The sequence below is a fragment of the Citrus clementina genome, unplaced genomic scaffold, assembly GCF_000493195.1.
Source record: "Citrus clementina cultivar Clemenules unplaced genomic scaffold, Citrus_clementina_v1.0 scaffold_2, whole genome shotgun sequence".
NCBI classification, from domain to species: Eukaryota; Viridiplantae; Streptophyta; class Magnoliopsida; order Sapindales; family Rutaceae; genus Citrus; species Citrus x clementina.
In genome coordinates this window covers 30,584,482-30,654,707 of record NW_006262688.1, presented here as the reverse complement: position 1 = coordinate 30,654,707, position 70,226 = coordinate 30,584,482, and the positions used below count along the sequence as shown (strand labels likewise).

The window sequence follows — 70,226 nt, the reverse complement described above, 5'->3', positions numbered from 1 at the left end:
GTATATGTGTGTTTTTGTTCAGAGGTTTCTGTGTTTTCACATAATATTATCTTATTTGGACAATTTTTGAAACTTATGATTCATTTTATATGAGAGAGCAGCATGCAAATTTGTGTTATATGATGCAAAACTGTACTTGATTTGATTGTGGTAAAAATTGTGTAATCAACTCAAAACCAAGATCAGTGTATAAGGAATATTTACTTTGTTTTGTCGTATAGATGCCAACTAGCCGAGGAGAAGGCTTGGGTTTGAAATTATCCTATTACTATCCTTAACTTTGCAAAAAGAGGTCTTATTGTGAGGAGCAAAAGGAATCTTTTTGGTGCTCATTTTCCTTCTATTTTTGTGCCTTTTTTTTTTTAGTAATGATACAGTCACAAACTCTTGTACAAACTTATTTTGTACAAACTGACGTGGCATTAATTCATTGGTTGAATGAAAATATAAATTAATAAAAACAAATCATGTGGGCCAAGTGATATTTAATTCAACCAATCTTATCATGCCACATCAGTTTGTACAAAATAAATTTGTACAAGAGTTTGTGGCTGTATCATTACTTTTTTTTTTTATAGGAAAGAAAGAAACTTGTATTAAGACAAAAAACAGGTACAAAAAATGAACAAGATGTCCACGAAAAAAGAACCCCTTTACATCACAAAAAGATCTGTAGAATAGAATGCTAATTAGATTTCATAAGTATAGGATCTATATGACTATAAGATTGCACAACAAAAACAAACTCAAAAACACATAATTAAGTCAACACCCCTTCCCAGTTTAGATGAATGAAGAAGAAATAAGATCTTGAAATTCCATAGTAACTGAGGCCCAAAAAGAAGCTAGAAATCTAAAATTTCTGCTCTGTCAAGTTATATTAATGATTTGGTCTCTTTTGTTATGATGTTGACTCTGTTTTGCTTGCAGAAGTCTTTATAGTCTTCTCTGATATTCATCTAACAAGATTTTATGTTCTTAGTCTGATGAATTGAATGTTGATGAAGATCTAGTTACAAATGTATAATTTGAAACAGATGCAGATGTATTCTTGTATTGAAGAGAGAAGTTAGTGTAAGAGCTTGAGTGCAGCAAAGACATGTTAGAACGTGAATATTTATCTGTTCTACCGCCTGAGTTCTTTGTTTATTTTGCAGACCATTGCTACTGTGTGTATGTTCCTTGCTGGGAAAGTTGAGGAGACCCCTCGTCCACTAAAGGATGTTATTATTGTTTCTTATGAGATTATACACAAGAAGGACTCCACTGCACCTCAGAGGATCAGACAACAGAAGGTTTTTTTCATACTAATGTTGCCTTCACCAATCTTTTCTGTAGTTCCCAATTCTGATGTTTGCTATCTTGAGTTGTTGCTTTCACTTAGCCTTGTTGTCCTGTCTCCCTCTCCCTCTCTCTCTCTTTCTCATTTAAAAAATTCCCTTTCTGCATAATCTTTCGCTCCACTAATGCTGCATTTTCACTGAAGGTTTAGACATAAATTGACCATGAGGACAGTAACAATTAGTAGACTACATGTATTTTTCTTTTTTTCTATTTTAAGAAAATGATTCTGCTCCGGGATTCGTTAATAATTTGGCAGAAACCTATTTACATTGTTCTGTACCAGGGCAGTTTCCTCTCCTTTCTTTGTCCATTGTCAGAAAATTTTCACTTCCCTTTTGATTCAATATTTTTACACAGAATTCACTTTTCTAATCTCCAACAGCTGTACCATTGGTAAATTATCTCCCTGCTAGTTTCATTTATCCTTTTGGTTCTGTTTTTTTCGTTTTTTTTTAAAAAACCTTTAGTTTGGTTAATGTGTTCTTCTAGTCTTAGCTATTCTCATTTAACGTGCAGGAGGTATATGAACAACAAAAGGAGCTTATTTTACTTGGTGAGAGGGTTGTACTTGCCACTTTAGGATTTGACCTAAATGTTCATCATCCTTATAAACCCCTTGTTGAAGCAATAAAGAAATTCAAGGTTGCACAGAACGCCCTTGCTCAAGTTGCTTGGAACTTTGTGAATGATGGGTATGTTTAGGATGCTCTGTTGTTTTAGATTTTAATATTTTGCTTCCTGCTCTTTCTCATCTTCACACACTGGAAAGCGGCTTGCAGGCTGAGGACTTCGCTCTGCCTGCAATTTAAGCCTCATCATATTGCGGCAGGTGCCATTTTCCTTGCTGCGAAATTCCTCAAAGTGAAGCTTCCATCTGATGGTGATAAGGTCTGGTGGCAAGAATTTGATGTCACCCCACGCCAATTGGAGGGTTGGTATCCTCCCCTATTTTTTATGGTAAATAGTGTTGGACTCAATGGGACAGACCTCAAACACCCCCCATGGCACTAATGCTGCATATGGTTGTTTGTTAGTGGCATCTGACCCATGAGATTTTTGTTAAAAGTTTATATTTACCAGATGATTGTAGCGATCCTTCTTTATCAATTATTGATGGAAAGCTGGAAAAGAACATTATGTACTGTAAAATAGATTATTTAATGTCGGATAATGCTGTAATCAGATTTTGTCAAAAACTTAACAAGAAGCAGATACGCCAACTGATCTGCCATGGGTACTGACTGCTAGATGGGCTGTCCTTTTGTGTCCTTTACTCCTTTGTTATGTGCTTGTGTGTTGATTATGTTTGATTCATAATGGTTATTTTCTTTTGCAGAGGTTAGCAATCAAATGTTGGAACTTTACGAGCAAAACAGAGTGCCTCAATCTCAGGGTAGTGAAGTGGAAGGAAGTGCTGGTGGTGCGTCAAGTCATCGTCCGCAAAAAACTCCAGCAGCAGCTGAGGAACAGGCTTCAAAGCAAACCTCATCCCGTTCAGCAACTGAACACTCACATCCAGAAAACAATGGAGCATCATCAAGAACAGCCCAAAATAATCAAAGTAATGATGATGGAAGCGGGGAAATGGGTAGTGTTATTACTGATCATAAGGCAGATGCTGAAACCAAAGATAATCAGCATCATGAGCAGTTGTCTCAAAAGGAGAACGTGAGAGAAGTTCCAAATAAATCCAAGTCCGCTTTGGAGCGAATTGCTGAAGACCAAGGAAGGGCAGGAGGAAGGCATAACAATGCAGAAGCTGGAGAGTGGAGGGATGATGGTGCCTCACATAAATCTAGCGCCATTGGTGGTCGAAATCTGGATATTCGGGAAGGTCCTGTGGGTCAGTCCCCTAAAGATGCTATTAAGATGATCGATGAGGATAAGGTGAAGGCAATACGAGAGAAAAGAAGGAAGTCTCGTGGTGAACCAACGAGGAAAAAAGATTTTATGGATGAGGATGATCTAATTGAGAGGGAGCTGGAAGATATTGAAATACCAGTTGACGATGAGAAAATGAAGCGGGAGCAAAGGCAAAGCTGGTCAAAATCACATGAGAATTCCGATCATGGTAAGGGCCACGGGGAAGTTGGAGATGGGAATCACTTGGGCACAAAAGGACACTCGTCAAGGGGATTGGAAGCTGAGAATGCCGAAGAAGGGGAAATGGTTGATGGTTCCCCCATGTTGAACAGTCGAAAGAGAAAGGCTGGGAGCCCGGTGGATAGGCAGTCAGAAGGAAAGAAGCAGCACGATTACATGTCAAGTTACAACCATGATAACATAGAAGATGGACACAAGATGAGTCGGCCTAGCTATAGCGATAGGGAGTACAGAAGGCATGCACAAGAGAACCATTTGTGAGGGAAAATGATACCTGTAGTTGGTTTGTTCGCTATATTATTTGGTCACGGATGACTGACCATTGGTATGAACTTCTGGACACTGATTATTTAAACTGGCCGGTCTCAGCTTTGGATGCTCAAACCGTTGACTATTGTATCGCAACTAGGTTGATTTTGCATTGCCTGTAATGGCTCATAATGGTTCATATCTTTATTGTAAAACATTGTTGAGGAATGAGGATGCTTCAATCTGCGTAATCATTAATGAAATAGCCCTGAAAAGTGAGGGATTTTCTTTGTTTTCGACTTCAAGAGCGTGGCGTGGACCCACGTTTATTTGATGGTTTTATATGTTTGCTTAGATTTTTGTTATCTTTTTTCTAAAACTCTTAAGAAAAGAAATTTATGTGCCCCACACTCGCAGAATGTTTTCCTTTTTTCCTCTGAACATAGCATGCGGAACTGAGAACTCCTACAGATGTTTAGTTTGATTTTGACCTGTGTTTTTGCTTTACCAGTTTATCTGACACACTTGTTGGAATTAATTTTAATTTTTTTTCATTTTCTTTTACATTTGTTAATACCAATGATCTAAGGGTGGGTTTTAAAGATCCAATTAGGACAACTTTCTTTATATCTATCTTGAATCTTTAATTATGCCTATTTTTTATTTTTTCTGTTGAAGGATTGTTTGTACAGTCCGGTCGTTGATTGGGTTAGTTTCAGATTCTTAGCAGCTATCGGGAAAGTAATAGTCATAACGAAAGTATATATGATAGATATTTATTTCCTCATTACTATATTGAACAGTAGATTTCTGCTATTATTACTGCATGTATTTTGAAAGGTTGAAAGCAGAGCTATTGTGATGGATGGTAGAATTAATCTCATAATAATCAACAATTCAAGTTCAATTGACAGTAGTAGTTTCTTGATCTTGGATTTTAAAGTCGGGCAAAATTTTAAAATCGTGAGATTTAATCGTACTAAGAAATTAAGTTTTGAAATCGGCTATATTATTACTGACGGACACTTAAAAAGATATCAAAGCCTTGGTTCATGTGAAGCACACGAACCCATGGGCCAATAGCGAAGATCTCTTATCCAAAAAAAGGGATTTCTTCAGAAAAGATAGACGGAGAATCACACAAACGCCACAAGCAAAAACATCTCAACCAATCACATGCATCCAACTCAGCTCCTTCGCTCCGTCTCACCTTATCCAACCCCCACTTGACATAACAACCACTAATCTATCTCCCTCTCCCAGAATCTAAAAACCATCTATCCACACTGACAAAATCATTTCACGTCCATCTCCGCTTCTCCATTAGACACTCACACACACACACACTCTCACCCTGAAAGAAAAGAAGAAAAGGAAAAAGAAGATGTCTCTGACAATTCCAACAAATCTTTCAAAACCCCTATTGAAGCCAAGATCAAACTCTCAGTTGAGCCATGCAAAATTATCGAAACAAATGATCACGTGCTCTTCTTCCGCTGGTTCTGAAGAGACTTCTTCTTCTTCTGGCAAGGCCGCCAAGCCGCTCCAGGCTTTCTCAGCAGCCCTTGCACTCTCCTCAATTCTGCTATCAGCCCCACAGCCCGCAGTTGCCGACATCAGCGGCCTCACCCCCTGCAAAGAGTCCAAACAATTCGCCAAGCGCGAGAAGCAGCAGCTCAAGAAGCTCGAGTCTTCACTAAAACTGTACGCTCCCGACAGCGCCCCGGCTCTCGCAATCAAAGCCACCATGGAGAAGACAAAACGGCGGTTTGACAACTACGGGAAGTACGGGTTGCTGTGCGGGTCAGATGGGTTGCCGCATCTGATTGTGAGCGGTGACCAGAGGCACTGGGGTGAGTTTATCACTCCGGGGTTGTTGTTTTTGTACATAGCTGGATGGATCGGGTGGGTTGGCAGAAGCTACTTGATCGCCATTAGCGGGGAAAAGAAGCCGGCCATGAAGGAGATCATCATTGATGTTCCTTTGGCTTCCAGGTTGGTCTTCAGAGGTTTTAGCTGGCCTGTTGCTGCTTACAGAGAGTTCGTTAATGGTGAACTTGTTGTCAAGGACGTTTAATCATTCTATCTATTTCTATCTCCTCTGGTAATCACTACTTGGCTCTCTCAATTTCTCTATTGTAATTTTTCATTTCCATTTTTATTATGTGTCATGTGTTGTTGCTTACTTGCCTGTGTAATTTGAGGCCGTGTGATTTATCATGGAATTATCAATTATGGATGTACTTGAATAATGTTAAAACTTCTCATGGAAAGTTCATACAAAGACGTGCAAATTGATAAGGTGCGGTTTTGTGTGTGTGTGTGTGTGTGTGTGTGAGAGAGGTCTGAATGTTACATGAATAAACATCAAACTATTACTACCCATTGTTTATTGTTTCTTAATCGTATCTTTAGCGAAGCCTTATTAGTAATCAAAATTAAATATTTGGATCATAATTTATTATCAGGATAAGAGATGATCTATCATAGTTGTGGCCTGGGGTGTATGGAATGTGAAGTTCTAGACAAGGGTAGCTGGGTTGTTGTATTTTCAGTTGATGTGAATTTTGTTCTTGGACACACAAGTGGGACTGCAGAGCAGGGGACAGACAGAAATGGAGGAATAATCGAAAGCCGGACTGAGGGAAATTTTATGTATCTAAAGTTTGTAAACTTGATTATGTGTAATTCTGGTGATGTTTTTTTATACTGATCCTGATCCTGATAATTGAGTGCAGCAAATCTTGGGTTTTCTGGTTGTGATTGGTAATTTTAGCAAGGATAGGAATAGATGTGAAATTAAATCTTAATCATGTATAGTTGCAAATACATTTGACGAGATTTGCACATTCAGTAACTTGTTCATAAAATGGGTTCATAAAATTGATTGATATGATTTTTTTTCTTGGACACAGAAGTGGGACTACAGAGCAGGGGACTGACAGTAAGGGAGGAAAAATGAAAGCTGGATGCCTGGATTTCTGGGAATTGGTTGAGGAATGGGGAGAGGGAAATTTTATGTGTCTAAAGTTTGTGAATTTGATCGATCCTGATCCTGATCCTGATCCTGATCAAATCAAACTCAATTCTCGTTTGCTATTCACATTCATGTGCCACTCTATCTCCATGTTATTTTTACGTTGGAAGAAAAAGAAAGAAAGAAAGAAATGACAACAGAAAATAGAGAGTAAGCATTAGCTCAAAATGGTGTTTAATTAAGTGGGAGACGGAAGGTAATGTGTTAAAAATATAGGGACGATGATAATTAACTAAATTAAGTTTAATTACTGAAGTAAATTACAAAAGAGAGATTTTGTTTTTGAAAAATAAAGAACGTTACGCTTAAAAACAAAGAAGCTTTTACCTCGCAGCTACGGAAACCACGGAAGTATTATATCGGCCGATTATTAGCCCAATAAGTCACCCATAAATAATGGATTGAAGAATGCGCCTGATAGTAAATAGCAAGAACTGGGCCAATCCAGAACAGAACGCTGTTAGCACCCCTCTAACTTCCTGAAAATACCCCGTTTGTGAGTGTTCCACGTAAATTCTTTTACGTATAGTCATAGATTACTTTCTCAGAATCCCATGTTGATTCCAAAACTATCCTCCATCTCTTTGCATTTTATTTTTCATTTTTGAATTCTCTTTCACTTCAAAAACGATGCCGGTCTTGCAAGAGCTCGTACTCGTCGATATCGAGAAGTTTAGTCAATACACGTTTATTACCCATCTCAATGCAGAGGCGATAAGTCACCGTGAGAATCAAAGCAATCTTATTGCTATCGAACCTAATGTTAATGACCATTATTATAACGATGGCTGTGATGATCAGACGATTAGTAGTCATCAATGTTATGGTGATGTTTTGAATAAGGTTAACAGAGTAAAAGCTAAAGCCTAAAGTGAAGAATTTTCAATGAGATTAGTTCAGCCTTAGAAATTGTTTGATAGGATTCGACAAAAGATCCAAAAACTATTGTGTCTGTCTAACACAAGATATAAGATAACCTCGTGCCCTCCATAAATCATTTACTTCTCCTTTAAATAATATCCTGTAATTGTTTTCTCAATCGTATTTTATAATAGACTGTCCATTCAACACTATCATTATAAATAATTTCTTAATTCTACTAATTTTAACCCTTGAGATAGTTGAACATAGAGAGAGAGAGAGAGAGAGAGAGAGAGAGTTTATTTGGAGAAGAAAATGAATGGGGTTATTTGGGAGATAAATGCCAAACACAAGATATGATTATTTATAGTTTAATCCAACGTTGCACCAAATACAACATAATATTATATATAATATAGTATTATCATATCCAATCCAATCATATCTTATATGATCTGATCCAATCTAATCCGACATGTCAAACAAGCCCTTAATGTATGTATTTAGATTTCAAGTAGATTTCATATTGTATTATATAGCTACATAGCTCAGCCTTTTGATTTCAACTTCTTATTTACCCAAAAAAAAAAAATGTTCAATTGCATACTTGCATTGCATTGGATGTAGGCTCAGCTCAAGTCTTATTGTTGGTTTCTGGCTTTATGCTTTCTTTTAGGGAGTCACAGCTGTAAAGCCTCTCTTATTCCCTTATGGGTAAACTTGATCTTAACAACCCAATTATTTCCTTCTTTTTAATTATTATTACTATTATTATTATAGAGCATTCTTGTAGTACAGTTTCTTTAAAAGGAAAAAAAAAAATTTTTACGAACACCTTGGTTTATCTAAAATGCATTCATTATGCTTAAAATAAATAAATAAATTCACTTAAATCTAAAAAAAGATGCAATCTATTACATGAATGAAACAATGTAAAAATGATTGTAAATGAATGGAAAGTGAAAAATTTACCCAATCAGAAAATCTCCAAATGTTTAGGCCTGAACGGAAGGAAAGATTAGCCGCTGTGAACAAGTGGTTTTTATTGAGATAATCCAATGGGCTCAAATTTTCCAATTGGTGTTTTTCTCCAACCATACCATGTGCGGTAAACTACTACTAAAAATTCTTCATCAAAAAAGTCTAAACATATAGCGAAATGATTGTTTTTTTTTAGGTGGAATATACTTAGAATCCCATGCTTGATGCTTCGACATTTCAAAGAATCAATGACCTAATTCTCAATCTTTCTCCTAGTAGATTTGCTGATTGATTGAATAAGAAATTAGGCTTCAAATTTTCAAAGGCAAATGAGTGTCAAAGTGCTTTCGGCTGCGTTAACAACCACAAGCCTAGTTACTATATCTTGTTTCTAACCCATTAGAGAAGGTCAACGAATTTTATTTTTTCTTTTTTCTAATTAACCTTTTCATTCTTTAAGACACATCAGTGAATTGGATAAATAGTATGTATTTACACTTTAAAGTATTTGATTTTATCATATTAATTAAAAAGATAGCAAACACTCTGCTATAAGCCATTATAATGATTAAGCGATTGTACTATTTTTTTTACAATAGTATTTTATAAAAAAAAAAAAGGAAATCCCTTTATGCCGATACGAAAAAATAAAACTTAAGTAAGACAATCTCAAAGAAAAGGCAAAACAAATAAACAACATATTTCATATATTTTTATTAATTGGAGCTCTTTTCAAATTATGTAAAGGTCAATTTAACATTTATTAGGTCTAACGTAGTTCATATATGTTGGGTGTGGGGGGATGGAGAGGAGCGGTTTAACTTAAGATTTCTAGGCATCCAACAACATTTGCGTAAGGCACATTTGCCATATCAAATGGAGACGAATACTAAAACATCAAAATGGTAATGTTTGAAGTAGCTCTTGAAGCAGGGAAAAACCAAGGCTAAAACCAAGAATCTGAAATGCTTCGTCTGTCACAAAGAAGGGCATTTTAAGAAAAATTGTTCAAAGAAGAAGTTTAAGAAAAAAGAACAAAATGGGGGTGCTACCACAGTAGAAGAAAAAGACCATGAGTTTGCTGGTCTGTGCATTCCAACAGAAAGCAGAGGAAGAGGAGCTTCGATTCAAGGTGGATAAATGTGGAACAATTTGCTGAATTCAAAACTTGGACCTATTAAACGACGTCATTTCGCTTACTAATGTGTTTCAAGTTATCATGAGCTGGACATGTAACTCACTTAAACATCAAAACGACAACACATGAAGACGTTTTGATCAAAGATTTAAGTGATGCACGTGATGAAACATGTGAGAGGACAATCAAGTTCATTGCAAAGCCGCTATCCACGTGGCTGATTCTGGTGCAATTTGGGTTTGATATTAACTGTTATAACAGCTAATTGTTGACGGAGTTTCAGCATGACCTTGAGAGCATTCTAGAGATAATTAAGAGATAGATAGAGAGAGAGTCATCTTATTTTAGGATCCCATGCTTGATGCTTCAAAATTCCAAAGAAATAATGACCTAATAATTATCAATCTTTCTTCTAGTAGATTTGATGATTGATTGAATAACAAATCAGGCTTCAATTTTTCAAGGGCAAATGAGTGTAAAAGGGCTTTAGGCCACATTAACCACCACAAGCCTAGTTACTCTATCTTGTTTCTAATCCATTAAAGAGTTCATCATAATTGTGGGTTTGAATTAGGGATGGCAATTGTACCCGCAAACCCGCAAACCCGCCCAAATCCACCCGCCAAAACCCGCCCGTTGCGGGTAATTTTACCCGTTGCGGGCGGGTTTAGTATTATAAATTAAAACCCGCACATGGATGCGGGTGGGTTTGGTATTAACTTTATATCCGGTGGATACCCGCATGGATATCCACCAAACCCGCAATATTTTTTTCAAATATTTTTAATTTAATTTTAATCTAAAAATGTATAAAGAAAATAATGTCATTAATTAAATTACCAAATAGCCAAAGGCTCAAAGTTGTGTATGTGTGTATGTGGCCTATATCTTATTCTAAAGTCATAATCTAAAGAAAACTAAAGGCATTTTCCTTCGAATTAGTATTTGAAAATATTAATCTTAATTATTATTATAGGCATTGTGTTGGATGGGTGCTTATGGCGGTGAATGAAATGAATATCTTCTCTTGGAGCTTGTTTTAAATGATAATATGAAATGTAATTATTATTTTTAGATACTAGTTTGTGTTTTTTAAATGGATTTGTGTAATTTATACTTAAATTTGAGAATTTGTGTTGAATTGATGTGGAAATTTTAATTTTTCATTTACATTATTTAAATATAAAATTAAGTATGTTATATGGAATTTGAGGTTATTATTATAAATTTATATATTAAACATTTGTGATTTTAAATACGGAAACCCGCAAAAAATCCGCCGGATACCATTGCGGGTTTGGTAATTATTAAAACCCGCTGCGGGTGGGTTTTTGTACAAAAATTAAAACCCGCTGCGGGTTGCGGGTGGGTTTGGTAATTTAAATTTTGTGCGGGTTTGGGTTTGGTAATGGCAAACCCGCTGCGGGCGGTGCCCATTGCCATCCCTAGTTTGAATTGTATAGGTTGATAAAGATATATACACATAAGGTCAATGTTTTTTTTTTCTTTTTTCGAACTAATTTTTCATTCTTTACAAGACATCAGTGAATTAGATAAATAGTCTATATTTACAATTTAAAATATTTGATTTTATCGTATTGATTAAAAATATAGCAAACACTCTCCTCTAAATTATCTTAAAATCTCTCTTTTTTTTAAAAAAAAATATATATTTCATGAAAAAGAAAAAGAAAAGAGAAATCCTTTTATAGGCGATAATCAAAAACAAAAATTAAGTAAAACAATTTCAAAGAAAAGAAAATACAAACAAACTACATATTTCTTATATTTCTATCAATTGGAGTTCTCTTAATTATGTGTAGAGATCGATTTGACATTTGTTAGATTTAATGCACTTCACGTATCTAAACAATAATTCTCTAGAGACAAAATTACTTGTGTTTAAATACAAATTTGAGCTACACTATCATAAAAATGTGCAGACATCCACACTTTTTACATATGTGAATATTGGCTACATAGACCTCTTGCTTTTAGTGCAAAAAAATTAAATAAGTTATTCTTACTTTTATGTTAATGAGCTATGATATTATGATTCTTCTTGATCATTTGATTAAATGAATTCAAACCATTCAATAAAGCAATGAGATTTATATTTTAATCAAACCATTCAACAAAGAACAAGATTTATAAAAAAATTGACGATTACCAATTAAAAACAAACATAAAATAATACGACATCGAAACAGATCCGATTCAGTGGTTGACATGCTAACAGTAGGTACACCAACACAACATAAATTAATTCCATCCCACGAGAAATTTAAAAAAGTTGGCACTCACAATCCCACTACATGATTACATTAAAATAACTCTCGCTATAATTATAATTATAAAGTTAATTTATATACAAAATACAGTTAATTATAATTATGACGAAGACCCATAACCCCATGTAAAAGTATAGTAATGATCCAGTAATTAAAGCGAAACTAAAAAAAGAAAAAGAAAACTCTAAATATATCTAGATATATAAAATGCGTTTATAAAATATGAAAGTGGCTAGCTAACAAGTCCACATTGATTCCTCATAATGAGCCAAGTCCATGTCGTAGATGGGCTTGGTCTGAGAAGCCACGAGCTTGGACGAGGGAGAGCCGCTGTTGCTTGGGCTAGCCGGGCCGAACCCGTGGCTCGACAAGGACGCGGTTTGGCGAACCCGCAAGTGCACCACCTCGGCTTGAGCCAGGGCCAATTGGGTCTGTAGCACGTCTATTTGATTTTGCAGAGACGAAATGGCTCCAACGCAACCGTACACTGGATCACGAACTCTTGCGTTCGCTTCATACACCATGCTGCTCACAGCATCTCCTCTTTGGTGCACTGGCAATTCCTTTAATTTTTACAAAATTAAAAATCTTGCATCAGCTAGATATGGTAAATTATTAATCAAAGAAATTTACACCTAATTCCACGTCTTTTTACTTAATTAGAGGAATAAAACGTGTTAATTGTCTAAGTATTTTTACTTATATCAGGTCATAATCTAGATGATTACAAGCTTTTAATTTGGAGTTTAATGGGTGCATGTCTTCCTCATCTTTGTGGCAGTACCATTTCTTGTTCTGAAAAAAAAAATAATAATTAATTTCTCTTTCGCACAATTGATTTTGATGCTATAGCATCTCCAGCAGTGGCCCTAAATGTCCAAAAATGTCATTATCATCACCTTGTAGCACTCGCTTTTGCTTGCCCCCTCCAAATTCGTAATCCCTCTTGCATTCATTTGAATTACCCACTAGAGATTACAAGTAAAATTACCTTTTGACCCATTAAAACCTGAGAGAGTTTCTTGAGCTCTCTAATTAGCAAGTGGGAACCACAATTTTCCTATAGGGGCACTGATATCAGCTTGGGATGAAAAATTAAATTTTGAAAAAAACTGGAAAGGTTGAGGCTTCATGCAATTTTGTCAAGTCAATTCATCAATAAATAATAATATTTCTTTTTTCTTTTTCAAAATAACTTTTTCTTTTCTTCAAAATGATTTTATTTGAATATTCGGTTATATTCATCATATGATTTTCTATCATCAGTGGGAATGCACTGTATTTAAATCCTGATTTCATTTTAGGACCGCAAGAGATTTTTTTTTGTGGTTAAATAAACTAATAACTATATTCTCATAAAAGTATTTATCTACACTTAGTGATAGAGAGCTCACTCTAAACCCACATAAATTTTATAAACAAAAATTGAATATTTTAATTAATACCTTTAAAATTTTAATTAATAATAATAGTTATCCCAAAAATTTGCTTTCGTAGAGTTGAGGTGGGATTCATTGGTGGAGTGCGTATCATTTTTCTTAATTTGTTTGCTTTCTTTTTTAAAAAATAAAAAAGTTTAGTTTACATAAAGCATAAAAAAGGAAAGCAAATTAAAGGACATGTTTGGAAGCAACTTCAACTTCTTGAAGGAAGGATTAGTTTCTATCAGAAGCTGCTTCCATACACAACCTTGTAATTGTGTCACTAAAACAAAAATAAAAAGTAAAATGCAGTTTATTTTTTAAAAAAAAAAAAAAGAGTCAGGTACCTGTAGCATCTTGTTGACATTGCTAGCACCAAAAACCTTGTGCACATTAGCAAATTTCTGGGGCTCATCAGCTGGAAAATAAGGAGCGAAAACACAATCCTGGGCACACCTTCTCCTTAGAAGCTTGCATGCTGCACATGGTGATGGTGCACCTTGTTTTCTACCACTCTCCTTCATCCTGCCACGTGTCCCCCCCTAAACCCCACTAAGTATCTACCGAGTTAAGAATTTAAGGCACCACCTAGGGCACTTTCCCTTAAAAGAAAAGCCAAAAAGAATTTTTAGGGTTATAGCATATGTTTAGATTTGGAAGCTTAGTTAAACGCAAAAGAGAGTTGAAAGATACAGTAAAGAGGAAGACGAAGAAGAAGAAGAAGAAGAAGAAGAAGAAAAGTAGCAAAAGAGAGAGATTGATTATGAGAGGGGGTATGAAGAGAAGAGGGGGCGGTGATTTTATAAGCATAAAGGGTCATTCAGTAATCAGTATACATCTGAGGTGGGTACCACAAAGCAACCCTTTAGATTTTTTGGTCGACAGCAAACAAATTTCTCTTGACATGACTCCAATTTTTTTTTTCTTTAAATTTGTTTCTTCAGTTTTTTTCTTTCGCTACTTTTGTTGAATTTTATATTCTTGCCGTTGTGGATAATTTTATTTAATATCTGTTTATACGCATCATTGCAAGTTATTTTAGTATTACTTTGTATTATAAATGATAATATATATATATGTGTGCGCAATCGCAACAGAAAAGGTAATTTATTTTGTTGAGTTTTGTTGTTAATTTAAAGAAGGGATCATGATGGTTCATTTTTGTGGGTCCTCCTTCTAGTCTTCCTAAATAGTGTAAACTATGAATGCATGCATGCATATTTGCAACATATATAGATACATGATGCCCCATTTTGTATCCCTCATTGTAATAATAGAATGGGTCATGTTGAATACAATATTCTATAACATCATAATAACATTTCTTTTGCAACATGAAACATCACCCTTGCTCATCATGAAATACTTTCGTCATATTTATATGTGAGATTTCTATTTTCACGTTAACACGTTAAAAAGAACAAAGATATTAAAAGTCTGTGTCTATAGTACTATAGGAAAAACCCTAATAATTAAACATATATGTATATAATTAATAAATATGATGTTGAATAAATTATGGAGTTGTGGATCCAATGTATATATGTACAAAAAAAGTTCGCTCCCATCCCTTGTGTTCCACGCCTTTGGAATTATCTCAGCTATTCACGTGCTGCATGAAATTCTCTCAAATGGTGGTGTGAACCTATATATGGACCAAAATCTCCAAAAGTACTCAAATGGGAAGATATAACCAAAGCTAAGATACTGGAATTTGAGGGAGGATAAAAGAAATTGAGACAAAGAGAAGAGATAAAGAAAGGATTCTAGTCTCTAGACAATAAAGCAAATACTCAGCAGTCTTTGTTATAAAGTTTAGCCAAGATAGTTGAGCACACTTTCTTGGAGTTTGGAAATAGCGTACTAAAGGGGTTGCGACCGTATTTTAGCAAAGGAATATTATCATTTAACTACTAAAGTTTTACTGATATATCACGTCAGTACTAAAGTTTATCAAAAAATATATTTTACTATCAAAATTTTAGGTCGTTATTAATTCACTACCATTTCGTTAAGAAAAAGTGAATTGATAACGGCGCAAAACTTTGATAGTAAAATACACTTTTCGATAAATCTTGGTACTGACATGATATGTCAGTAAAACTTTAGTAGTTAAATGATAATTTTACTTTAGTAAATTAGACTTCATTGTTTGGTAATTCATCAGTCAAATTTACGTAAAAATTGAGTGGTTTAAGATGTTTGATTATGTCGTAGTTAAAAGTTTGGATCAGGATGAGGATTAGGATTTGAAAGTTCGGGATTAGTATAATCGTTCTTCTTAATTAATAAAATATAATATAAATATGTAAATAGAAATCGTTTTAATAGATAATTTGATATGTATAGTTGACTGGACGCATGCGGCAACATTTCTGCATTTGGAGAAAAATTTGCGTACGCTAATCCTACCACATCAGCCGGACTCAGATGGCAGGATGAGCCACTGAGAAATTTTATCATTTGGATGTTGACAGGTCTGATAAGAGGACCTTGAGCGGGCTCCACTTTGGAATTCATAAAATTTAATATAAAAATCAAAGTAACACAGTCTATTCCAACACCTTACCACGTTGAGGTGTCGAGGTGTTGAGGTGTTGAGGTGGTGAGACTGACCTACACAAATTTCTCTCTTGATGTTGTTGTGTCAATACATGGTATAAAATATTTAATTAAAAAAAAATACATACATATATATATATATGAACATGGGCATCATGAATTTGAATTGAGGGAAGAAAATTTAGGTACAATGGTTTTAATAGGATTACTTCAAATGTTCTCTCTTAAATTATTATTTATTATGCATACATAAGAAGTTTCATTGAATTTTATAATTAAAATGTCATATTAGAAATTATATGGCTTTTTATTTACTTGCTGTTTTCCAATTTAAATTTTATACCTTACGGCATTTTAGTTAATTATATATATATATATATATATATATATATATGTTGGTATCTTGTAAAAAACCAAATGCTTACAATTTCTTGTTTGGATATTTTTATGTTTACCGACCAACAGTATGATAATTTCAGTGCCTTCACTGCTAAGACACAATGCTTAGTGTCTAACATGCCCCATCATAAAGCATAGTGGCACCTTTTAATAAAGATCCTCTGTTAATATCTACTGATTACCATTATATTGTTAAGTGGTTTTATCAAAAGTAAGTGCTTTCGACAAATCAACAACCATAATTATGAACAACAATCATCTCAAGTTTGCAAAATCTCCTTTGATAACCAAAAAATAATCATGAGTTCTTCTTGACATCGTTTGTTGAATGTAAATGTTTCTCTTTCAAAAGCACCCCCCCCAAAAAAAAAATTCCTATTTCCGTTATCATCAACCAATAAGAAAGCGTTTTTTTTTTTTTAACTCCGGAAGAAAAATAGTTTAGATCTCTCATTGACTTTGGTTTGGTAAGTGACATCCACGCCTTAAACCATTGACTTTTGCCAAGAATAAAATCAACGGCAAACAGTGGCCAATCCTGATTGAACCTCATTATTATAGCAATAATCTAAATCATTACTCAAATCATACCTAAAAGTGCCGGTTTTTGTGATGCACAATCTTTTTTTTTTTTGTGGGGGGGAGGTAAAAATTAAATATATGTAGACTATTTTACAGTGTATATTGATAAAATACGTTTAAACCTTTAAATACAAGTTAATTGCAAATTGTTTTAATTAATTCTCATAGTATATATTTTACATGCATTTCATTTTGTTTTAATTTATTGTTTAATATAATAGTCTTTAAGCTAGAACTTTAAGAGACTCAAATGGGTTTTCAACGTGATGACATGTTGTAATATTTACAAATAATACAAAATATTAGAATTTTTCTTTTTAAAATTGTTACTTTTTTCATAAATAAATAAATAAATAAATATTTATTTATTTAAAATTATTTTAATTACGACACCAACTACGTACACTATTAAAAGTAATTAAAATAATTTCAAATATATATTTATATTTATATTTATAAAAAAAGTAACAATTTTTATTAGTCTGGGTTGTGGTACGAGCTTAAAGCTGCCTCCCACAGTTGAGACCCACTCAAAACCACCTCGTGGTTCAGACAAAAAAAATTAAAATTAAAAGGACCTCAATGTCATTCAATTACACATATTAAGTGTTGGTCAAAGTAGCGACTCCATACGAGAGGAGGATTAGTCTAGGTTGTGGTACGAACTTAAAAGTGCCTCCCACAGTTGGGGCCCACTTAGGACCACCTCGTGGTTCAGACAAAAAAAAAAAATTAAAAGGACATTAATGTCATTCAATTACACATATTATTAGGAATCACACGAAGGTATCATTCTCGCATGCACACATTAGTTACCTTTATTATTTTTAATGGCCCTATTTATACAAGAAATTCGATAATATAAAAAGGATATAATCAAACAATATGATTCATCCTCCAAATCAACGTGCGGTCTTGATTCTTCAATTCACTCCGAGATAGAATAGCAATCTTTACTTTTGCCTGACATTAGTATAAAATTTCAATTTATCTCCTATTTTTATTCGGAAGATGATAACAAATAGTGTGCGCATTGATGACTTTTTTTTCCTCTTCTTAGAAGTAAATAGATGGGCTAATTTCAAATTACTCCCCTTATGAATTGATTATCGTCAAATTGTCCCTTTTACTTTTAAAAACTTCAATTTATCCCTCATTTTTGTTAAAAATACCCCTCCTTAGATTAATAGTCTTCAATTTATCCCCCAAAAGTATTAATACATATTTGGGTGAATTTCAAATTATCCCCACATGAATTAATTATCATCAAATTACCAATTTACTTTTAAAAATATCAAATTATCCCTATATTTGGTCAAAAGATAAGAGAAAAAAAAGGTGGATTGATGACTTTCATAACTACACACACACACAAAACTTAAGTTATTAAAATAAGAGATAAACTAAAAGACACGTAAAACATACATTTTATTGTATTGCAGTATATTTTATCATGTAATATTTTTTTTTTTACTTTTAGCTTATCACTTACTTAATCTCTCATAAAAAAAGTTACTATGTATATATCAATATTAAAGTTAAAATTAAATTAAAAGATAAAAAAATAAATTTCAATATATTACAGGATAAAAAATACAGTGTATTAGAGTTTGTATTTTTTTTATCTTTTTATTTTTCCCTAACTTTAATATAGTTAGGGTTTGATGACTAGAACACTTTTAATATTACATACACATATACATATATAAAATGTATATGTGTGTGTGTTTATGTATATGCATGTATGTATGTATTATAATGTGTATACCATACTCTTGCCTCATGAACACACATCACATAATGATTTTGATTATTTGCCATATATGCATGTGAAATGGCAGCTCCGTATGATCCCAATCACAAATTACAGACAAAAGATTGGCGTTATAAATTTGACAATCCATCGTTACACGCCAAGATCCACGCAACAGGTCGAGTCGCTGACAATAACAATTCTGCATTTCACATTTTCCAAAAACATGTAGCCGTCGCCAAATTTTCACATCAAAACCGAAAACAAACGTATTTTGAATAGGTCTATAGAGATGTAGCCACGCGCAACTCTGAGAGAAGCAAGAACATGCGCATGTCAGTGTAACAATACAAAAGTAGTCAACTTTTTGCAGCTATAAATCTGATTGAAATTGATATTTTGGATTACTACTTGCCTGCGGCCTGCCATATATTAGTAAACAAAAACTGTCGGCAGATTGAGAAAATCCTGGTCCAGATCGGTACTCTGTGTGTGTGTATATATGGCAATCCATGTCTTCTTGTAACTAACCTAAGATATATCCCCTCATATGAACAGTGTATACTGTTGAGGGTATAGGGATTGATCCCCTCATATAAACAGTGTATACTGTTGAGGGTATAGGGATTGCCGTATAGGGATTGCCATATATATATATATATGGCAATCCCTATCTTACAACTAACTTAAGATACATTCCCTTGTATGAATAGTGTATATATGGGGTTCATGTACTGTTTATGTGAGGGGTGTATCTTACATTAGTTATAAGATATGGGGATATATATATTGACAATGATACAACAAACAAATTTATAATATAAACTAGGTAAAAAGATGCTTATGTCCTCAAGGTATAAAAGAATAGTAAGGTAGACTTTCAAATTTTTTACGAGGGATACTGAGACCTCCTTTTAATTATAATATGCTTCGCCTCTATTAACTCAAAAGCTTAATTTTAATGTTTTATAATAAATATAAATATAATATTAAAATAAATATAACAATATGTACATTTTAAAATAATTTAAATATTTTTGTACTTTACATTCTTATATTATATTAAACTAAATTTTGTATTAAATAAAAACCTGATATTAAAATAAATATATAAAAATTTAAAATTATTTTTAATATTGTATAAAACAATTTTTATATTATTAAAACATGAGATATATTTTATTAATAGTAAAATCTATTTAAACCAAACTTTTATTTAATTTTTTTATAATAAATACAAATATATTATTAAAACAAATATAATATTTTATATTTTAAAAATTACTTTATATATTAAATTATATTCTAATATTATTAGTCTGCTAGACTAATTAAACTATTTAAATTATATTTGTACTTAATTCAAATTTTTTAGTTACTATATACAAGGGGTATTATAGTTTAAGAGAATCTTAGTGTCTCTTACTGAAAACTTGGGGGATCTACATGACTATTTTTCCAATCTTTGGAAGTATTTTCTGAAACCTTGAGAGTATAGGTATGCTTTTCTCCATAAATTATTAAAATTGTACCATAAAAATCTATTTTTGAAATCCTTTTTAATTTTCGATATAATGGAAAGAAAATGAGCAATTATAATTATAAAAAATTTTAACCACGATATTGTGAAAATTTTAATTGCTACCATGTGTTTTTTTTTTTTCAAACTTTCTAATACTAGTGATAATGTTATAATAAGTTGAAGCAATAACAATATTTTAGCCTAGTAATTTCAATTTATTCAATAAATATATAATTTAATCATTTTAAAAATAAGTCACTAACTCTAATTGATAAAAAAAATAATTGAATTAGGAACATATTTGAAAATAAAATAAAAACCCTATTATTATATAAAAGTAAATAAAACTTAAGGCTCAAGAGAGGCTTCAATCCCCTATGGACAATTATTTTTTGTTTTAAATGTGCTCAAAGCCCCTTAAGAGTTAAATTAAAAAAAAGGATAAAATATTTGTAATTTACCAATAATATTATTATTTAGTGGTTTTAGAGACTTACTTCAAATCCTAATAGCCATATAATTTTATTTTTAAGATATTTTGTTGGAGATTACTTACTAAAAGGATATTTTCACAAATACAGCCACAATGAGCTCAACATTTAAAATGAATAATTTATTACTTTTTTAATTTAAAACAAATAATAGCTGTTGAGACTTTAAATGTATTTAAGTAAACAGTAAAAAGAATTAAGTACCCCAAATATAATTTAAAATTTTTGAATTAGTCCCCTTAATTTGAGTGTCGGGGTCTGCTACTACTAATGATAATCTAACTTTTTAGTCTGAATTATTTTGTTTCATACAACAATATTTTGTGTTAGTATTTGGCTACGAGATGATACATGTTTATTTCTACAAATAATTAAACTAATTTTAGTTTGATATATATCTCCTAGTAAAATCATGTTATTTCATTTTATCTATTTATTTATTAGGAAATGAGGATTACCCCCAATTGTTTAAAGAAATTAAGCAAAATGCACTTCATGTTTTAAAATAGATCCACATCTCTCTGCAGTTATAATGTTAATATTATATTTGTACTATTCTGCCCCTAGTTTTAATGTTAACCATAAAATTTAAATATTTTGAGAATATTTTTTTAAGCAAAATGCCTTATATACAATTAATGATTAAATTAATTTAATAACAAATTGCAAAGTACGGTGAAAAATCACAAGTAGGGAAAAATATCATAAATATCCCTAGTAATTGTATAAAGTATTCATCTAAATGAATATAACAAATTTAAGGTATTTTATCTGTTTCTTAATATGGCACACAATTAGTTGTTTCGTTGGAAAAGCATAGATTGGATCATACCAAACACCTTTGTTGTTTACCACCATTGATATTGTTGCGTGCTTACTTGCTTATGCTAATTGAGCAATTTGAATTAATTATTTCTTATCAAACAGTAATAAAGGTGTGTGATTTATTATTTTTTCTGTGGTTGCTTATATATCCCTTCCATATTTCATATAATGATTTGTTTTCTCTCTTTAATTTATTGTATATTATTCATTTGCAGTGAATTGTTGATGAGTTTATTGTGTTTAGTCCAATTATTTATTCAGCCTTTATTTGTATATGTATTTGAATATGTTCTTCAATTGTTTTCTTTTTTATGTTTTGACAAGTATATTTAGAATCTTAGATTTCATACACTTAGCATATATTTTGGCAAGCCGGTTTATACAACTATTAAGGATATCCATAAAATTTTTCTTACTGGTAATTTTTCTCTATAACTTACAAAATTTATTATTAAATTAATTTACTCATTAAGGGCATATGAGTTATTTTGTTTTAAAAAAATCATCAAAAAATTTAAATTTTATGACTAACATTAAGACTAGGGGTAGAGTAATAACATAATATATAAAACCAATATCATTATAACTACATGGGGGCTTGAACTTATTTTAAAACAAGAGGGTATTTTGTTCAATTTCTTCAAATAATAGGGGATAACCCTCATTTTCGCATTTATTTATTCAGTTTTAAGACTTTATCGCAAGAAAATGAACCATGCATCAAACGCTCCGTTTATTATGCTTTTCTTAGTTTCAACTTTTTGTTTCTCCGGTTTTTGATAACCAATTAATCATGGCTCATGCTGTGCTTTATGTATTTGATTATAAAGTACTTTTATTTTGGGGCATGCATTCTCAATTCTCATGCTTCACTGATGATCCACATTTTCAACATTAAAAGTAAACAAGGTAAGGAAGAAAAGAGAAATGAAAGAATCAAGATATATAACCATAATTAATTTTATTTTAAAGAGCATATGATGGAAAAGCTAATGTGGGTGCATAACTAACTACTCATAATCAGCTCCTTAATGCCAATATCTTTGACAAAATGGGACCAATTATTATTGTTTTTCAGTCAATTATATATGGGGTCTACTAGCACTTAGTCAATCAAATGTTCTCCAACAACATGGATTCAAGCTCCACAATCCAAGAAAAAAAATATACAACAACTCATTTTTCAAGTTGGAAAATTTTGTCAATTAACCGCTAAAGTCTCTTGGTATCCATGAAAAATATAATGTTAAATTCAGTACATAATTAGATAGAAGATCTAAACTCTTTTCATATAAAATTTATGGCGTAGATTTACATTAAAGGGAGAATGCATATTTTATTTTTAATAGATTTTTATATTTAAAGCTTATATATGTATTAGATTTTAATTACTTCATTCATTCTGTTAAGAGGTAACATAGAATGTTAATAGTTTTTTATTCATTTGTATTTTACCCCTTTTTAGATGATTTTATAACATTTCTAAATAGTTTGGTGTCACAATTAAAGAGAAGATGAAACGAATTAATCCTAGGTAATTATCAAAAAAAATTTTAATTCCAATGGCTTGCGTCAGATTTTAAATTAAATTTTAAAGAATTACGCCTTAAATGATGTTTTGTTCTTATTTTAACAACTAATTCTATTATCTATTAATAAAATAGATAAAATAAGAAATTAAAAATGTAATAGGAGTGTAAGTGGTAAATATAACATTTATCAGAAATGAAACACGTTCCTTGTATTAAATTTCACAATATAATGTTAGTCGAGAGCTCATTTAACAAATTATTTCATTGTTTATGCTAAAGTCAGCAACACCAAGAACTTTATGATAGGGGCATATTATAAAAATAAAGGCACCCAAAAGCCACATTTGTTTAATCTTGGAGCCAAAATGCACATGGGATCATAATATATATGTTAATTCATTTTTATCATAATTTCAAATCCACATGTAAACATCTAATCAGTTCATCCGCAATCAAGTTCAAAGAGTGTAAATCGGGGAAGTTATTAAAACAAATTGCATTACTTGCTGCCCATAGAGAAACCAAGAAGTATGCTGTAGGCAGGTAAATTAGGTGAAGCAATCATTATATTCAAAAAGAATAAAGTATATTTGAATAACCCGCCGTTTAAGACAATTCAATTAGGCATAGTTATGGTCAAAACCTTGGAATTAACTCAACGGCTGAGATCTTCAACAAAATTTATTTGGTGATATGATGACCTTTGGATGTGAGATTTGTGAACCCACATGAGGGCATGCTTTCGACCGTTGGAGTAGAAAAGAGAATGAATCTCTTTCGGTTGGTAAAATAAAGAAAAAAAGAAAAAGGAGGGAAGGAAGCAACTAGAATTTCAAATGAATTGAAACAACATTAAGGCATGAAATTCAAAGCAAAGGGCCCCAAATCGGTGGAATTTAGGCAACTTTTTGTCTTCTAAATAATATTTACCCAGTTTTGGATATATTTGGCGTGGTCTAGACCCCCCTAATATAGAAGCACGACATGAGTGAAGACTCAACTCAAGCCAAGAATAAGAATTTTATAATATTGGTAGAAAAAAGAAATATAAGTTTGCTAGAAAGTCACCCACCGAAAAGAAATATGTAATCATTTTGCCTAAGCCTTTTTTTTTTCTCATGGTTCAAGGTTTTGGGAAAATTTTCAGTTCACACTTGCATGTAAACATAGCTTAGCTAGGGCTTAGATACGTAATACGAATTAATATATTTTCAATATTTAAGTTGTAATTTAGAAGTCAGCAATTCTGCTGTCGAGTTAGCTGATATTTCTTTTCCTTAACCTTAGGGTAGAGTATTTGATTTATCTCATATGAATGTTGGAGTTTATTTTTGGATGGGCTTCATATACTGAGCTATAGGCTTTAATTATAACTTGTTTCTATTAGATTTATACACTTATTATTTGCATTATATATTTATATATATATATATATAATTAAAAGGAAACTTGTAATTTAGAAATATGCAACTACTTGAACTATGTTAAACGATTGACACATACTTATGTATTATCAAATATTTAATAATATTGCATTCAGGAAAGTATGCTAACCTATATATGAGAAGAGAATAAAATTGTCAGACGTATCTGGCGATGCTTATTTATTGAATAAAATCTCATATTAAAAAAAAAGTTTCCACTTTCTCTATTCAAATAATTTTAGCTAGTGTAAATGACAAAGTTTATGAATAATGCATTAATCATGAAACTCTTTTGTGCATTCTCTTGTTGAGTCACGTGAATTTTCTATCTTAACATTCTCTTGTTGAGTCACATGAATTTTCTACTTTCACATTATGAAGATTAATTTCATACAAATAACTTCAACTTCTCATGTTGAATAGGTATCTAACATGATTGGATTTACTAAATAACTTCAACATCCTCCATATGATACCAATTTAAGATTCATAATCAATTCTTCTTGTGTAAAATGTTGAGAGGGTTAGAATATTCAAACTTTGAAAAAAATATTTGAAGAATTAATAGTTTAGTGCAAAAAAGTGAAACTTTGAGTCAAAAAGTTTAGCTTGTGAATTATTTTCCAAATTTTCTTCACCTAAATTTTGTGTCCAAATCAATATATATCTCAACAACTCTTATTATGTAGCCAAAGTATTATCTTAGTTTTTCTTCAATTTTGTCTTAATCTCCGACTAATAAAACCCTTTTATTTTCACACCTCCACTACCTGAGAAAGAAGCATTTACCCAACTATTTGGAGTAGGCTGCTATCTGTAGATATTTCAAGAAAATTAGGTCTGAAGAATGGTGTGGGTTTCAATTTTTTCTTTAGTATGTGTAGAATTCTAAATTTTGGTAATAGTGTGAAGTAGAAAATAATTTGTACTTTATAGGCGTTGGAATTGAAATAAAAAATAATAATATTACTGTTTGAAAGCAGTATCCCCACTTACCCTTGAAAAGAATAGTTCGCTAATAGTAATAGGCCACCTATCCTGGAAGTAATAGCACAAGCAGGGGAGAGCTAAAGGACATGATTGAAATTTCACTCACTTACATGTACTATGTTGCATGTTGGCTCTTGGCTCCCTAATTTTACATATTTCGGTTATAGAATACAAAACAATTATTGTTTCTCCATTATGGCCCCAACGTTGGTCTCCTCAATTTTACAAATTTTATATTTTAGACTACTCAAATTTATAATTTCACCATTATGGTCCCCATCAAATTAAATCTGAACCATTGAGATTTTGATTCGATGGAGCTACAAATAACAAAATTATAAACTTAAGTATGTTATAGCATAAACTCTATAAATTGAAGAGGTCCATAGTGGGGCCATAATAAAAAATAATCAGAAAAGCCCGTCGTTGTTATATATGTTCTTTTTTTTCTTTTCTTTCCATGAATTGACTTTTCAATACTAAATTTCAGGGCCATTTCTCAGTAAATGTATTTTAATGAAGTTGAAGCTGTAAAATTTAGAATTGGTCGTAACAACATGACAAGATCTTTGTTTGGATTTACTCTCTTCAAACAGTAAACTCAAACAACGATTGAGTGATGGTCAATTTTAACACTTGAATTTTTGATCCATTAAAAAAAGGAGAATAAATTCTCATATATGGCCCATAATTTTATTGATGGAATGGTCAATTCATGAAAAAGAAATAAAATAAAATAATGAAAATTATTGTTTAAATCTTTTTAGGGTAATAAGAGTTGGATCCCCAAATTTTTATGAAATATCTATAAGGATATAGGTTGTCAATGTGTATTAAATAGGTCTCTAATCAGATAATTAGTAAATTTCTATTGAAATAATTGAAGTACACTCTAATATTGTTACAAGCAATGCGGGACATTCCAACATCCAAGTTTCAGTTTAAGTCTCGATTAACATGACATTCATTTATTAGATGGTAGTTATATAATTTTACAAACTTTAAGACCCATCATCAAGTAGATAAGTGATGCACAGTATTTGAGATCTAAGTTATGACTCAAATATTACATCTCTAATATTATTGTATAATTACATAGTATGATGTTCATAGTCATTACCCAATACCGTAAAAGTGATTTGGTAATTTTAATAAGAGTTAGAGACCTAAATTTATAGGTTTTCTTTCCTTATATTTGATATATATATATATATAAAGAAAATTAAAAGGGTTAATAGAATTGCGAAAGGGACCCTTTCCTCTAATTAATGAAAGGGAGGAAAAAAAAGTGTGAAGGGGATTGTCAGCAAGATTCTCTCTTGATTTCATTTGTAAGATCCTTCCTGGAACTTGAGGTGAACAAAATACATAAATAATGATGTGATGACACTGATCGTGAAAGCTTGATAATCCATAGTTAATTAAACACAAGGCCACGTATACATGATTGTATATATAAAAAATAATTAAGCGCATTTTCACTTTGATTGGCGGAAGTGCCCTTTTATTATTATTATTATTTTTGTTTTATAAACATTTTGGCTTAGAATTTTGAAATCCGATTGAATTGGTGATATCATAAGAATTTTATTGGAAGAAAACATCATTGCGATTTGCGAGTGAGTGCTTGCCTTGATTCTCAAGCAAAATCTTTTAGGTCCAATGTCTATTTTCCACTAATTCAAAGTGCTTATGGCTCTCGTTTTTATATTAATTTTAACCGACACCAAGTTATTATCTTACTCCGTTTATGATATGATAAGATTCTCTTGCATGCGTTCTTGTAGACCTAGCTTTTCATTCATTGTCGACAGAAGCACTTTTCCAAATATATGCAACACAAAATTTTTATGAATAAAGCCATCGAAATTGCTCCAATAACATTATCTCATCTTGCCTTAAGTGCTCTAATTTTTACCTTGAACATTGTCGTTTTATTGGAGAATTTTTGTATTTGGATCGTGCGGTGCACGTGCAATACGATGAATATGCTCAAAGTGGAAATTTTATTGTTTTTGTTTTTTTTTTTTTTTTAAATTATGGAGGGAGACAAAGTGGAATATCTTTAATCATTCTTTGGCCTTAATCACACCTTTTTTAACATCACTTTTAACATTATGGATTTATGGTCCTCCTTTGGAGGTTACAAAGCATGAAAGGACTAAATTGATAATGGCGTGATGAGTTTGACTTTGGGAACTCCTATTAGTTAGTGGAGGAGTTTGATTACAAAACATATGGTTAGTTATACAGGAACGAAGTCCTTTTAATTTTAAATATAGAGTTATTGTTCTTTCATTATTATGGTAAGTATAGCGAAATAAGAAAATTATTATATAAATTATATTAAAAGGTAACGTTTAACTATATTAATTTTTTAAAAATAACGGTATACTATAATTATGTCATTGCAATTAGTCTAATGAAGAAGTTACACTGATGTCACATGAGTAAAATTGTACTTTCATCAAACGAAACTCTTACTTGTAGTTAAGTTTTAGGCTCCGTTTGGTATAACTTTTCAAGTGGAGCTTATTTAAACAAAGCTTTAGTTAGTAGAGCTTTTACAAGTAAAGTTTTTACTTTAAAAAAAAAATTGGTTATTTATTTATCAATGAGTGCTTTTATTAAAAATTATAAAATTACTTTAATAGGCATTTTTTTTAAAGTTATGTTATGAAAAGAATAAAATAAGACTGTCAAATAAGTAGATGATATTTTATATATTTTAACATTAAAAAAAACTTTTCAACCTCTATTTTCAAAAACTCAAAATTTGAGCTCTTATTAGAAGAGGCAAAATATCTTATTTTCCAAAAGCTCTACTAAAAAGCAATCAAACAACAATAAAATTTTTGATAAGAACTTATACCTATTAGATAAGATGTATCAAATAGGCATTTAGACTTATTATCCTTTCACTACGCCAAGTGTTATACAAATAACAAATCACTATGCGGATTACTGAGAGGTAACACGTCACTACGTTAACTTTTTAAAACTACTTGTCTACTAACAATTGGTCATGCAACAAATCAATTACAAGGGTAATATTGTCATTTAGTTAGTATTGTTAATTGAATCGGCAATGATCTGTTGTTTATCACCAAAAGCATGGCAAAATCGTAAATCCATATGACATTGATTTATATCATTTTTTCTTTATTTTAGGAGTTATTCATTAAAGGAAAAATTAGTCTTTTATAAGTTAACTAGCGGAAGTGTAGAAACTATTGTTCTTAAAAAGTTAATGTAGCCAAGTATTACATTTCAATCATTCATGTGGTGAATTGTTATTTTACAATACTTAGCATGGTAAAAGATAATAACCCTTAATCTAAAATCTGCAATGTAAATATAAAAATCAAACATTTAAACTTGTAAGTTTCATCTTTTAGATCGCAAATTTTACACTTTAGATGATTAGATAAGCGTACCAATTTGGCTAAATCACTTGTTTTTTTCACTCTTCCTCTTCGTAGTATCTTTTTTAACTCGTTGAAGCAAAGTGTGTCGATTTTGGGGTGCAATGAAGCTATGAATGATGGAAGGGAAATGGGGCCTAAAGAATTGGGAAATCATGTCGTCCATAGTGAACAAAGCACCATTATATCCGCTTACGAGAGATGAGATGTGGAGAATATGGTGTTCCAAATTGAGACGGTGCGGGAAGACTTTTGAAACCCATCAGCAGGAGCAGATGTTTTATGAAAAACATGAGGGCCCCCATGAGACTTTATTGCCATGCGTTGGTTGGTACAGACAAACAAAGCATGGCCAACAACAAAATCATGCTCTTGTCACCACAAGGAGAAATAAGATATTGGAGAAGCTATGACTTGAGGAGGATACAAACAACATGAGAAATCAACACAAAAGTCATTTTGCAATATTGTTTGTTCACCACCCCCTCAACCTTTTGTCCCCTCAGGAATCCCATGAGCCGAATTATGACATTAGCCATCAGCATTCAGCCATGCGGCAACGGCAAAAACGGGTAAAATTTTGATGAGCCAATTTGCACAAGTGGAGTCTGTTTCTGCCCGCTGGTCTTGTGACCTCTGAAAAAGCCCATCTATTTTTAGCGGGTGTGCAGCCTTTTGCTCTATAGCTAGTGCATCTTCTCATTCAGTATTAGGCTTGGCAAAATTCGGGTCCGGTCCGCGTTTTGGTGTTGTCTGGAACCGGACTGGATGAGAGAAATACAAGACCGGACCTGGGTTAAAACCCGGTTTTTCTGGGTGCGGTCCGGGCTTGAGCCCAGCACCTTCCGGGTCCGGGTTTTGATCTAGGCTTTCTAAACCCAAATGTGATAACTTCAATTTTTCTTCTTCAATTTTTTCTTTCATTTCTCTAACAATGCAAATTTAAAAAAAGAAATAATCAAATAAACTCATTCAATCTCAAACTTTAAAAAAGAAAATAGTCAAATACAAATATATAACACACTAACCATGTAAATTTTGCACAAATGATAAATTAAAATTATTTCAATCTACTTTCTAATACCTAAATTAATCCAATTTCAAACTTAAACTCATTCAATCTATATATAAAATAAATAAATTAAATTCAACAACACAATAATCACACAATAAATTTAAATAACATCCAACATATCATAAATTTATAATTATATATTTATATATTCTTTTTTAAAAAAAATTATTAAAAAATCGGGTCCGGTCCAGGTTCTGGATTTTTGGTGTTGAACCCGGACCCAGGTCCGGTTTGTGCATGCGGTCCGGGTTTTGCCCGGACCAAATTGGCCGGGTCCGGTCCGGGCGGGCTTTTTTGACACCCCTACTCAGTATGCGCGTCAATTTAAAAAAAAAATTAAAAACCATTAATCTAAGTGATTATTCCGCCATTAGACGTATTGTTGTACATCCACTCTTGTGAGAGGGCAAGGACATACAGGGAAATTAGAGAGTTGAAGAAGTGGATGATATTTTTGAGTCCAGAAGCTGACCACAGATACAAAACAATACTTATATATTTTGAAGTTTTGACCTCCATAAATAGCTGTCGTTTGAGATTCTTCATCGACACCGTTTTGTAGAGCAAACACTAAACTACTACAAACATATATATGTGTCTGTGTGTGTGTATTAAATTTCCCTTGTTAATTTTAATGTAAGCAACCAGCAGTCACCAGCCAGGCTGCCTAACAGGGGCCACATAGACCAGCATCTGATAGTTGTGAACTAAATCATCACTGATTGTTTAGCATTGAAATAGCAAGCTTTTCTTACTGCGTCTTGCCGCCTTCATCTACTAGCATGTTCGATTTGAAAAACATGAAACGAGAGGAGAAGAGAAGAGAAGAAAGGAAAGGAGGGAGGAGGAAAGGAGAAAAGAAAAAAAAAATAAAGATGATTCCGCATCGACTCAAATAAATAAAATTGAGATTGATATTCTTTTTTTCTTAAATTTTCTTCGCTCCTCTCTCCTTTCCATTTCCCTCCTCTTCCCTCGTTTCTTCCAACCAAACATCCATTTCAGTATTTACTAATATTTCAAAGATACGAAGTAGGTTCGAATACAAACCCCACTCTGCTAAATAATAAGAATAATAGTAAAGAAAATCATATTATGTTTAGCAAACTGGACTTTCTTCATGCGGTTACCATGATAGTTATCACCAAATGGAAACAACTTTATTTTTCGCATTGGACAAGGCCTTCACTAAATAACTTGTTACATGGAATATATAAATATAAATAATAACAAATAATATTAACAAAATTTCCAAGATGAAGAGAAAAGCAGCCAGCAGGGGATGAAAATTCTGCAACAATAGCAAGAAACTCTGCAAGCCGTGGAAGATAGTATTCACACCAATCAGATTAGACTGTCCTTCAACTTGAACAGCTTTCATAATGTCCCAGTCCTGTTTCCTCTCTCTTTTCAGCTTTTCTGTTTCTTCTGATTAAGAGCAGCCTCTTCATCTACACAAGGAATAAGCAAATACAAAATCAAACTGTTAGTTAGATAACGCTCTCCCAAGCATATTTGAAAGAGCACTGTATTATTGATATATCCGCTCATAAGTTTGATGCTCCTACCCCTTGTTATGATGCTGATTGAGGCATAAGCAACTGTATGAGTTTGATAAGCAAGATAAGTCTCAACCTAGGTTGGCTTAAAAATATTCTAGAGAATATAAAACACCATGTGTGCACACAGCAAGAGAGAATACAAGCAAGAGAAACCAGAGTTGGCCCAAGGAAACATTGACATCAATTTTAAATTTATTGAAGGATGTTGGAATACAGCGTTCAGTATACATTCAGAAATGTGATAAAATGCCAATTAAAAACAATACTAATTTACAAATAAGTTTAATAGTCCTTGAAATAAATTGCCAACAAACCAGTAGGGGAACATGTTGAAGATTTTTCTATTTATTTGTGCTTCAGTCATGTGAGAATAATTCAAATAACAAACGATTGAACAAACATTAGATCAAAACCCAAGCAAAACAAACAAACTGAGTTTAGCAACGTCATTATACCTTTTTGAATCAATGTGAAGACATGTCTTTAGCTCTTCAACGGTCAAGATATCCTCATTATCACATTTTAATAAATTGCAACCAGCAATAAATTTTGCAGGCTCAGCTGAGCCTGGAAAAAGTGATAAATCCTTAAACTTCTCCTTAAGACGTTCCATCAAAATGAACCCTGAATGGGATCCAAAAAGAAACCGACAGTCAGACAAGTGTGAAGTACAAAAATCAACTTCAAACATCCATAATCGGTGACTTGTTTTGTCTCTGAATCATAAATTCCCGTGGGGTAGTAGACATATCTGACCTTCACCTACATTAGTTTCGATTGATTTTTGTTATTATTGTAAGCACATGGATGTAGCTCTATCTTTTTTTATACCCCCACCCCAAGCCACAATATCGAATACAACACACATTTCATCAAAATCCTCTAAACATGAAATTTAGATGTATGATGCAAGGGGTAAAAGGAAACAAAAACAATATGTAGCTACAACTTGGTTATATAATTCATTAAAGAATTTGTTATTCGAAAAAACGGTTATAAGAAATTTTAGAGAATGGTAAAGCAAGCTCAAACATTCATCTAACAACTCTATCAACTCTAAGTAATAACTATGTTAAAATGAGATGTCACTCAACATTTCATTAACCTCCAAGAGTAAACAATTAACACCGAAGGATGAATATGGATAGAAATACCTAGGGCTCGAAGCGCCTTCAAATCAAATTTATTGGCAAGTTCTTCATGGCCAATTACTTTAGCACGTTGTAAAACGAGCAGCTTTAAGCTAATAAGCATGTCCTGCTCGAATGGGTTAAAAAAAAAAGGTCAAATTTCTTTGACAAGAAGAAGAAGATGATAACGAGTGGAAGGACAAGAGATCTTACAAGCTCAGATTCGGAGAGGGAACAGAGCCAGCTGACATCTTCGACCCTATTCTTACTCAATATTTCATTCATCTCCTTCAATTCCATGACTTCACCTCTCTCTCTCTCTCTCTCTCTCTCTTCTTTCACTCTACGCGGCGGCCGCAGCTCAGTCCCACTCTCTTGTGCGCAGCGTCTGTGAATTTGAAAATTAGGATTAGGGAAATAGGTATTGGGTTTCGAGTTTTCAATTTATATTTTAAAATAAATTAAATTAAAATTTAAAAAATAAATTGCGGATGTATTTAAAATTCTGGTGGGTGTGAATAAAAATAAATTTCACACGGTCAGATATATTTTGACATTTACGATCACCCAGGGAACTGATTTTTTATTTTCTTTTATAAAAAATATAAATTAAATTTAAATCTATGCTTTTTTGGGGTTAAATTAAATATTAAAAAAAATTGTTTGAAGCAAACCAATTTTTGAACGTGAAGAAGGAGTAAATCTCTCATAAATCACTAAGCATGATATAAATTAAATATTTTTATATCATTAACGGTAAAATTTTGGACTCAAATATTCAAGAATCCAATATGATGGCTTAGTAAATATTTGTTCTTTCAAAATTCTGTTCTTAGCAGCCAATCGATTTGCTCAGTCCAGTAGCCACAAAGATATCCAAAATATTTCTCAAAAAAGCTCAAAGAATATCTTTTCCTCGTGTTCTTTATCTATTACATCATCTTGGGCTTTATGAGTTCAGGCATCAAAACCATATCTCGTTGCAATGGCAAAGAACTTTAACCTAAGATTTTTAATTCACATCAAACCATAACACACTTATAAGATTTTCAGATTCAGCTTTGATAAGTTCTAAAATAGCCTTTGTAGGTCTGCAACTTCATATCTAAATCAAATTAATATAAAAATAAAAGAGTCGTGCTAAATATCTAGAATGCTGAGAGAAACGGTAATTTGTGATGTCGCTTCGTCTCTCTCTCTCTCAATGTTGTAGATATTTTTTATTGTTAAAAAAAATTTAAAAAAAAAGTGAAAATGACAAAAAGTTGAATATGTTCACGTGTATCACTCTCTATATCTTGACTTTATCCTTACTCTCTTCATATCATCGCTCCCTATCACACTTCCTCGAATATGTTCACGTGTATCACTCTCTCTGTCTCGACTTTATCCTTACTCTCTTCAGATCATCGCTCCCTATCACACTTCCTCACTCTCTCTGGTCTCTCCCTCCGGCTCCCCATCACATTTCCTCACTCTCTATGGCTCCCCATCACGCTTCTTCACTCTCTCTGGCCTTTCCCTCCGACTCCCCATCACGTTTCCTCACTCTCTCCAGCTCCCTATCACGCTTCCTCACTCTCTTTGGCTACCAAACACGGAGCACCACCCGTTTTAGATAGCAAATCGCAGCCCTGTCCGTTTATGGTCAATAATTAAAGAAAATGAAAAAATTTTATTTTTTATGCATTCTTAGATTAATTTTATAAATTTTATTGGTAATTATTTTCACTTTTTTTAACAATAAAAAAATAACTACAACGTTGAGAGAGGTGAAACGATAGTGCAAGTTATCGTTTCTCTCAACCTTCTCCCAGCGTTCTAGATAAGAAACATTTTCCAAAATTAAAAAGGAATTCACCAAATAATACAAAAACTAATCAAACCCTGAAATCACTAAGCTTAATTTGATAGTGGTTGTGGCAGAAGGCTTCACGAACGGCGGTGGGGTTTCTTCATAGATGGCATTTATTGTGATACCTTGCCCTCCTTTGCTACCATCGATGCTTTAGCTCCATGACTCACAGATGCTATCATGTTGTGGACATGGAGAAGATGAAGCTTGGAAGACGATGAAAGAAGGAGAAAAAGAGGAAAAAAAGGAAAAAGGGAAAGGACCTTGGAGAAGATGAAGAAAGAATATGACACACTTATCCTGCAACACAAGCAAATTAATTCAATAAAACACTCTTCAAGCGAATGCCAGCTTCTAATATGAAAAGTTAAGAGCAGAACAAAAGTAAAAAGAAAAGAAATTATAGAGAGAAAAGAGAACTGAGTGTTTTTCATTGCCTTTATTTTGTAGACCTTACAATTCTTATATGCTTCACCTCCAGCAACCTCTAACAGAAGGTGGTTACAAAAATATCAACTATCAAGCCAAAATAACAAAAACCAATAAAAGATTTTATAAAGGAATCCACAACATCCTGCTTCTCAAACACCATAATCCTTCAGCCAGCTGGGTGGTTTCCTCACTCGTGATGGGCCTATAACAGGTTTTGTGTCGGGCTTAGCTATATCTTCCTCCTGGTGTGATATAGCCCGTTCTTCAATAGGTTCCACAAGATATGGATTGGGTCACTCTAAAGAAATTGGCATTGTTGTATCATAATAAAAGAGAATAAGAAAGAAATAGAAAAAGAAAAAAATGTAAATAAATAAAATAAATTTATTTTTTCAATTCTAACATTGTGTCCAAGCACGCGTCACTCAGGTGGATTAAGCCTTAATTTTATACTCGGTTAAAGGCTAAGTGGCTAGGGCTGTTGCACTCCAAATTAGAGGGCAACAGCTCAAACCCCCACAAATATAATGTGAGGGTAATTCATTCCTTAATTATAATGTATAATTGAATGAATGTATTCTTTTCCCTTACCAAGTCTGAGTGGAGCAGACATCTCTCGAATATTAGTGAGGGTTAAAAATCTGAACAGAGTTCCATTAGCATTGATGTAAGTTGGTTCTAGTAATAGTCTGATTTATAAATACCAGTTATAATTTCATGTAATATGAGTTGTAGTTTGTGTAATAGTCTCACGTAAATATCAGTTATTTTCCCGGAGAGAAAATTTGTACATCGAGATTTTCATGTGCGAACGTGCTTGGGAAATATGAAATTGACTGGAAATTAAGGCTAGTTAGTCAAGAAGAAGAAAATTTTGTTCCAAGTCTGATGCCGTTTTGCTTGGTTCTTAACTTACGGTCAATTGAAAACCATTGACACATGACTTAGCAGATTCAATTCGTTTACAATATAAAGGCACTATTGGTCTTAGCAGCACCTTGCAAAAGCAGAAGCTGAAACCAGACTCTTTAAACTGTAGCATTGTATTGTGAGGGGAAATTGTAAGTGCTTCTGCGCTGCTTTTAGAAATCAAACAAACCATGAACATAGCTGTAATCCATCACGCCCTATTGGGCTTGTTTGTAGCTTTCATTGTTAGCTCCTGTTATGATGGTCATTTCAAAGATAACTTGGGTGTGGGTGAGCAATCAGTGTCAATTTTATTATTATTTTTTTCAATGCATTTATTGAATCATTTTACTAACTTTATTTTTTCCTGAATATGCAGTTGAATTGTATGGAAGAGTGACGAGAAGCATTTGTAATGGCTTCATCATTATAACAATCAAATTCCTTCATTTCTTTGTCGCCAAATCTTTGCAGATGAGACTTACATCAATGTTGCAGGCTGTGTCTTCTATGCCATCATCCTTACTACTATTTTGGGTACCATGAATAATTCAACGAATGTCATCTATCTCTGCTGATTTCATTAATCTTATTTTGATTGAAAGTGCATTAAGGCCCTAATTATTGTTAAATAAATAAAATACTGGGTTGTAAGTAGGCCTTGATGTGCATCTGTTTACTAAAAGTCAGAATCAACAAATGTCTTCTTGTTCAGATTTATAGAACCACTTCAGAATTATTATGAGATTTTATAAATGTTTTCATTTTTCGGGTATAATTTTATGAACTGTGCTATAAAAGACAGCCAAATTAGATTAATTTATCTGTAACCATTATCTCATACAGACAACATGCGAGCAATGGAGCTTCATAAGAGCCATTTTCCGACGACAATTAAGCTAGTTACTGTGGAGGGAACACGTGATAACTGAAGTAGAATTACTCTCAGTTTAATGCATTATCAGGGGCAAATTCAATAACATGAACAAATTGAAACTCGCATAAAAACTGCTACAAACACCCAAAGGATTGGCAGAACTCGTATGCGCCATAGGAGTTTTTAATGATTCCGAAATGCCAATCATCTTGGGTTGCCCCTTCAACAAATTTTTTGACATTGTCTTCAGTTTCATCAAAAGATATCTCTTCTCTGTGTCTGTTCACCCTTTTCTTTATTTACCCTATTCAATATGTATAAAAATTGTAAAGTTTCTTATGGAACCCCTTTAGTTCTAAAACTAACCCTGGTTTCTTTGATAAACCCCTAAAGGAAACCCTTAACGTGCTCCCCTGTCTCTTTTCAACTTGATTTGCTCTCACTCTACGAATTCCCCTTCTCTATGATGATAGGATAAATTGAACCTTGCAGATCAACTTCATGCTTTATATAAGATGTGCAGGAAAAGAATTAACTTGAAAAAGGTTGAATATACGTGGAAGGCTTTGCATAAACTAAAAGATAAACTAAATGCAAGGCTTTGCATAAACTAGAAGATAAAACTAAATGCAACGGCAGTTGAGAGCATATAAAACAACAAAACAAGGGTGGCGACATCTTTTCCATGTTTAATAAGCTTTGAGCACATGGCTGTCAAATCAAAAAGTGGAGATTAATCTTGAAAGGAAAATTATAATACAAAGATTTTTGGACTGTTACTGCCAAAAAAACAAAAAGAAATAAGCAAAGTATATCCAGAAGCAAGTTTCGTAATCCCAGCTAGCGGCAAATACTTATTGAAAGACTAGTATTTAAGGGTTCAAGCGATTTGAGGTTTGGTGAAAATTTAAAGTTGTCGCGGGGGGCGTGCCGGGGGTGGGGGAGGAAATCTTACATGTATGAGTGTATCGAGTTTTTGGCAAAAGAAAATTATTTTTGTTTAATGTGCGGAATTAGTTATATTTTTGTCATTCGATGTAATTTTATTGAAGGGCAAAATCATAAAACACATAGAGGGGTTTTATCAATTAGGTAGTTTAACTCTAATAGGTTTTTTTTAACATAGAGGGGTTTTATTAATTTTATTGAAGGGCAAAATCATAAAACACATAGAGGGATTTTATTAATTAGGTAGTTAAAAGGGTGCCAATAGTCCAACCCTTAAGAGGTTTTTTCAACATGTAACCAGAACGAAATTTACGCAGCAAATTCATTATTAACAAATCGCTCTCTGAGGTTGACTCCTTGCTCTCCAAGATTCCAGTCAACAATTTGTTGTCGGGATATCATCTATTTTAATGCTTTGCTTGTCTACTATATTACACTTTTATAAACGAAATAATTCCATCTAAGGCTTTTTTTTATTGGGCCAAATCATAATATTGACTTGACCAAAGAAGCTTCCCCCCATCAATGCAAAAACTTAGAATTTTGATACATGACTTTGTCATATTCACTCGGTTTCCAAGCTTGTATATTAGAGAAACACTATAAGCTGAAAACAGGACAGTTTAACATCTTGGGGGAATTCAAACAAATAGTTTGCTATTAAAACAGAGTGAGAAAAGAAGAGAGCATCCACAAAGTCATAATGGCATTATTCAAAGTCAAGCAACATCTACTTCAAGGCCATGATTTTCCAAGTTTTATTTCATTTGCTTGTAAATGTTATTGTTTCTTCACAATATCATGGCCCGCACAAGTATTTGGAGGAAGGCAGTAGAGGCCATTATAGTTTGTTTATCACTTTGATAACCAAATTCCTCCATTACTTTGCTTCAAAAGCCTTACAGTTCAGATTTCTCTTACCAATGCTGCAGCCTGTGTCTTCTATTCCTTAATGCTCTTTTGGGTAGCATTTAATCGATCAGTTTCGTCTGTCTAATGATTCTTAATGTGTAATATTACTTCAATACCACGTGTGATGTGTACATTATCTCAAAGAAAGCAAATACTGAGTTGTATATTTGTAATCACAAGCCTCGGTCTTCATATGTCAAGTCATCTACTTATAATAGTAGTTTTTTAGTTCGGGATCATAAAATACGGGAAATTTCCGGAAAACTTTAAAACCCCGCAGGATTTTAAAAGTTTAAAACTTAAAGCTTTTAAACCGCACGGTTTATGTGTTTTCCCGAACCTTTACGCACTTTAAAATTTTGGATTGGAACATTTCTGCTACTTATAATATACATTTGTAATCAAGTCGCTCTTTATATTTGTAATCACTGAATGACAAAGCGTTGGCCCAGTGATCCTTTCATTTTATACTTCTTTCTCCATTGATTTCTTCCACGGACTTGAGTTGAAGGATTGGCTTTCTATTTTCTTGCTAAATAAACTCAACCACCTAAGTAGATTCCAACTTTTACGCCGTCGCTAATAAGAGATTTTCTAGCCTTACCTAATGAGAGATACTAAAGAGAAATGAGACAACCACCTTTGACAGATGAAAATATCAAAGAATATTGAAGCCTAACAAGAAGTTCTTGGGAAAAAAATTAAAAAGAAAAAGATTTGAACAGAATCATAACAAAGTTCTGTTTCCAGTGATTTAATTGGGCTATTCGTTACAGATCTTTGCATCGAACTTCTGCTTTGATGCAACTGTTCCTTGGCAGAACGAATTCTTGCATCTACTCGAGCAGAAAAGCCAATTTGAGTCATCTTCTGTGAGTTGTGTTGTTCCCTTAGCCACATTTGATTTGCTCTCACATCTTTCTTGCAATATTTCATTTCTTGAACGACATGTTCGTCCATCGGATACAACATTCGTTGAATGGCAATGTGCAAGAAGTAAAGCAGAAGAGAAACAACTGCCACAAGCAATGCGATGAGACAGAAATTTGGTACAGCTCCAATGGCCTGCAGGAAAACCTGAAATGCCGTGTTGGAGTAGAAAGGAGGGAGTGCGCCATAAGCAAGCAGGAAAACGTACCATAAGAAAATGCTATCACATATGAAATGACCCGCCCCGAATCCCCCCAGGTGAGTCTATCTAGTCTCATCAAAACAAACTTGATAATAATTTTATTCGTAAAGATTCTGCCGAAAATTCGACAGAGTCTCCTTTATATATATAACACTCCCAATCTACAAATATGAATATAACACTCCCAATGCAATTCAATATACAACAAACTCTAGTGCTCAACATCCTCAACCAAAATGCTGAGTTTCATATCTTCAGAGTCTCAGAAAAAATAGAACAAAAACAGAAGCCACACGTGTGTGAGAGAGTGAGAGAGAGAAGCCGTCAACCCGACCCAGAACCCGCGACCTTGACCCGGCCATAACTCTCATTTCCGACCACTGTTTCGGCCGAGCTTGGTACCAATCTGAAGCTTAGAAGCCGACCGTCATTCCCCTGCCATCCTTGTCGCCGAAAACCAACCGGAACGCCGGCGATCGAAGCTTGAAATTCACAAATCTGAAAAATCATCACCAAACAAGTACCCATGGAAATAATCTCGTCATATTCGGACCTCAACGGATAGACAATGACGTACTATCTGGGTACCGCCACGCCCCGAAGCTACACGGATAAATAGGAAAATACCATCTCATATCTCATCATATCTGTGCATGCATAATCTAGTCCCCAAAGGACAAAAGCGGCCAAGCACACGGCCCAAAGCCTCTGTGTGTACTCAGACGGGGGTATCTCATATGTATCATCTATATCATTTGTATCTCAATATCTCTCTGTATCTCTGTAATCATCATACCGCATGCATATGCCCCTAAAAGGCAGAAACGCCCAAACACACGGCCCAAAGTCTCTATATGTGTTCAGACGGGCCTCAAAGGCCTCTCATCTCATCTGTATCACATGTATTTGGAGGGAAGGGTACTGTCTAATGATTTCAAAAACAATCATTATACTCATATTCACATACCTCTTAACCATATTTTTAAATATACCACATTTGAATCCACTTTTCTTATCTTTAAAATACTGCCATGCTCATTCAAAGTCGATACGCAAAATCATTAATCAAACATTTTAATAAAATACCAATGCGTGAATAAAATCCAGTTCGAGGAAATCATTAAATCAGAACATTTTAAATACTTATTTCGCAAACATGCTTTACTATCATAATTGACTATGAAAATAGGTTTTGTATATTCCACTCACAGTGACAGTGTTCACGATCGGTTATCGTCCACGTCCGCGGACCGGTTCTCGCTCGCGGATCCTCCTAAATCAAGGAAACGACATAATTATTTTTCGTAAATCGGAATTATGACTAAATTTTATGCAGTAAACTCGAAACGAATATCTATCCATCATTGACAACTCCCATGTCCATAAAATTACTAAAATGCCCTTGAGTCAGTAGATCATTAACATGCTCCGAAATCGTAAATCACTTAATTGCTCTGTTTTTTTCCAGGTTCTTCCTTTTGTTTATTAATAAAATCCTTAACCGCCTCATTTTATTTTAAATTCACATATGTTACACCAGATGACTAGACGCTGAGTCCAACTGAAATGGCTGATGACAAGGGCAATTTGGCAATTGACAGTCCAAATTATGCAGGCGTAAGTAACGGCGCCGAGATGTAGAATGTCTGCTACTTCTCCTGCCTTGTGGAATGCAGCTAGGCAAGGTATGAATGTGTTGGCCAGGAAGATGACTAGAGAAGCAACAATGCATTCAATATCCAACCAATGATGCAGTTCCAACTGAAGTATACATTCTTCTGCCCTTGTCGATAAAGGGCAGGAAACTATTTCATTACAGAAGAGATAAAAAATTTGTTGAGAAATCAGTGTTTATTAATTCAATGCTTGCACTGCTCTATACTGTAATTTTGTGCTCATGCATTACATTACGAAAGTTGGTGTATGCTTGTGTGGCAGGCTGCATCTGTGTTCCAATTTTCTTTACCTGGAGGCACACATCTGATGAAACATCTTGCTTGGAGTCTTCCAAGGCAATAACTGGTAAGGATGTTAACAATACATTGAACATTACCATGTACCAATCATCATATAAAACCTCCCCAGTGAAACTCGTGTATAATTTGTAGTAGAATAGTGTGAGGCCAAACGTAATGTTCTTGTATACAAAGTTGAGAACCTACATTGAGGCGGATAAATATTAATCCTTGAAGTAGAGCTTCAAACTGGCCTATATAGGTAATATTCATTTCCATAGTAAAGGTATACCATCTTGGAGATTCTCTTGTAACACCAATGGCCATGAACTATGAATAATCTCTCTTAAGTATTGGAATTGCGGTAATTACAAATTTAGAAGTCACTAGCCATGACTGCCGGCAAAATCAAATTTTAGCAAATGCTGAAAAGAGCTTCTCTGCACTATCGCAATCAAATCATCCAAACAACACAATTTTATATATTGGCCAATATGCTTGGAAAATCTCTTATTATTACTAATTTTATCACCAGCAACTGAATACTCTTGAATTAGACCTAGAACTTGGAGATTGTCATTATCTACTACTTGCAAGCTCCATTGTGTGGATTCAGAAAAATCCACAAGCAGAACTGACAAATGAAAACTATCATTTCTGGACTGTTTTCCATATATTTCAAAGCACTTGAAATACTTGTGATGCTGATTTTATATCTCTCTTTACTTTTAATTAGTGTTGTTTTCTCAGCAGCTTGAAGCACTCGCTAAGCTTGTACAATTTAAGAAAACAAACTGAGAAGGAAGAAAAAGGGAAACCCAACAAGTGATTATAGGTCAATCTATGAGGTTACCTGCATTCCCTCCATGCCACCGATTCCTGCAGGCCTTCCATTAGCCACACCGCAATTCATGCAACATTAATAATTCCCATCAACACCCTTACTCATTTTATGTAAAACCAAACAATGCGCAATACTTTTGGAAACTGCGTATTCAAGCAAGCCCATGCCAATCCATTTAATTCCAAGTTCGAATTATTTCCTTATCTGAGCTCGTCTAAGCTTGTCATATATCTTTAACTAAATATTATCCGAACTCAAAGTTTAACTAATGAGGTTTTCTTCTTTCCTTTTTTTTTTTTTCTTTTTTCCCTTGTCGTTAACACTTTAAGTGCTTCAAGTTGATTTTCTCAATCACTGAAGCAAACAGTTCTCGAATTAGTAAGAATTCAAACTCCACATTGTGCCCTTGTGTCTCTAGTTTCGAGAATTGAAAATCATAACGAAACGTTTAAGTAGGGCTAATCCCCAAAGAAAATATTATTATGTTGTCAATCTTGCTTTGTTCTTGATGATTTATGCAGTGTGGGTATCATCAAAATTAATGTATCTTCATGGAATATGATGATCGTACTGGTTGCAAAATGGGTAACTTTGGATCGTGGATTCCAAATAAAAATATAGAAAGTAATGATAAAGATCACGTTATTAGTTGGAACACTACCACACGTTGCAATCCAATTATTCACAGCTTTGTTTGCTGTGCGGATGAAGTACGGAGAGTCCATTGAAGAGAGTAAATCAAAGAGATCAACACAGTGGTTGTTTTCAATTTACGAATCTAACCAACTTTGGTTCATTTTTGGCCGCTTCAGTAAGTTGTCATAGACTGATACATTGAGTTTGCCGAATACAGAAATACAAACAAACTTCGGAAATACACATGATATGGGCTTGCATGGCCTTGCCAAATATTTTCTAAACGACTAATATTTTCTAAATGACTAATAAAATATTGATAAGGAGTCGATCAATTGGAAATTGGAATATACAGAAATGGCGATATAAGGCACCACCCCTCACAATGAGCATATATTTTTATATGTTCATAGTAGAGCCGACTCGTAGAACGGGAATTATTATAATCATACTTTACGTTCATTGTGTACAGCCGGAGAAATTGCCTGCATAATGGGGTCTGATTTTTTTATGGAAATACTTATACAGCCAGCTTTATTTTAAAACCTTATTAAAATCTCTCGTTGCAGGGACTTGACCTGGGAGGAAGAACACTAGATTTGTCGACTTCATATGAAACTGCCTTAGCATGAATCATTTCACTTACCAACTCAAGGCTTAAGAAATCTACAATGAGTAATCAGTAGACTTTGACATTAAGATGTGATTGATTAAAGATCTGAAGAAGCAATTACATATATGCATTTCTAAACAGTAGTGATTATATAACTTAAAGCCCTGAAAATTAAAAGAAAGACATTTTAATTTGCTTATGGATAAATGATAATGACCGTAAACTGCATATTATGTACTTGCTTAGATCAACATTTGGCACTGAAGGACACACAAAGCTTTGCTTTAGAGACAAGACTTCATTCAAACCTTTCATTTTGCAGCGACAAGTAGGCAAATGAAGTTCTACCTTCCCACCATTTGATAAAACAATGGTGGAAGATGCTGTTTCCAGAGATCACCACGAGCTGGTTCCATATTCGCACCATCACCAAATTCAGAGCAAACAGTCATGGGCCCATCATAACGAATAGCCAAGCTCTTATTGACTACTGATGACGTCGAGTCAGTGACCAACCATGAACTAGAAAGCTTGAGGTATTGGTCGTAAAGTGCCAATGCAATGGCAGGACTTCTTCCAATGCTCCTGCAAATGAACCGATAATTATATTCAACGCTATGATAATACAGTTCAGAATTCAACTGTGACAGAAAAGTTAGATACCCGTCTCTCTGATTTATAACTTTTTTCCACCATAGGAAAGCCTCAAGAATATATTTTTCCAATTTCCTAGCATCAATCAAAAGCATGCCTAAGTCTGGCATACAAGAATTCACTGCATAAGGCTTCCCAGAAACCCAAGGCTGTGATGCTGATCTCTGGATAGCATCCAGCACAACCGGATTAACATAGCTGTTTAATCTTTCAGAGCAGTCGTCAGCAGCTGCAATAGCATAATTGCTCAAGTCAATGCCAATTAATTCTTCAACTCTCCCCTGCAGCAGCAGTAAAATCCATTAAAGGTCTGATTGACATCAACTCGGTAAACAGAGACAACAACAAAAGTAAGATGGTAATAAAAGAGATATCAAGTGCTAACAAGAGAATTCCCAAGTGCTAACAAGAAATATCAAGTTAAGAGAAACTAAGAAAGGCTAAGGCATCTGACGCAGCAGCAAGTTTGTACCTAAATTTGTGTTGTTTCATGAGAGAGAGGGAGTCTAAAAGATTAATAAAAGATTTCATAAAAAATTTGCAGCAACTCTAATTGTGTCGTGGTTGGACGCAAAAAGGAAAAAAAAAATCATTGCTATTGTCTCAAACCATATCCAGGAGAAAATGATAAACTATGAACATAGTCATGCCCTTAAACTAGAGGGCAAAGGAAACTAACCTTCACAATTACACTGGGTGACATGTAAATGAATTTACTCAATGACTGGTGAATGCTCGCTATAACAAAAGGTACTATTTCCTCAAAATTCTGAACAGAATATTTTACTCCAGTGCTAGCAGTCCTAATCACTTTTTTCACTTCCTCCTGCCTATAGTTATGCAATATCAGAACTAAGAGATGGGCTTTGCAAGTGAAAATATTTGAAAAGGCAATTGCTTACCCGTGAAATTCAAGGTTTGAATGCGGAAATAATACTTTCAGCTTATAAAAGGATACCATGTCTTCGCTCCCTTTTGGGACAAAAATGTGGAAGTGAAGTAGATCTGGATATCTGGATATTGAAGAAGAAATGAGAATGAGTAACATCAACATTGGTTTCGGTCATAAATAAATTGCAGAAATATGTTTTCATATGTGTACCCATCAAATGAAATTACATTTGAAAAGATGTTATTGATAAGAGATTTTGAAATTTTAAAAATTTCAGTGCACCAAAGAGAAGATTATATGAAAGCCACATTCACATAATACTTGGTACGTAAAATGAACAACCAGACATATATTTGTCAACCAAACCTTGAGCCTGATAGAGTTGAGTTGACAAGAACTGCAAGCAGCCGAAGGTCCAGACACTGCATCCATGACACAATGTGCACCATTCCATCATCTTGGCTAATGGAGGAGATGGAACCAGAATTTCGATCACCAGAATCTCTCGTCTTGCTCAACTATCAAACGGAACGGCAAGTTAGCATTTTCTTCTCTTGAAAGGATTCTTCTGCTTCTTTACGTTCCAGTGTTACAACCATAGCTAGATCAAACTAGCCGTGTGGAAAGTCAAATTAACAACAATAAACTTTTGTTAAAGTGATTAATTATAGAATGTTATTAATAAATTTCTGTTGTCGAAACATTACTGGTTATATTAACTATAAAATTTATCTGGAAAGTTGTTAACATTAAACATCACATGATTAATTAAGTGACAATAATGATAAATTTTTACCGAAGTAACCCAATAACCAACTAGACAAGAGTTAAAAAACTCAATTATCATCACAGAGGTAATAACGTCCCGTTTCCGGATTGTCATGATTTTTAAAGTAAGAACCCATTTATATATTTGAATCCAATAGTTCCTGACCTCCAACGAAATAACAGAGATACTCTTTAGAGTTAAGTTATATATATTCCCGGTCAAAATTCAGGAGAGGGGCCTATTTGATGCAAATGAAGAAACTACATTGCTCTTTGTAAAAAAGTAAATGTTAGGGGTTCAATTGTTATTAACCGTATGCGTAAATATGAAAATGCCCCCGGAAAGTCCAATTTGAAGAGAAGGAAGAGAAACTTACAGAGGTATTGGAGTTAAACGGAACCCAGATTCTAAAAGGATCCGATGGGTGACGGAAATGGGTTGCGGGTAAGAACTGGAGGAGTCCAAGGAATACGATGAGGCCAAGCGCGATGAATTGAAATATGGGTTTCGGAGTCGGAGCCTGTTCCAGAGCCGGACCATGGGTTCCGTCGGTATTCGGGTTGTCAGAAGTTTGTGCTGTTCTTCTTTGACTGGCGGAAGACCTCGAAGGGAGGAACGAAGAGGAAGACATTTACTTTTTTGAATCTTCTGTGATTAGTGTTCAATCCAAACTTTTAACTCCTGTCAAAGCCTTTGTTTTTTTTTTTTTGAACTTTTATAATTCTTACCGATTTATCACAAAAATTGGATGTGTGTCAATCTAGTCCCACAAATAACGGAAAGAAATTTACTCCGAATCCATATTTTTAGCGCCATTATCAACGTACTTGTAATATGAAAAAAAAAGGGGAAGAAATCTCATTATTAAAAGTAATTTAAAAAATATTTATCTTTCTCCTCACGAGCCATCCTAATTGTTTCTTCTTAGTTTTCTGAAAGGTAAACAAGACATTATACATTGTTTATCTAATTGAAGGATAGTCGCTTTTCTTGAAAGAAATTCAAAAGCAAAAACTTAAGCTCACGAGAATTGTTAATTGTTTTACTCTAATAGCTAAAATTTGATGCAAACAAGTAATATTTAAAATTGACTCTGACAAGGCAACTCTCTTAATTACAATAGTAGGACTAAACTAATTAATGTAATTTATGCTTCATTTCAAGTGAATAAATTATATCTCATATTATGTCACCAAACTCGTGTGAAGAATATAGATGGGATATTATATCCTACTATAGAAAAAATATAAAAAGTATAAGTAAGCACCATGAGTTTCCGATAATATTTTGAAATCATTTTGATTTTTAATTTTATATCAACCAACTATTTTCTCATAATTTCATTTATCATAGTTAAAAAATTTAAGATAAAAAGACAATTTTTTACCTACAATCTCTTAAAATATTATTTTTCCTTCTTAAATGAATCTAAGATTAAAATAATTTTTTATTTTAAATTATTTAATGATGGTTAACAGAGTTAACAAAAAAACTGATTGGTTGATATAAAATTAAAACTTGAGGTGGCTTTGAGATATTATTATAATTTCCTAAATATATACCAAGTAAGGTAATAGTTAAAGAGTTGTCCTTACCACATGAAAAGTTAAGACTCTGGTTGATTATAGTTAAACATTATGGAATCAGATAATTTTGGTGTAAAATAATCCTTAGTTTTTATTTTTATTTCTTTTATTTAGAATCCTTAGTTATGTTTAGTATCAAAAAGTGGAGGTGGGATAAAATGATGGGCCCACCAATCGAATCCCAAATAGTTGGAAAATTCTACCTCTGGGGGGATCCCTAGGAATAGTTTTTTCAAAGCTGAAAATTTATCCTATACTGTTCACATTATTAAAGATGATGCGTTACCAATTTTCTTATTATATTTGTTGATGATATTATTGAGTAAACTCTTATTTAAAAACTATAAACAACTTAAATGTTAAAAAAATTACAGAAAGTTTTTATCATTTCTTTTTTCACTGTTTTGATTTATTGATAAATTAATTTAATATTGATTATATCTTACATTACTTTATAATTTTTTTAGGCTATATTAAACGTCTAATGAAAAATTTTAATACTAGAACTTTGAAACATGAGTTTATGTGGAACAAATATACTTTCCAGAATGTAGTGTAACAATTAATTTGAGATAATTTTGATTAAAACAATATATAAAATAGATTAGTAACTATCTAATCAAATGATATAACAAACACAATAAATGATTATTTATAGTCCAATTTAAAACACAATGTGATATTATGTTATTAAATATATATTATTTACAGTAACGGTATATCGCTAGGCCGTCTTAGCTCAGTGGTAGAGCGCGTGGCTTTTAACCACGTGGTCGTGGGTTCGATCCCCACAGACGGCGAACTTTTTGTTCTTTTTATTTGTGAGCCTGGGCATGGCTAAGTTTTTGGTGTACTACACGTGTAGATACAGGGGGCTGGGCGGGGAAGAAAGCGGGATCATACGATGATTCGGTGCTTCGCGCCTGTACGGTCGGTCCATGCTTTCCACAATCACACCATTCGTTTTGTCACTCCCAAACTCACCGCAAATTCTTCTTCTTCTTCTCCTTCTTCTTCATTATTATCGACGAGAAGAGGAGCTCTAACCGTGTCAATTGTAACCACCACTCTTGAAATACTGATATCGTCATTCTCTGCTTCTTCTTCTGCTGCTGCTGCTGCTGAGTTGTTGGAGCTCCCAAATTCCGGTGGCGTTAAAGCTTTGGACCTTCGCCCCGGCAGGGGTCCGGTTCCCGTCGACGGCGACCAGGTTATCTAATCAAATTTTTAAATTTTTTTCTCAATTTTTATTAAGAAAAACAAAGGCACTTATTACTTTACTTCTTCGTATAGTAGTATAATAATGTTTTTGGAGCTCTTCTATGGAAGCCGTTAATAATTGCTGAAATGCTTTCTAGAGAAGGAGTTTTTTATGTGCTTTCCCAAAACCCGATTTTGAAGAAGCTATCATTTATTGTCTATTTGAATCAATGAAGATCCAAACAAAAAACGATTTGGGTTATTTACTCACACAGCCGAAACCCAATATTAATTTTTGTTCATACTTAATTTGTTGACCCTTACGGCTTTCCTTACCTCGGTATACATAGACGTAATTATATTGGCACTTTGAATCTGAAAAGGTTGCAATACACTACTATGGAAGATTGGCTGCTAAACAGGGCTGGCGCTTTGACTCTACGTATGATCACAAAGATCAATCTGGGGAACCAATTCCTTTTCTCTTCATCCTTGGTTCTGGGAAAGTAAGTCCTAATTTTCTTGTAAATGCTATTTGCTAATTGTTAGGTGAAACGGGAAGAGTGACATGGTGCCACGGGGAGAAAACAACTACCTGTTTCAAGTTCAAAAGTTAAAAGAAAAATATATATAGGTCATGGTTCTACTCGTAGCAACTCTAACATATGGGTTTTTCACTTGTCTTGTTCGGTTCTGATATGGATTCATTGCATGCGTATGCACATGTGTATTCACTAATTAATTATCTTTGCCTAAATCTTGGAAGAATCAACATTTAACAATAAATATATAACTGTTAATAGTTGAGCCTGGTTAATAATTTTAATAACACGAAATTGGAAAATGCTGTGATGTTAGTTTGCCAATTGAAACCCTAAGCAGGTGATTCCGGGGATTGAAGCAGCTGTGAGATCTATGAAAGTTGGAGGTATCCGTCGGGTTGTAATTCCCCCGTCACAAGGATATCAGAACACATCACAAGAACCAATACCTCCTAATGTATGTACTATGTTTTTCTTTATGCTCTGTTGTATTTGTATTGTTTGTGCTGCTGCTCTGTTCTCTTCTATAAACAGTCATTTTTTTCTTCATTTTGAAATCTCAAGCCCAATTTACAAAAATATGGAATTTGTTTGTCTTAAGATTCCCCTGATTATTCATAAACTCAATTTGATTTGGTATATATTTTATGTGGTCTTGGTGGACTCTGATTTTAGCTCCATGTTCCGGGACATTGTTCATACTTCACACTCACCTGTTTTTGATTGTTCTACAGTTCTTTGATCGACAGAGGCTGTTTACCACCATTTTCAACCCAACCCGTCTTGCCAATGGAGAAGGTTCAACGCTTGGGACTTTGATTTTTGATATTGAGCTGGTGAGCCTGAGGCATTAGTGAAGTCCACCACCCACTCACCGTATATTTATGTATGTATGCCGTGTAGCTCTCTATTGAGATCTTAGCAGAATTAACGTTGAACATCTTATTAATTCTTGTTTGTGTCATACGGTGTATGTGTACAATGTAATAGTTGATTAATCTATTACATATATCATGATTATGCAAACAAAACCTGAATCAATGACGACGATACTCGACATTAAGATATAGGTTGTTGGCAATTCAAATTGCATGTGAAATTGGAGCTACTTTACGGGTCATTGTTGTGATGCCGTGACTGACCTGTGACTCTGTGAGGAGTAACGTAAAGGCCGGGCAATGCAATTTGCAATGTAGTGGAAATGTGAAGTGGAAGCGTTTGGGTACTTATTAGATATGTCGCGCGTCTATCTAATTCAATGCATCTTATCAGCAACAGTGCCACGTTGATGTGTCAAGGACTGGAGAGCCACCAAGCCGAGGAATGTTTCGTGTATCTTTGTATGAATAGAATGTGTCATCATAATATGTTACTTTCAATATTATTGTTTTTATAAATTGTAGATGAACAATATCATAATTGGAAATTGCGAATAAAGTCCTTGCATTGTTTACTCGTTTACCCTACTACATATGCAATGTGTGATTTCTTGATTTGTCCATGGACAAGTAACATTTTAGGAACTTTATGTAAATTTTTAAAAATAAATTATTTTTACATGGTTATCTAACTCACTAAATTTATTTCTACACTCATTTTAGAAAAATAAATTCATTACTAAAAGTTTATAATTTAAAATACTAAAATTACCCTTTATTATTCTCTTTCTCTGTATACTCATGATTGCATAGTCTCTCCCTATTTTTGTATTCTGTAAATTAAACTATTAATTTCACTTTCTTTTGAATTCATTTTTTTTTCTCTTTCTTAGTAAATCACAATCTCTATTTCAAACTTTCTATATACAATTTTTTTTATATTCATTATTTTCTATGACTAGTAAAGATTAGTTTCTTAATATTCATTAACTTTTATGACAGGTAAATATTCGTTGATATTCATTTTTTAATAATGGGTTTTGCTTCTCTTAATTTATGATAACCCATAATTAAACTAATTATTTGTAAATAAATGAAAACATATGTAAGATTTGATGAGAATTGAGGAATGTAGAAAGAAAAGAGAAGAAAGGTTAATTAAATAATTTTATCAAAAATTTTGTTGGTAATAAAATTTTAATTAAAAAATAGTGTAGAAAGAAAATTAATGTGTTCAAATAGACCCCGGCTCCATATTCCAATTAGTGCGCTAATTATTATTATATCCATCAATTTAAAATTTGTTTATTGAGTAAAGGGCAAATTCATTCAAAATATATCACATCGAATCAACATTTGCATGTAATTTACATATATCAAATTAAGGGGTAGGACGAAGTTATTAGCAGTCTCTCGCTATATAGAAATTACCATCATATTCTAAGATTTTTTTTTTTTTTTTTGGGCTACTGATTGAGTGGAAATTTAAAATGTCATCTACAGAAATTTGGACCATGCTGCAATAGCCGGTTGTATGATAGCTTGGCTCCAAAAACTTATACATATAAAAGATAGTCTCAATCATTTCAAACATGTGAATTCAGTTAAACTTAATTTAAACCTTCTATTAAGTATAATTAATTTCTCCTAATCCAATCATTCTAAACGTACTTAATACATTTTATTATTATTTTATAATACATAGGAATGTATAGAAGTGGAGATTTTATTTAAGACAAGTGAAAAGAAGCCCACAAAACGAACACCCAAATGAAAGTGGCTCCATCCACATCCTCAAAATATTATTGAGGCAAGAAATTGAAGTCCGCATCAATAATAAGACCCCACTTTTGCTTCTAATCTCAATTACACCCACCTTTTGCTTTCTCTGCCGCTCTCTCTCTCTTAAGCCTCATTAAACCTCCAACTTTACTCTTCCCTCTCTCTCTCTCTCTCTCTCTCTCTCTCTCTCTCTCTCGCGTAAAAAAGCAAAGCATAGCAACAAACAAAGTTGGAGAGGAGAGAGAGACCTCTTGGAGCTTTAAAACAAAAAAAAAAAAAAAAAAACAAGCCCAGATCTCATCTCATCTCAACTCGACTCAATTAGTCTCATCAAAATGAGCCAGAAATCGCTGATCTACGCCTTCGTGGCGCGTGGAAATGTTGTGCTTGCTGAGTACACTGAGTTCAGTGGCAATTTCAACTCCATAGCCTATCAGTGCCTCCAGAAACTCCCTGCTTCCAACAACAAGTTCACCTACAACTGTGATGCTCACACCTTCAATTATCTCGTCGATAATGGTTACAGTTATGTTCTCTTATCTTTGCCTCCCTTCGTTTGCGTTTTGATTTGTGGGTATGTTGTGAGAAATTGGGGGATTCAGGTTCGGTAGCGGTGGCTCTCGTGTCATTTTATAGCTTAGGGATTATCTTTGGTTATTTTAAATAACGCTTTTATGCTTTTCGATTAGTTTATTTGCTTACTCTACTGTCGGCGAAACTGCCAGGAAGCAGCCTGCTATTGTATTTAGCTTGTAATTACATGTTGATACTTGAAAGAAGATTACGAGGGCGTTCGCTGTCTTGTTAGTTGCAAATATAGTTAACTACTCCGAGTAAATCGTGCGGTCGTAGTTCATCTGCTGTATACTCTGTGTGTTGTTTTCTTTTCTATTCTGTTGGTAGGTTGGCTGACATTTCGATATTGCAGCATATTGTGTGGTCGCAGATGAATCGTCCGGAAGACAAATACCGATGGCTTTTCTGGAGCGCGTCAAGGATGAATTTGTTTCCAAATATGGGGGTGGAAAGGCTGCCACGGCTCCTGCCAATGGCCTGAACAAGGAATTTGGGTATTCTATTGTGATTCTGATATTAAAGCCCATGAACAGACGATTTTCTTGTTATTCTAGTTTGCTTAATATATTATACTTTGCAGACCAAAATTGAAAGAACTTATGCAGTACTGTGTTGATCATCCTGAGGAGATCAGCAAGCTTGCGAAGGTTAAGGCTCAGGTTTCAGAAGTCAAAGGTGTTATGATGGAGAATATTGAAAAGGTAGGGATGCTTTGTTTGTTTCATAAGTGATTTGTTGGGTTTTCTACAGGATAGATGTATCAGTAGTTTGTTCTCACTTGCTTTTAGACGCTGCGTTCATTCTTTCTTTTCCTTTTGCCTTTTACAGTTATTGAATATTTTACAAGTGTTCCTATTTGTGTTAGAAATAGTTAAAAGTGAAGCTGGGGGGAAGATTGCAAAATAATTGTTTTGAAAATGTCATGGGAGAAAAACAAAGAAACTCAAAATTAAAGAAAAATAAGTTACAAATTGGAAAATGGATTGCTGAGAGCCTGATGCAGTTACAATTTCACTTTATATCTATCTGCAGCTCATTAATACTTTCATTTTAAGGTCTGATTGGTAGCAAGTCGTTAGTTCTCTTTTTAGATTCTCTATTGAAGCAGGCTGTTAGGCATGCCAAACAATTTGGCTTCTCCTTCCTCAATGTCTAAGAAAAGTAACATGTACACATGTGATTGCATTCGAGAAGGTGAGAGGTGTTGTTAAATGTGTTTTTTTCTTGATGAGGTTTTAGGAATAGTATCATGAATTTGGAAATTTCATTTCCCTAATTTGTATCTTATAGCACCTCACTTGAATCATATTTATTATGCCACGAAGGTTTTTTTTGTGCTTTTGAGAATTATGCTCTATGCATAATATATGTATAACCAGTTAATAACTTATTTGCACGATTTAATCTCTGTGTAGTTTAAGTTGCATAGCAGATAATGTTCCGACAAAAAGATCGATAACTGCACACTTCTAGGATAAAATTCTATGTTGGGAAAGTTGACTAACTCCATTTTTTTTCTTTTTTATGTAAAATGCAAATATCCTCTTATTGAATCAAAATAATGTGGGGTACATTCTGTTGACTTATACGGACTATTTGGACCTCAATGCCTTTTCATCCCTTGTTTGTCAGTTTTGTGGTATAGTCGTCACTGACTCATCCTTGAGTTTTGATGCAGGTTTTAGATAGGGGGGAAAAGATTGAGCTGCTGGTCGATAAGACTGAGAACCTTCATCAGCAGGTTAGTGTCTGTTTTCGCTTTTGCGCTACAAATGTGTGTGTGATAATAATTTGAACGTAAAACTTTAAGAACTTTGATTGAGTAAATCTTTTTTCCGTCTTGAGGGTGAATGGCAGTTGAAGTTCATGTTTAGGTCAAGTCATACGTATTGACTTTTAGTACAAAAATCTCTGTAGCTTTCCTTCAAAGTCCAATGTCATTGAACCTCCTTTTCTCTCCCATGTTGGATACCACATAGGATAGATGATTTGCTGCATGATTAATATTGATAACCTCATTGTAAAATGTATCACGTGATTTGATATTATCTTCACCATTTTTGAGTTTGCAGCCATTTGTTTGAAAGCATTTTTTTTCCCGAAGGAAAACAATGATACTTTTCATGTCCTCATAGACAAGGGCAAGTCGCTCCTAATTGGAAAATTGAACACTTGCAGGCACAAGACTTTCGGAGTACGGGGACCAAAATGCGGAGGAAAATGTGGCTGCAAAATATGAAGATCAAGCTGATTGTTTTGGGAATACTGATTGCCTTGATCCTCATCATAGTCCTCTCTGTTTGCCATGGTTTCAACTGCGGAAAATGAGTGCTATTCTCCAGGAGGCTTATATTATGCTCTTCTAAGAGCTTCTGTGATGATATTGTGAAAGAGATATATAAATATATATGATCTTGACTTTGTATTTAGTCTAAAAAAGTTAGCAGTTTCCCTATATTTGTTACAAAGAAAACCGAAAACTTATTTTTGCTTGTGAATGAGACCCGTCATTATATTGTGAGAATGCTTGTGCAAAGATGCTGCTGCTGATTATACCGGCCAGAACTAAAATAGGCCTTCTTAGCTAGCTTCGAATTTGCTGAATTTGTGTGGAAGTAGCTTAACTTTCCCAGTATTCTAAACTTTCCCAGATCTGGCGGCAGCGCCACATAGTTTTGTGATGGGTGACATTGTTAAATCTTTATTCAGTAAAGTATCGATTGCATTATTAGGTAACGTGTATAAATACGTGGCATAAAGTATATGATCGATTCTAGACCTTTGGCAGTGAGAATGTACTACATTCAGTAAAGTAGCAGAAAGTGAATTTTGCCAAAGCTATCAGAAGAAACACAAGGATTGTACATTGCAAGTAATTCTTGCCAAACAAAACTGATGTTCTTGCCGCGAAGAACAAAGCTAAATCACAGGACGTGATGACTACTGACTACTGACTACTGACTACTGACTAGCACAACATGAGTTCCAAAACCTTCAGTAGTAGCGTTGTTATATACAGCTACTAATAGGTTTCACACTTCTGAAGGATGCAACGCAACACAAATACAGCGATGATTTAAGTTTAAGCACATTACCATACTTATCTTTATCATAATCATAATAAAATTTAAGATAAACTTCTCCTAGGCTTGAATAAACAATTTTGATCATCATCAATAACATCACCAACATTCCAACGCACCCTTTTACCCCCTCTACACACCCCATTTCTCAAATCCACCCCAAATCCAACCCCATTGTTTCCTTTCACCCCAATCTTGAACCTCACTTTCTCCCTCTCTTTTGCCAAATCTCCACCCAAAACTTCCCACTTGTATCCACCAAAATTAAACCTTTCTCCTTCAGGAAATTCTGAGTTCTCCCACAACTTTTCACTTCTGTTGCCAACCGGTCCCTGACATTCCTTATTGTAACTTCTCTCGTCAGGAAATGCTGGCAACCATTTTGGGATATGCAAATGCAAGCTTCTTGAGCCCCGGTCATTCTCTTTCTTGCAGCAAACCGAATTTGCATACGCATTTTTGCTTCGAGGAATGGGTTTCGCAAATGGGATTTCACAACCGTGCCTAACAAAACCGGCAATCTCTTTTAAAACCCCAGAATCCAACATGCAGTTTCGGTTAAGAGCTGACGCACCAGGAAAGCCTTGACCAGACGACACGTCGTTTAGGGCGTTTGTAAGGTCTACGAGGTTGGATTCGCTGCGGTGGGCCACATGGGAATACGATCCGGCCCTACTGGCCAGCTGTTGAAGATACTTGGCGGCCACCAACGTTAGGGTTTCGAGGGCTGAGCTTTCCGCCGCCTTGAACCCAACGGAACGGCAGATCTGAGACACCGCAACTTTTGTGACGGTGAATGCGAACTCCGAAGGGGCTTCTTCTCCTTGTTCTGTTGGCTTTTGATTTTGTTTTTGGTGTTTTTTCGTTTTTGTTTTCTGGGGTTTCATCGTTAGTGACTATCGGAGCAGAGACTACTCTTTTAATTAGATTCCAGAAGAGCCGCCCCCAATCGATTTTGATTTTTGATGGCCTTCTAAATTGGGGGGCTTTTCCGTAATATAATTTTATTTTTGTTTTTCTTCTTCGAATTTAATTCAGGAGAAAGTTTGAGGCGCGTTGGGCTTTGAACCCGCGCTCACAAATAGTAGAAACTGAGAAAATCTTGGTCTGAAGCCTGCCACTGAGCTAGTCACATTGATTGTATGAATATTGTTCCCTATTTTAATTTATTTTTAATCGGCAATATTAGTACGTACCAAATACTTTAAAAACAGTACGATACAAATTTCATATCCGATTTTTGTAATTTTTGTATTTACTAAACTAAAATCTTTAAAATTATAAACAAATTTCATATTCCAACTTTTTTTATTTTAGCATTTGCTAAACTAAAATCTGTAAAATCATACATTTTAAGTCTCATATTATAAGGGATAAAGTCATATTATAAGGGATAAAGTGCCATTTGATAAGGTTCTATTCAAATCATTTTTTAAAAAAAAATTTCGCTTAACCACATTCATTTTTTTTAATGATTGGAACTTTTAACGCCCATTTTAAATCTTCATAACATCTTTTATTTTTTTAAATACTTCAATTTATTTTTTAAAAATATAAATCTATATATTAAAAAGAATTATTTTCTTTTTACTGCTTAAGATATTGTAAAATAACGAATAGGTGTAATAAGTATTGCACCATAATATTTTACTATTAGATAATTATAAAAATCTTACATTTTACTACTTTTTCATTAGTTAACTGATAGTTGACATATAAAATATTAATGTTGTCCTTCGTTTAAGAAAAAAAATTATTGTTTACCAATAAAATTAACGATTAATTAAATTTTAATTTAATCATTAAATATCGATAAAATTCAAAATTTTGTATTTATCAACTAAATGTAAATTTTATTATATAATACTTGTTTGTTTCTTAAATTTTACCGATGATAAATAATTAAAATTAAATTGATATTTAATTGAATGAAAAATTATTGTAATATATTCATCACATAAACCTTACTTACAGGGTTTTTGTGCGAATGTAAACTTTTATTTAATTTTTTGAGTTTTTCAAACAATAGTGAACATCATTAGGTATTATTAAAATGGCAAAATTGGTCTTATAGGTCAACGGGTGAAAAGTAGTAAAATGTAATATTTTACAACTCTTTAGTAGTAAAATGTTAAGGTACAATATTTGTTGCACCTAATTGTTATTTCATAATAACTCAAAGTAAAAAGAAAAAATCTTATAAAAAATAATCATTCTTTTTATGAAATTTCACCCTAAAAGAAGTGTTTCTTTTAAGTTTTTATTTATATAATATAAAAAAAATTAAAATCTTAAAATTTTTTCTTTTTATTATAAATTTTCTATTCCTATGACCATTAATTAATTCTTTTAATTTTCTCAAAAAAATCTCAATTCAAGTTTAAAATATAAATATAAATTACGAAATAGGGTAGTGTAAAATAATGTGTTTAAGTGTTCAATTGAATTTGCATTCAAAATAGTAAATGAATTAATTTGTTTTTTTTCATATTTAGGTGATTTTCAATTTTTTGCGGTGTCCAAAGGCTTACTCTTTGTTAATGCCTCAGGTCTCTCCGTGCTTGAAGCCCACGCGTGACAGGTGCCTAAATCTTGTAAGGTTTCGATTTTCTGGGCTAATAAATTTGCTTTCAAAATTAATAAATGGGCTCAACCCAACTCAATATAGAGTGGAGCTATTGGCACCCCTATATTATTCTTACAAAATCCCACTTTAAAAAAATTATAATTAAATACATTTAGATTTTTGCCAGCAAATTACTTAATTCATAATCAATCCTTTTTCCCCAAAAAAAAAAAAAAAATCTATATGTTACTTCCTATTTAACTAAAATAAATTGTACAAATCTAGAATAATTTATTGTTCTCTTTTGATTTCTTATTGATTAAATATCTTTATACTTAAAATTACTTTGAAATTATAATTTGAAATATGTGTTATTTCAGCCAATGATTAACACTAAAAGACTTATCACCCATATAAATTTTTAATTTATATGTAAAGTAATAATAAAATTGAAAATAATTAAAAAATAGCACAATAATACTTTGAGTTTTAACAATACAACAAATCAAATGAAAATTGAGAATTTAGAAAAGTGTATCTAAAAAAAAGGACATTTTCAAAAATAAAATGAAGATAACTAAAAAAAAGGGTTTTATGAGGAGATCTAAGGGGTGCCAATAGTCCAACTCCTCAATATAAATTCATGGATCCATTTGATCTTCTTCCAAGTCCACTACATGTTCCGAGTGGTCTAATTCCGTTTCATATAATATTTTCTCAGCTTCTGTTTCTAAGAAATAAATCATCAAAATTTTATTAACAAATAGAACAAATCGCATAAGATAAAATGTGGGTACATATAGAACAACATCAATTAAAGCCACTACAAATATATAATTGGTGCTTCACCCAAGGGACCGTTACTCATGATTCATGAAAGTGATCTCATTCTTTGTCGCAGTTCAAGATCCATATCATATTATACGTGACAAATAATTCAGGAACATTAAGCCTGCACGACTACTACTCTATTCGTCCATAAATAGCATACAAACCCCAGATAATAGACAAAAATACTCTTAAATGATAACACCCATTTCAATTCTTCATGTTGCCTTCAAGAAAATATAGCTGGATTGAAGATAAGAATGTTCGAGTCATTGCTTGACAACCAATGGTTTCTTTATGCACATCCTTTGAATTGTCTTTCATAAAAAAAAAATTTTTTTAATGTAGGGACAGAATCGTTAATTATTCATCACCACAAATTTTTATTATTAAAAGGTGGGGTGTTGTTTTAAGTACATAAATTTAAGAGAAAAAAAATTCAAACACCGGTTGCACATATCTTTCATGCCATGAAAATGTGTATAAATAACTTTTTTTTAAAAGATAAATATAAGCCATCTAAAGTTACAGTCGAATAAAATAGTAATAATTTGGTTTGTCTAGAAAAAAAAAACAAAAAAAAAAAATAGTAGGTCGGCGGTCAAGTCAGCGTGGATGGAGGGTGATTAACGCATTCGTCGTGATCTACTAATTACAAATTTTAATTAAATTAATGGTAACCCATTTCCAGAATTATAGTTATTCTTTAGGCATGATTGAGGCTTTGTGAAAGATTACTTAAAAAGAAGCAGCCAATTAGCTAGCTAGATGCTTCTCTTAAGCAAAGATTCTCAATCCAAAGCAAAAAAAAAATCAGCAATTATTTTAATCTTCGATTAGGGTTCACTTCGTTTCATTAATTAAAATAATAATCTAACGGTTGTGCAAATGATGACATGTGTGCAATGCGATTAGGTTTAGAGAATTAATTTACTAACGCCGGCTTATATGATAATTAATCATGTATGTGATTATTAGGCTATATAATATATATATATACGCTGAAACAAATTACGTAGTCAAATAGGGTATTAATTGCGTATTTGCATGTGAAAGTGATATTAAGAACACGAGGAGCGAATTACCAAAACAAATGTTGATTTCCGATACATTCTTAGCCTCGACTCTTAACCATTAAGAAATAATTGAAGTCGTGTCTATGACAACGTTTAATCATTATATTTTTATACGCCAAGTTATGTTGTCAATTATTTTGTAGATATTTCATGTTTTGAATTCAGGTATACATTTGAATTTCGGTTCACCAAACCTGTTGGATGTGGGGAAAAAAAAAAATTGACTCCTCTAGAAGGCTAGACCATTTGATGATCCAGTAAATTAGATGCCTCTTATGATCAACTCTAGTATCCTTTGAATTTTCTTTGTATAACGAACCTTATCTTTCAAAAATTGCGTGCTTACATAAATTTGTAGACATTGTTCTTGATCAACATCACCTGAAAGACCCCAGTGGATTATTATTATAAGTTTGTAGTCAGTTCACAAGTCTCTTTCTAAATTCCAAGTGTTGAGTTTTGTGCTTGTAAGATAATTCGATGGTAGCATTTTTATTCATTAGCTTTTGGAGCTTATCAAGAATATTTGTGCTCTCAAAAGATGAATCATCCTGGAATTTAGAAATTTATTTTCTATTCTAAATCATCACTTGATTTGAAAATAAAAACCCGTGTTTCAGCTTCTCCACTTGGTTTACAAATATGAAGATTACATTCTGTGTTTTCCAATGATAGCGACAGGAAACCCTAGTTAGGTTTTATAATTACAATCCAGAATATTATGCCAGCAACTACTACTTGTTCGTTCTTGATTATTGATTCCTTATTTCTAGGCTTTGTTTCAACTTGTAAGAAAAGAAAACCTGCCAATATCAAACTTAAATATAGTAAAATTTGAAAGAATGCTCAACAAGTTGATTAGGTGACTAATTAAATGCTTATCAAAATCTTGCATAATTTAAATAATCAGATGATGTCAGAAATGATACCATTAGAATTTTGCAAAAAATCTGCTATCAAATCATGTTAATCCAGCAACCTCTAGAGGATAAGCTAGTCTAATAAGTTTAGAACAATGATAGGTCAGATGGCAATATTTCTTTTGTATTGTTTCTCCAGTGACCAGAACTATAATTGCACTTTGAACTTTTGTTTGTCATTACTCATTTCTGCTTATGCATTATTTCTTATTATGATAGCAATGTGTGACTTTACTGTGGCAGCTTTTTCGGATGCTCCATGCGATACATGTCAAAAGCTTAAATTTAGTGCAACTGGGGGAAAAATGTACGATTAGCTAATTTGATAAATTTCATCTGAATCACATTCACTTTTATCCGGGGAAATCTACAAGAAATCTGCCAGTTAATACTGAATTTACCAGATCTCTTTTCCTCATTCAATAATATCACCAATAATTTTGTCTGTCAGTTTCCAGGGTTTCCTGTTTCTGCTGCACATACTATTTGGTGCTGTGTTGCCACACGCTAGCTAGCTATAGAGTTATTTTATTTGGTATTGCTCACAAATTAATCACTTCCATACCTTGGCAAAAGCACTTCTATCTTCTAAGATATATTTTAGGCTTTTAGCTCTTCAATGAAGTCCTGTGCTGCTGTCTAGACTCTAGTGTCGACAGAATAGGGTTTGGTGGTTTTGGGAGATTAGTGGAAAAAACGACTAGATAAGTGCCTTTGGAGTCATCAAACGCAAAGTGCCCTCCTACAAGCAAAAGGGTTTAATTTTTATAATGTTTAACAATGGGTATTTTATTCATTTCTAAAAGAATCTAATAAGTAGATTTTTCTTAACCATCAATTGCATGTTAACTTATAAAAGTCAATATATTGCAAAAATATTTACTTAACTCTTAAAATAGTTCATACATAAAATAATTATTAATAATGTAGTTGGGAAGTCATGTTACGCACATGTTTTGGATAATGCTTATTTTATGCAATTCTATTTGTATACGGCTTTAAAAAAACTTGGTCTATACGTGAAATAATAAAGAGTCCCTCAATTTGAGCTAAGACTTAAGAGATGAAACAAGGTTTAACAAAAGCAAGATAAAACTACTCAACTCTTGCGAGACATAAACCAAAATGTATCAACATCAAATACAAGACTGAAAGCTGGAAAATGGTCCACAATTATGTAACATTATTGTTGATGATAAAGATATGTACATACGTGAGAAAAGACAACACTTAGGGTTCGAGCTAACAACAGGTACACAACTAATTTATCGTGTATGCAAAGCAGCCTCCAAAAAAGAATTAAATTCTAATGGAATTGACAATGCCAAGTCGTATTCAATTGGGTTCCCGTTCATTGTCTCTAAGCCTATATATTGATAATTTTACTCAAAATCGATAGGTGATTTTTGTCGATTGCTGAAAGTTTTGTGTGAATGAGATTCTGTGTTGAAATCCGAAAGTTGATGGAAGCTAGTGCCCTCGGGTTGTTGTTTGATGAACAATTAAATAAAGCTATATATATTTTATGGCCGAAAGTAATTGATTTCGGTGTGTGAAAACGAAATAGGATTCTCAAACTGTCTTTTCTTTCATGTTCATGTCTTGACGATTTGTACGAGTTGTCTTTCCTGGCAATATCATCATCAGAAACAATAGTTTTCACTTTTCAACTAACATTCGTTAAATATATACCGTAATTGGAGCTGGTTAATTTATCCCCCGATGCTTCTGAAATGAATAATTCTTTTACCTTTTTTGGACAAAAATATACCTAGGATATATGTAATTCTGTGTCACCGCAATCAAAATTATGTTCTTTATTTTAATTGGCTTCCTCTTCTAGTTTAGCAAGCTCAGATGATATGGAGATTGATATGTAATATAGTCATGTAAGACATCTTTTGATAAGTGAAACCGGACAAATGGTGCATATAATGTGTCGTTCATTTTAAAGTTATATGACAAGAGGAACAAAACCGTTGATATACCTCAACTTTCGCCAATTTTTTGTCAAATTTCATCATTTCTGGTCTCGAAATAGAGTTTGAAGTCACTTTTGTGATTATGAGAAACTTATAGATATTTTGTCCTTTTTTTTTAATTATGGAATTTTCAAATTTAAATATCATTTGCTTTCCTTTAAGAATGTATATTGTATTTTAAATAATGTGGCATTAATAAGTATATACTAAACTCTTTTTATCTAAGTAGTATGTATTGGTGTCTCATAAGTAGGAAATTCAATTTTTGTATCCTAACTTTCTAAATATATCACTAATTCTTTTTCATCTCTTGCTTTCATTTTGTCTTGATTCCTCCAGATGTTTTGAAGTTTTTTACACTAATCAGAGATTACACAAAAGCAAATAGTGAGAATAGTTTTTTTTTTTTTTTTTTAAAGTAATCAAGTGGGCCCTAGGACGCTTTCAATTAACCAATCCTTACATGCCACCGATGCCAGCCACCTCAAATTGTTAAAAAAAAAAAGTACAATAGTTTGTAAATGTACGTCATTATTATTTTTTATTTTTTATTTATATATTATTTAGAAAAAAATAGACTCCCCACAATTTGAAGTCAATTGATTAACTAAATAAAACTACTAGTCAACATTAGATGTAATTATATATACGATTAAGCAGAGACGAAAATTGTTTAACATTATCATCATCAAATGGGGGATTTGTTGGCAAAGCATCATATAGTGATAATTTTATATTAATCAAAGCAATGAGCAAGATCTTAGGCGGCGCCATTCATAGAAAAAAATAGTAGTGGTGTCAAATCATTTGATCTCAACAAGAGACCTAATTTTACTCTAATTGGACGTGTTATCATTTTACTTGGTTTAATAATCACAACTTAAGAACATGTATGAAATTTAAGGTTTTTGGTGGGACCCAATTGCACCCTTTTCTTTCTTTCACTCTTTTTTTTTAAAATTTTTTTTTTTAAATTGCATTAGTGAAGAAAGCAGAAGCACTTTATCAATGACTTCCATTCAACCATCATTTAGCTACCCACCTTAAAGTGATTCTGCTTCATCTCATGCTTACAAGATTACATTTCCATTATACAAATTTGTAAAAAGAGTTGGGATATTGATCAATATGTAATATACTGCTCACGAGCCAACCTAAAAGATCAATAAAGTTGGATTTGAGTTCACTTTTTTTTTTTAAAAAAAAAAAATGGTGGTTCCCACTTTTTAAAGAGCTTTTGAATCATCATAAATATAGGATATTCCCAGTGGTTGGAACATAAAACCAACCTTTGAATTGAAGATATCAAAAATGGTAAATCAAAGTGACTGGCTAGTGGCCATTAATGCCAGAAACTCCACTTCTGAAAAATGAAGTATGCTGTCTGCATTTTCTAGGGTTTCCAAATGGAAAGTTCCGGGAAATATGTTTTACTCAAATATTTATTCCGATCAATTGAGACAAAAAATAATGAAACTAATAATGCCCCCTAAAATTTGACCCATTAATTACAGCTAGCATGCATAGCAAAGAGATTGAAGTGTCTAGCGAATATAAAGATGAAATTCTTGACATAATCATAATGAAAGGTTCCGGGTCAAGTGATTACTTTAAAAGTGTGCATGTTCACATTGTACGCAAAGCATATGCAAAAGCGAAATACAAAGTTGTTTTTTTCCTTGGCGGAGGACAAATTTGCTGAAGTTTCCAAGCATATCTTCTTACCTTTTTTTTTTTTTTTTTAATATGTTATTTATGAGTGGTACCACAAGTTAATAATATAGAAAATGCAGCCATCGTGCAAACCAACTTTCATCATATTCACGATATATATATATATGCTTCGCAGGCATCACTATCAAAACAGTGCAATTACCTCAAATTATTCGATCTGGGATCGATGGCAAATTAAATTAAATTAGCATTTAGCTATATATATACATTTCTGCTTTGTCGTTTGGTTTTCTTACTTTTGTCATCTTTTTTGAGTGAATGAGAAAGTACTTAAAAGTTAAATGGTATAAGTTTAAAGAGTTGGGCAAGCACAATGGGGGATTTGATGGAAGCAAAAGCAATAGCAGAGAGAGTGAATGGTGGATGTGGGAATCAAGCCCATCTGTCTATCGCTATTACATTTATTTGATATCTTTTCTTGTGCACAAACTTTTTTTTTTCTTTTTTTCTTTATCTTTTCTTTTTCACTTTTGGAGGAATAAAATTTAACACCATTTTTAGATAGTTCTGAACATATGGGTGGGTCGATTGTTCCATATCCATCCAATTTGGTCAATAAATATATATATATGATAATAATGGTTACTAAGATATGGCCATCAATTCAATATAGTGTGGGGGGACCAAATTAAAGTGTACATATATCCAAGCTTGGTTGTTGAGGAATTTGGATGTGTATAATTTACTGGGTTAATTTTTCTTTTATTACTGACATTTTCGCTATGGCTATACGAAATTAAGATTATAAGAAAGATAATGAAATCTATGATAACCTCTCCATACCCAAAAAAAAAAAAAAAAAAAAAAATTCTACAAACTTGATCGGAACCATAGTCCACAAAAAGATTTAACACCAAATGTCCAGCGTTCCCATTCCTTTAATTTTGGCACATTCACGCGGCAGAGTGCCAGAAAATATGAATTTATTTTGTGAATATATGCATTCAAATATCGCTGGCAAAAATGCAGCCGGTCAAGGGAACTCTGTCATCTAAAAATATCAAACACCACCATTTCGTTTTGGGTTAGTTTACCCACACAAGACCCAATATAATGATATTGGCCTTAATTAGCACCAGATCGCTTAAACTCTTAACAACAAAGATAATTAAATCTGACAGATTAAAAAAAAAAAAATCAAAATAAGAAGCCCCTCCTCACTAAATGAAAATAATATTAGATAAGAGCAGAGAATCAGATCGGGCCATCGGTCACCCACTTGTCCGTACACAGACACCCCGGTTTAAATAAGGAGACAAACGTCATCAAAAGCAGGGAAACCGCAATAAAACAGTCATGGGCCCCACGCTCCCCTCCCTCCCTCCCATGGGGCCCACTAACGTGGGGCAGCTTAACAACACCACCACCACCACCATCAACAGACAACAGTAGGTTCATTTCATTTCATCATCAATTCGATTTTTATTCTACCAAAACGTTTCTGTAAAAAAAAAAACAAAAAAAAAAAGAAAAGAAAAGAAAAAACTCTGCCCCAACAAGCAAGCACACCTCACACGAGCGTAAACTGGGGCCCTCGCTCGACGGCCACGTTCGCAACGGACCATTCTCTTTCTTTCCTTACACCTCAGGCTTGGAGTGGTCGCTGTTGGACTGTGGCATCTTGACACCATGCAGTTGATACGTGGAGGATATGCCGAGAGTCGGTTAATTAAATCCCCGCCTTATTTTCACAAAAATAAAGCAGGGGAATCAGTGAAATGGCTTGACTGCCCTTGCAGCTTTGTCGTTATTTCCGAAAAAACCGAAACGAAAGTCGAGAAGAAAATGGAAAATAAAATTTGGGGGTGAGGATAATTAATTTATTATTAAATCAAATCAAATCCAATCTACTTTCCATGTTTTTGCTAAAAGTTATGAATTAAATAAAGATTCTCTCTCTATAAGTCTTTGACTTTATCTCTCCTCTCAAATAAAACCAAAGCCTAAATAAACCCACAAATTCCCTTCATCGAAACTTCCCCCACACTGCCACCCTCTCTTATTTTGCATGCTCTCGGCTCTCCTCTTTTTAACTCTTCATCTCCTTTTCGTTCTCTCTTCTCTTTAAACCAAAGCCTTATCAAAGCAAAACAAAACCAAAAAATCGCATTTTTTTTCTTTTCATCTTCAAATATGGCGGTTGAAGCTAGACGCATAGGCCTTCTCCCTTCGCAATTAATCTCACACAGGTATTAATATTTTTTTATATATATTACTACCGAAAAATAAAATAAAAAGTTTTTTTTTTAATTCTTTTCCGTTGTGTTAGATGAATCAGTTTCTTATGTGTGGGTCGGGTTATTTGTTATTTGCAGAGATTTTATCAAATCAAATCAAGTAAACGCCAATACCCAGATGGATTCTTTCTTTCCTTTTGCTGAACCAATGCCTGAACAAATTATGTTACCATTCTATCAAGCCTTCGATTGCAATCCGATTTCTACTAAAACGTCAATGGACAAAGCTGATAGCGGGCTCACGTACAATATTCCTGCACCAAGAAAGCGCCAAAGAGATTCAATCAACGATCTTGATGCCTTCTCCCTTGTCTCTCAAAAGCAAAAGCTCTCTGGCTTCTCGTCGTTACTTGATCAAGACATCATCTTTCGGTTGCAGCAACAGCAGTCCGAAATCGACCGTTACATTGCCCAACATGTAAGCAAAGCAATCATCTTTGTTTGTGAAGTTCCTTTATTCCCTTCATGCTCTCGTTTTATGTTCAATCTTTCTTTTCTGGTGTGTTAATTTAATAATGCTTCATTAACAGACGGAGAAAGTGATATTGGAACTTGAAGAACAGAGGAAGAGGCAATCAAGAATGTTAATATCAGCAATCCAAGAAGGAGTGGCCAATAAGTTAAAGGAAAAGGACGAAGAGATTCATAGAATGAGGAAACTCAACTGGGTTCTTCAAGAAAGAGTAAAAAGTTTATTCGTGGAGAATCAAATATGGAGGGACTTGGCGCAAACCAACGAGGCCACAGCCAACACTCTACGTAGCAATCTCGAACAGGTCTTGGCACACGTGGGGGGCGAAGGCGATGACTGTGCTGGTGGTGGTGCCACGCTGGCAGCTGCGGCGGAGGATGATGCGGAGTCGAGCTGCGGGAGCAGTGGTTTTGGGAGGTGCACGTTAGCAGGGGAGGGTGCGCAGGACAAGGCGGTTGGTGGTGGTAGGATGTTGTGCCGACGGTGTGGGGAGGGGGAGTCGAGAGTGTTGCTGCTGCCATGCCGGCACTTGTGTTTGTGTACGGTTTGTGGGTCCTGTCTTATTGGTTCCTGTCCGGTTTGTAACTCTGTAGTGGATGCCAGTCTCCATGTTAACATGTCTTAATTAATTACAATCAGAAAAGGAAAAAAATGAACAGCTATTTAAAAAAAAAATTATTCAGGAAATATAGATTTTTTTTTTTTCGTTGGTTATTGTCTCTCTTATTGCTTATCTTTGTTTAATCGGCATTTTTCTCTTATCTTGGGAGTGTTTTAGTAGTTTTCGAAAAATTAGAAATGGTCCGAAGGTAAAATTTGGAAATGAAATTGACCGTAGATAAAAAGGGCGGAAATGGGTCACGAGATTGCAAAATTGGAATAGCATTTTTGTTGTTCATCTGAATGGAGGAGACTGAGGGGGCGCATTCAATCACTCTCTTTGCATTTTCTTGGCAATATGGGGCTAGCACTTGTTTGCTTCTATTTAATGGTAAAGCAGGAAAGGTTAGAAATTTTAATAAAATAAAATAAAAAAACAAAGAGGAAAATGATGGTGGTGACTGTGAACGGCATTATTGCCACCGATCCTTGGAATCAACAGAAATTGCACACTAGCCTTGGAGAGAGGAGTTGTGTTACTGGCCCACTTATGACAAGATCCAGAGATCTGTTCGTGGAATCATTTATTATTTCTTTTTTTCACTCTGCTTTATCCGTTTAAATTTCTAGGACTCAATCATGCAATTTTCTTTTTCAAGTGGTCTTCTTTGTCATTAAAAAAAAGGGGGGAGAAGCCTGATTTCTTATTTGTACTTGTTCCCATATTGAATATTTTATTCAAACCCCCCACATTCATTCCCCACTATCAAGTTTTCAATTCAAATCCGTTGTTATTAGAGTATTTTATTTTGCATTAAAAAGATTAATTTAAACGATGTAGTTTTAAGTTAGGACGACCAAGAAAAAAAAGTTCGACTCAAAAATTAAAAAATATATATATAACAATAATACCAATGAAAGGGTAAGCTAGCTAGAAAGAAGAGCATTAAAAACCTGGGCATGTGCCAAGTGGCAAAGACGACCTGATACGTCAGACTGACACTCAGTGCGGGGTCCACCACGTGTTGTTCCTCTGCAGCACTGCAGTGTGTGCATGGCGTTTTATATAATTACAACCTTGCGTTCCTGTTGAAAAACGAAGAAACAAATGCTACGCAGCGTTAAATGCAAGGCAAAAAAAATTAATTTTATTTATTTATTTTTGGGTTAAAAATGGCTAAAGATAAAGATTACGAGAGCAGTACGAAAAAGGTCAAGCCAACTGTCTAATTACCACTCATACTAACCGTACGTTGCACCTACTCGTACACGCTCATAACATGCGTGCTGCAGATGCAACTTGTCAGTGGGGTGTCAAAAGCAAAAGCATAATTATTATTGTCTTTTACTTTCTATTTTCCCCCAAAAATCAGATGATTTTAGAAATTAGAGATCGATTTTTTTTTTTTCACGTTTACGCGCCCAAGCCAATGTGCTAGACTCCATGGCTTCTTGCTGTTGATGCACTTTCATAATTTTGTTTAGTAATTTTGTAATCAATAATCAATATAAATTTTGAAAACGATGCGTTGCCCAAATGTCCAGGCCTCAATTGAATGCGCGGTACTGTGTTCGCAGTTGAAGTGACGGTGTGGGGGAGGTGAACCAAACACAATAAGAAAAATAAAAATAGGGACCCTAAAATTCCGCCGACGTCGTGCTGCGCAAGGCGTACGTTAGTGGACTACACGCCCGTTTGGTCAACATCATCATTATTATTATCATTTGTTATTTTTTTTACATAAAATTAATTAAATAATCAGGTGGCTAAATTGGGCAGAAATTTTGGATGGTACAAAGCCGACAAAAACCAGAGCGTTAAAGTTGTAAGAACACGAGAAAATGAAAAAAAAAAACAATAATAACAGTAATAAGATATCATCATAACTTGTTCTAATTTTGGCAGTAGGTGTTAAAAAGTGCTGTGTTTGTATTTGTGTTCCCTGATTTTTTGTCTTTTCATGGGGTGTGGGTCCACGTGGAAAATCTCGATTTTTTAAAAAACTAGGGTCCCACTTTAGTAGGTTAAAGTTTAATTT

The 70,226-nt window shown here is 33.5% G+C and overlaps 9 protein-coding genes and 1 non-coding gene across 15 annotated transcripts in view; 6 read left to right on the top strand and 4 right to left on the bottom strand.

Annotated features, from left to right (window-relative positions):
• The window catches only part of LOC18051898 (cyclin-T1-5), a 7,943-nt gene extending 3,948 nt beyond the window's left edge, over positions 1–3,995 (top strand). For both annotated transcript variants that reach the window (XM_024190278.1, XM_006448704.2), the window contains 4 exons: positions 1,158–1,295; positions 1,861–2,036; positions 2,124–2,275; positions 2,681–3,995. In XM_024190278.1, coding sequence (XP_024046046.1) covers positions 1,158–1,295; positions 1,861–2,036; positions 2,124–2,275; positions 2,681–3,708 — 1,494 coding nt within the window. In that variant the 3' untranslated portion in view covers positions 3,709–3,995. The remainder of the gene's footprint in view (positions 1–1,157; positions 1,296–1,860; positions 2,037–2,123; positions 2,276–2,680) is intronic.
• An 827-nt stretch (positions 3,996–4,822) lies between these two features.
• Positions 4,823–6,877, top strand: LOC18051897 (photosystem I reaction center subunit III, chloroplastic). 3 transcript variants are annotated; one of them, XM_006448702.2, is made up of 2 exons: positions 4,823–5,800; positions 6,612–6,877. In XM_006448702.2, the coding sequence occupies exon 1, from the start codon at positions 5,081–5,083 to the stop codon at positions 5,771–5,773; it is 693 nt and encodes a 230-aa protein (XP_006448765.1). In that variant the 5' UTR covers positions 4,823–5,080; the 3' UTR covers positions 5,774–5,800; positions 6,612–6,877. The 3 variants fall into 3 exon arrangements, with proteins under 3 accessions (XP_006448765.1, XP_024047778.1, XP_006448766.1); XM_024192010.1 differs by having other exon boundaries at positions 6,615–6,805; XM_006448703.2 differs by lacking the exon at positions 6,612–6,877 and adding an exon at positions 6,165–6,437.
• Positions 6,878–12,053: 5,176 nt separating this feature from the next.
• LOC18051896 (LOB domain-containing protein 4) lies at positions 12,054–14,185 on the bottom strand. The gene is made up of 2 exons (XM_006448701.2): positions 13,773–14,185; positions 12,054–12,567 (listed from the first exon to the last, which is right to left on the bottom strand). Exons 1-2 carry the CDS (start codon positions 13,947–13,949, stop codon positions 12,241–12,243), a joined length of 504 nt encoding a protein of 167 aa, XP_006448764.1. The 5' UTR covers positions 13,950–14,185; the 3' UTR covers positions 12,054–12,240.
• Positions 14,186–31,163: 16,978 nt separating this feature from the next.
• On the bottom strand, positions 31,164–33,123 carry LOC18051895. Its single transcript, XM_024191582.1, has 4 exons — positions 32,911–33,123; positions 32,722–32,824; positions 32,023–32,191; positions 31,164–31,456 (listed from the first exon to the last, which is right to left on the bottom strand). Exons 1-4 carry the CDS (start codon positions 32,995–32,997, stop codon positions 31,453–31,455), a joined length of 363 nt encoding a protein of 120 aa, XP_024047350.1. The 5' UTR covers positions 32,998–33,123; the 3' UTR covers positions 31,164–31,452.
• A 10,761-nt stretch (positions 33,124–43,884) lies between these two features.
• On the bottom strand, positions 43,885–46,795 carry LOC18051894. 3 transcript variants are annotated; one of them, XM_024190172.1, is made up of 6 exons: positions 46,502–46,795; positions 45,723–45,874; positions 45,367–45,477; positions 45,144–45,294; positions 44,474–44,745; positions 43,885–44,395 (listed from the first exon to the last, which is right to left on the bottom strand). In XM_024190172.1, the coding sequence occupies exons 1-6, from the start codon at positions 46,754–46,756 to the stop codon at positions 44,155–44,157; spliced, it is 1,182 nt and encodes a 393-aa protein (XP_024045940.1). In that variant the 5' UTR covers positions 46,757–46,795; the 3' UTR covers positions 43,885–44,154. The 3 variants fall into 3 exon arrangements, with proteins under 3 accessions (XP_024045940.1, XP_024045939.1, XP_024045938.1); XM_024190171.1 differs by having other exon boundaries at positions 45,723–45,957; positions 46,502–46,588; XM_024190170.1 differs by having other exon boundaries at positions 45,723–45,967; positions 46,502–46,583.
• Positions 46,796–48,439: 1,644 nt separating this feature from the next.
• Positions 48,440–48,511, top strand: TRNAK-UUU. Its single transcript has one exon. It is a non-coding gene; the product is annotated as a tRNA-Lys (tRNA).
• Positions 48,512–48,544: 33 nt separating this feature from the next.
• Positions 48,545–50,804, top strand: LOC18051893 (peptidyl-prolyl cis-trans isomerase FKBP17-1, chloroplastic). Its single transcript, XM_006448698.2, is given in 5 exon segments — positions 48,545–48,574; positions 48,577–48,921; positions 49,295–49,417; positions 49,794–49,910; positions 50,188–50,804. Coding segments are annotated over 5 exon segments (735 nt in total). The 3' UTR covers positions 50,308–50,804.
• Positions 50,805–52,180: 1,376 nt separating this feature from the next.
• Positions 52,181–55,276, top strand: LOC18051892 (vesicle-associated membrane protein 721). The gene is made up of 5 exons (XM_006448696.2): positions 52,181–52,638; positions 53,042–53,183; positions 53,270–53,390; positions 54,368–54,430; positions 54,868–55,276. Exons 1-5 carry the CDS (start codon positions 52,449–52,451, stop codon positions 55,015–55,017), a joined length of 666 nt encoding a protein of 221 aa, XP_006448759.1. The 5' UTR covers positions 52,181–52,448; the 3' UTR covers positions 55,018–55,276.
• Positions 55,277–55,528: 252 nt separating this feature from the next.
• LOC18051891 (transcription initiation factor TFIID subunit 8) lies at positions 55,529–56,891 on the bottom strand. Its single transcript, XM_006448694.2, has one exon. The coding sequence runs from the start codon at positions 56,657–56,659 to the stop codon at positions 55,817–55,819; it is 843 nt and encodes a 280-aa protein (XP_006448757.1). The 5' UTR covers positions 56,660–56,891; the 3' UTR covers positions 55,529–55,816.
• A 9,845-nt stretch (positions 56,892–66,736) lies between these two features.
• On the top strand, positions 66,737–68,246 carry LOC18051890 (BOI-related E3 ubiquitin-protein ligase 1). Its single transcript, XM_006448693.2, has 3 exons — positions 66,737–67,067; positions 67,194–67,533; positions 67,646–68,246. The coding sequence occupies exons 1-3, from the start codon at positions 67,012–67,014 to the stop codon at positions 68,210–68,212; spliced, it is 963 nt and encodes a 320-aa protein (XP_006448756.1). The 5' UTR covers positions 66,737–67,011; the 3' UTR covers positions 68,213–68,246.
• Positions 68,247–70,226: the final 1,980 nt, after the last annotated feature.

What these genes read in the sequence shown, in the direction of transcription:
- LOC18051895 (XM_024191582.1), bottom strand. Translation starts at nt 32,997, where the DNA reads ATGGAATTGAAGGAGATGAATGAAATATTGAGTAAGAATAGGGTCGAA. An exon ending in CCCTCTCCGAATCTGAGCTT is followed by an intron (nt 32,825 to 32,910) that starts GTAAGATCTCTT and finishes CCATTCGAGCAG; the next exon opens with GACATGCTTATTAGCTTAAA. An exon ending in GAAGGCGCTTCGAGCCCTAG is followed by an intron (nt 32,192 to 32,721) that starts GTATTTCTATCC and finishes GATCCCATTCAG; the next exon opens with GGTTCATTTTGATGGAACGT.
- LOC18051891 (XM_006448694.2), bottom strand. Translation starts at nt 56,659, where the DNA reads ATGAAACCCCAGAAAACAAAAACGAAAAAACACCAAAAACAAAATCAA.
- LOC18051897 (XM_006448702.2), top strand. Translation starts at nt 5,081, where the DNA reads ATGTCTCTGACAATTCCAACAAATCTTTCAAAACCCCTATTGAAGCCA.
- LOC18051890 (XM_006448693.2), top strand. Translation starts at nt 67,012, where the DNA reads ATGGCGGTTGAAGCTAGACGCATAGGCCTTCTCCCTTCGCAATTAATC. An exon ending in TCGCAATTAATCTCACACAG is followed by an intron (nt 67,068 to 67,193) that starts GTATTAATATTT and finishes TGTTATTTGCAG; the next exon opens with AGATTTTATCAAATCAAATC. An exon ending in ACCGTTACATTGCCCAACAT is followed by an intron (nt 67,534 to 67,645) that starts GTAAGCAAAGCA and finishes CTTCATTAACAG; the next exon opens with ACGGAGAAAGTGATATTGGA.
- LOC18051894 (XM_024190172.1), bottom strand. Translation starts at nt 46,756, where the DNA reads ATGTCTTCCTCTTCGTTCCTCCCTTCGAGGTCTTCCGCCAGTCAAAGA. An exon ending in TCAAACCTTGAATTTCACGG is followed by an intron (nt 45,295 to 45,366) that starts GTAAGCAATTGC and finishes GCATAACTATAG; the next exon opens with GCAGGAGGAAGTGAAAAAAG. An exon ending in CACCCAGTGTAATTGTGAAG is followed by an intron (nt 44,746 to 45,143) that starts GTTAGTTTCCTT and finishes CTGCTGCTGCAG; the next exon opens with GGGAGAGTTGAAGAATTAAT.
- LOC18051896 (XM_006448701.2), bottom strand. Translation starts at nt 13,949, where the DNA reads ATGAAGGAGAGTGGTAGAAAACAAGGTGCACCATCACCATGTGCAGCA. An exon ending in ATGTCAACAAGATGCTACAG is followed by an intron (nt 12,568 to 13,772) that starts GTACCTGACTCT and finishes TAAAAATTAAAG; the next exon opens with GAATTGCCAGTGCACCAAAG.
- LOC18051892 (XM_006448696.2), top strand. Translation starts at nt 52,449, where the DNA reads ATGAGCCAGAAATCGCTGATCTACGCCTTCGTGGCGCGTGGAAATGTT. An exon ending in TCTCGTCGATAATGGTTACA is followed by an intron (nt 52,639 to 53,041) that starts GTTATGTTCTCT and finishes TCGATATTGCAG; the next exon opens with CATATTGTGTGGTCGCAGAT. An exon ending in GGCCTGAACAAGGAATTTGG is followed by an intron (nt 53,184 to 53,269) that starts GTATTCTATTGT and finishes TATACTTTGCAG; the next exon opens with ACCAAAATTGAAAGAACTTA.